This window comes from Corvus kubaryi, unplaced genomic scaffold, assembly GCF_017639235.1.
Source record: "Corvus kubaryi isolate FWS band 111438036 unplaced genomic scaffold, C.kubaryi_AGA036_p1.0 37334, whole genome shotgun sequence".
NCBI lineage: Eukaryota > Metazoa > Chordata > Aves > Passeriformes > Corvidae > Corvus > Corvus kubaryi.
The window spans coordinates 21685079-21757167 of record NW_024581108.1 but is presented as its reverse complement, the minus strand read 5'-3'; the positions used below and the strand labels follow the sequence as shown (position 1 = coordinate 21757167).

At 45.1% G+C, this 72089-nt stretch overlaps 1 long non-coding RNA gene across 1 annotated transcript; it reads right to left on the bottom strand.

Annotated features, from left to right (window-relative positions):
- Positions 1–30821: 30821 nt before the first annotated feature.
- On the bottom strand, positions 30822–51695 carry LOC121665902. Its single transcript, XR_006016512.1, has 3 exons — positions 51547–51695; positions 49553–49672; positions 30822–38572 (listed from the first exon to the last, which is right to left on the bottom strand). It is a non-coding gene; the product is annotated as an uncharacterized LOC121665902 (long non-coding RNA).
- Between the last annotated feature and the right edge of the window lie 20394 nt (positions 51696–72089).

Here is a 72089-nt window from a genome sequence, read left to right as displayed (position 1 = left end):
AGGCTGTTTTGGCAGGTTTATGAGATGGAGTCTGTTTTGCTGACAGACATGCCTGATAGATTGCTTGTCCGTGTTTTATTTTTGGAGCCATTGCTGCATTATCTGCATTTGAAAAACAATTCAATTTGATTAAAATTTAAATCAAATATATGGTAATATCAGCCTTGCTTACCACCAGATCTTACATCTCTCCTGTGGAGCCTCTTGCCCTCACTGTGAAGGAAGTGTAATGCAGAAGAAAGTGATTCCTTCCCCTCCAGCAGTGGCCACATTTGGTCATTATTGCTCACAAATGCGAAATAATTCCTCCCCATGAACGATGTGATGTCTTGAAAGGTGAATAAAGACACTTCTTGTGCTGCCTGGCTAATCTAGACATGCCATTGATCAGTGTAAAATTAAAACATTCCTCAAAAAATAAAGTTATAGCAGCCAGGACATTTGGCTTGGATGATTTCCTTTAGCAATGAATTTTAGAGTGACCATAGCATGCACAATTAATGATGGATTGGATGGATTGGAAGTGAAGGACTATAAAGATTATTACCTTTAATTTGTCCCATGTATTTAATCATTTGTAGCTTTTAAGCTCTGCCTTGGGATCACATCTCAAGAATTTGTTGTTGTTTAACAAGACTGTGTTCACTAATCTGCACCACACCAGAAGTTTGAGGTGACTTAGAGAAATAAAACTGAGAACTTTTAGTGCCAACAGTTCTATGCAAAACAGCAAGACAGTGAATCACAGAGTATCCCACATTGGAAGAGACCCACAAGGATCATGAAATCCCACCCTGTACCTGAGAGTGTTGTCCAGGGCTCTTCCTTCAGGTTTAAATGATACCTGTTACCATTCTGGGAGGTCTTACAAGCCTATTTTATTCTCTGTTTAAAGAAGAGAAAAATGGAGCTTTCATTCAAGTTGTATAAAACAGAGGTGCCTCCTGCAACACCGTGAGACCTTCAGTGGCAGTTGTGGTAAAAGAAAAAACGGAAAAAAACCCAAAACAAACAAAAAAGAGAGCCCATTTTCTTCCACTGTTCTTTGCTTTTAGCCAGCCCAAACATGTTAATTTGATGAGCCAAGTTCACCCCCTCAAAGTCCACATGTGACAGCACTGATGAGCTTGGCCTTGCTGATGCTTCTTGAAATAGCCTCCAGCCCCAGAATAACCCTGCACACACAGCAGCACCTCTTCCTGCGTGGAAATTGCAGGGATGGGTGGGCAGGGAAATCTGGGCAGCTCAGGACTGAACAAGAGCTGAGGATGGTCCAGTTTCTATAAGCATGGCTAAACAAGGCAGAGTGCCCCTCCTCCCCCCCTCAGCATCCCTGTTTTCCCCTCTCCTATCTCAGCTGAATTTTCCTACCAGCTTCCTGAAGACACTTCCCGATTTCACACCATAAACATCCTCCACTTTTATTTGGCCAATGCTTCCTACGCTTCAAGCCCTTCCGCCCAGCTCCTCCAGAGCTGCTTCTATGCTTCCCCTGCCCTTGATATCTCAGCAACAAATGAAAAACCACCTTTCCTGTGCTGGGTACTGGGATGCTCCAGGCATTTTTACTCCTTCCCTGCTAAGTGGTGAGTGCAGGTCACTTCACACCAGGGTTACCCAACAGCTCCTTTACAAGAGGTAGCCACGGTGGTGGGAGGACTTACTGATCCCAAATCAAAGCTGGGAAGGGCATCACACTCAGAAGGAACTGATGTGGTGCTGGGGGTTGCTCCTGTGCTGTGAGGGTCCTTCCAATGGGGGCACATGAGGAATGGGACTATCCCCTGGTAGGAGGTCGCAGCCACCCCGGCCTCCACAAGGAACAATGCCTCCCAGCCACATGCCACTGTCCTTGGATCACCTCCCCTGGGAATACCCAGAGCTCAAGCCACAGCCAGCTGGAGGCGAGGGATGTTTGTGTTGACCACACAAGGTTTCCTTAGCAAATGATTTTCCTGGAGAGCCAGCACTGATGGACACAGGGAGACGCTGCTGCCAGCCAGGTGAGGTACAACCTTCATGCTGCTTCTTCCTCTTCTGGAGAGCTTTAGCCACTGGGGGAGATCAGTCATGCCCTATCATATCATTGCCCTTTTCCAGCTTTGTATTTTGCCACTCACTACATGAGCTCCCAGAACTCCAACTGTGTTTGACACTTTGTGGAGCCACGAGCGAGCAAAAAAGAGAAAGGGCACATCCTCCACTGCAGGAAGCAGAGAATCATAGAATCACTTAGGCTGCAGAAAATCTTTGAGTCCAGCCATTAACCCAGCACTAAACCATGTCCCCAGGTGCCACATCTACATTTCTATTAAATCCCTTCAGGGATGGGAGCTCCACCATTGCCCTGGACAGCAGTGTTTGACAACCTGTTTGGTGAAGGAACTTTTCCTAATGTCATATCCCTTTGGTCAGCTGGAGTCAGTTGTCCTGGCTGTGTCTCCTCCCAGCTTCTTGTGTCTCTCAATCCCCCTCACTCTTGAACTCCAGGACCCTTTTTTTTGGGCTGGTGGGCACAGACTGGGGCTGGCAGAGCAGTGTTCACCCGTGCTGGGAATCAGCCCAACACCACGGCTACGGTGGGACATTAAGGTCTAGTATGTGACTCAGCATTTGGGTGCTCTGGTGGCCTGACAGGAGGACCTGCAGCAGGCAGAAAGGGCCTGATTTTTGGAAACAGCATCACGTGGAAGGCAGACACACTCCAAACAGTTCGGCTCTGATTTAAGGAGAGGCCGTGTAACCTCAGCTTCTGCAAAAGTCTTTACAGAGGCATTTGGCGCTTCATCAGCAGCTTTGGGAAGGTCTTCTGATACATGAGAAAGCAAAAGATTTTGCCAGGAAAACTAGGTTGAGGAGCAGCAAGGCTTATTTATGGAGAGCCTGCAAATGGGCTGTCTTTATTCCCCACGATTGTATCGGAGCCACCGATGGACAAATGCCCTGCTTCTGATGTGAAAATATGAAAGCGAGGGTTGCTTTGAGAACTTTATATTTTCAGCCACATTTTGTTAGCATCAGTTGCAGCCAGGGATATAATACCCTACCTCAGAGCAGCCAAAGATAACATGCAAAGCTTTGCTAGAAAGGATGGCTATGAAAGATGAGCGAGTGGCGGGGAGGATACCACATCCTGCATTTAACCAGCAGCAGACAGGCACAAAATCCCTGGCCCCACACCTGTCACCCACTGTCTCTCCCCTCAGGAAGATGCATTTTTGCCACCCTGTTATTCATAAGTAACTCTGATGTTTAGATGTCATTGGAGCACAGGTAGCATTGTGTCTTTTAACAAACTTTGGGCAGAAGCCGAGAGCATCCTGTGCTCGTTTGCCATTTTTGTGTTTGTGATCAGGGAAGCAGCAGCTTCTCTGACTGTTCACATAACACAGGAGTGCTGGCAAGGAAAGCCTGATGGCTTTAAGCACAGCACTCCTGCATTTATTGTTGCAGATAAAGCACACTGTTGAGAAGAGTTTAGAGCCAAGAAAGCCCCAGGATGAAGAAAAAAGTACTGACAATTTTTGTGCTTTATCCTATTGCTTTTTTCTTAAAGGGAAAGGACAGATTCTTCAGGCAGGGTCTTCATCCACCTTGCACCACTACAAAAAAAAGATGGGTGAACAGAAAAAAAAATAGCAAAGGGACTGGTTCCATAATTCTAACATTTCTCCAGCATTAGAGCATGATAAAGAAAATCTAAGTTGTCCTTGTTTAACACTTAAGAGATAACAGTTATGGAGCCAGGACAGCTGCCTGCCCACTGTCCCATAATGGAATTTAAATGTACATGCTGGAGGCTTCCTTTGCTTGGAAGAGCCACAGACGGATGCAGGTGACAATTCCTCTGTAATACATCATGTTTGGAGCTCAGGAAGCCTGAACTGAAGCAACACTGACTCCACCTTAACCGGGGGCACCACATCCCTCGTGGCAGGGAAAAGCAAGATAACACATGGCATTTGTCAGCAAGCCCAGGCAGAAGCACAGAATCTGTCAGAAATACAGAAACTGTCCAAAACACAGCCCAACACAGGTGAACAGGGAGCTCCAGGTGAGCAGGAGCACACACTAGATGAGCCTTGCTCAGCTCTCATCGATTCTGACAATTTTGTGCCTCTATCACGTGAGCAAAGAGCTTCAAGGAGGGACTTCTGGAGGGAGATCAAGGAGCTTGTGCTCACTGAGCAAGTTCTTGGGGTGGGCAGCTGCCAAAAGCAGCTTGCAGGTCACCTGGAGACCCACACCCTGACAGAGGAGAGGCTGCTCTCGGTCTCCCAGCACCACACCAGAGATGACAGCAATGTGAAGCTTGGCCTCAAAGAGCCTCACAAGAGAAAAACAACTCCAAATCCTTTTTTCCTCCAATAAATCTTTCCTTGCGGTGAGAATCACTGGAGAGTTCAGTTATTTTTCCGATACGCAAAACGCAACTGTCCAGCCCAATGACTGTGTCATATTTGCAAGAACAAAATAAATGAGGGACAAAATTAAAGCTGAGCAGCCCCAGGAATGGGCTGCAGGAATCCTTGGGAACAACATGCTGCCACATATGGCACACCAGGAGAATCCTGCTAATGAGGAAATGAGGAACACCATCCATGACAAAATACTGAAGTTAAGAGTCCACCTCTTCAGTATCAGTGCTGTGTTCAGTACACACCACACCTCAAGGGCTGGTTAAAAACAAGTTATTGACACCCCAAAACAGGCAGGCAAGACTTTTTCAAGAAAAGAGAAAGACTGGAACTAAAAAACTAAAAGAGTCCAGAAAGAGTCAACAGGTCATGGATTAAAACAAACAAACCAATCTGTATTTTCCAGCTTGTCCTTTTGGGCCAAAGCTTTCCAGGTGCTGCGTGAGGTAACTAAATTTATGCCTTGAAAATGCTCAGAGGCTGCATTTTATTTCCTCCAGGGATGGAAGATGAATCTTCAGATGATGTTGTCCATCAGAGCTGTGATGGGTGGTGGATGTGCCTCCTTCCTGGGTCCTGGGCCCCCACTCCAGCTCTGCAGACGAAGGGGGACCACACTATAATGAGAAGGCTGGTGAGCAACGGGAATAGCAACCCCAAGAGTCTCAGACTGACAGCAAAGACACCTTTCTCCTCCTCATGCCATCCTTATTGACCTTTTCCAGATCATTCATGGCCCTCTTCACCCCTCAGTGAGTTACCAGTTCACAGAAAACTGCACAAAACACGGAGACTGGGGAGGATCGTTAACACCTGTGGGGGTGAAGATCCTCTGGCATCCTTTGGCTCAGCAGATTTTGTTCCTCAGTGCAGGCAGCTCAGGCAGCCTGATCTATCATTGCCTTTGTGTCCTCCCAAAATGTCCAAGCCCACCAGGCTGAGCATATTTGTCCCAGTCCAGCTTTTTGGCTCTCAGCAGCTCTGCTGTATTATTAAAAGAACACCTTTTTGTCATCCAGGCCTTAAACACCTCTCTTGAGCACTTGTGAGAGGACTGAACACCCAAGGGCTTCTTCGAGAGAAGAAGAACTCGCCCTTCTCACAGGAGCTGGGCTGAGGAGGCTGATAATGATCTTGTGATCACAAATTACTTTTCACAAGGTCCATTTATGAGGTAACAGTTGGCATGCGGAAAGCATTTCATTTCGCCAGCAGCTCGCTGAAAACGAACCGTCATGAACCCTAAAAAGAAACCCTGAATCAAAGGCTGCATTCTTCTCTCCCACAGTGACCCCTTTGTTTGGATCTGCCCAAAAGTTTCATTACGAAAGTCTGATACAGGAGCCTTATTAAATTGTGATTAAATGACGTGTCCGTGTAGCAGCCTGCTTGCTCTGCTGTTGATGTGGGCTGGATTTCTTAGACTTTTAAAACATACAAGCTTATGAAATAGCTGTAATATCTTTTCCCATGATTTCTAGGGAAAGGAGGGTCTTATGCTCCTGCTCTAGCCATACCTGGCCTGGCTCCAGAGGATAACATTTTCATTAAAAGTGCATTAGGTGCACAGTTCACCATGCAGCCGTCCTGACGAAGCATTGACCTGGCTCAGAAGCCTTAATGGGCTTTGGTGAAGTTTGCTGGCCTCTGTGAAAACAGAATCACCCATCACTGGATTGACTGTGAGTTGGTTTTGCCATCGTTTGCATCCAGTTGGTTCCCACTGCTTCCACCTCTGTCTATGTTTGGGGATTTAAAAGAAGCAGCACAAGCTGAATCATGGCTAAAGCCAGATAATGGCTGATTACTGGAGCAGCAGGACAGACCCTGGGACATCTTAGAAAGGGTTAAACAAGAGAAATTCAAGCCCAAAGACCTCCCCACCATTTCTGACCAAGTGTGAGCTCTGAGCTGCCAGCAAGCTCGCAGCAGTGATGCATCTTTCCCTTCAGATGACTCACTGTAAATAGTGCCTGGTGATATACGCACAGAGAAATGCATTTAACACGGAAATGCACAAATTCATACGTTTTAAGGCCAGAGGAGCCATCACAAATGTTCAGTCTGGCTCTCTGGAGAGGGCAGCCTCACCCAGCAACTCCTGCCCAAAATGCACGGCTTCCGTTGGAGTGAAAGCCTCCACAGAGGAATGCTTGAAATACGTTCTCCTAATATTTGTCAGAAGGGATGTTGTAAAAACAGAATCAAAGAATCATAGAATGGGTTGGGTTGGAAGGGACCTTAAAGATTATCCTGTTCCACCCCCTGCCATAGGCAGGGACACCTTCCACTATCCTAGGGTGCTCCAAGCCCCATCCACCCTGGCCTTGAACACTGCCAGGGATGGGGCAGCCACAGCTTCTCTGGGCACCCTGTGCCAGGGCCCCACAGGGAACGATTTTTTCCTAATATCCCACCTAATTTGAAGCCATTCCCCCTCTTCCTGTCACTACAAGTCCTTGTAACAGCAGCTCTGTGCTCGTTGGGTAGACAGCAGATGAAGCTGCTCAGAGAGGTGGCAGAAGCTTTGATGGGAATGTGGGTGATTTCTGGGAGACGCTGGCAGCCTTCTGGCTGAGTCAGCGGGAATCGTCCATGGGACACACGTCCCAGGCTGGCCCCCTCACAACCCCAGGACCAGAGGGTTGGATCACAGAGGCACCACCTCAATTGTCCAGCAAAGGCCATTTAAATCATGCCTTACAAAGTACAAATGTGTGTAAATATTTGTGCAAGATAAGATCGGCCAGCGGCCGAGCAATGTTTCAAAGAGCCGAGCAAGGGCAAACAACAATTTATATGTACTGCTCCAGAAAAATAAAATTATGAAATGCAGCAATGTGTTTATGTTAGGGTAACATTTGCTCTGGAGTGGGTTTCTGTCAGTGGATGTCCCACACATGGGACAGGCAGTGGAGCTACGAGGGCAGAGCATGAAAAGAGATTTATCTGAAGAGCAGTCCTGGATCTCCTGAGGGACTCCTAATCAACCAGCCACAGGACATCAAAAGGCTTTCAGGAAAGGTTGGTGGATCTGTCAGATTCACATACACAGGCAGCTGGTTGCTAAGTTGTATTTTATTCAGAGCAAACACTCAGTGAGCATGAGATAATCTGGGGTAATCAATCTTCCTTTATTCAGGAGACAAAGTGTGTTATCTAAAGTAGCTGCAATGCTCTCTGACAAGGATACATTCCAGATTTGCTCCTTTTAAATGAATATTTTTCATTAATACTTACAGCCCAGAGTCACAATCCTGTGGGCACCACCAAAAACAATCCTGAACTGGAGGTTCAGAGGTGCTGTCCCACCCTGCCTCCCTCAGCAGGCAAACGCTGCTGCTGCTGCTGACCTGGGATGCTGTGACACAAAAGCAGAATCTACTCACAGAGAAGACAGAAGAAAATCTGCACAGTTTATAGGTGGGAAGAAGACACTGCCAGTGTCTCAAATGGTTTAGCCCAGAGAAGGAATAGCAACTCTCAGCTGTCCCTAAAACCCCCCAGGGAGGACCACACTGCAGTATCAGATGCCCATGAAAATCAGTACACCGTTTTTATCAAGACTTTGCACACCTCAATTGCATTTTGTATCACAAACCATATTCTCAGCATCTCCTCATCTCTCTAACACTTTAACTACAAAAGTCAACGGAGCTTCTTCTGGCACAGCCACCTACACCTTCCCACAAGGAGCCAAACCCCACCACCCTTCCCATCACATGGTGTTCAAGCCTTGCACAGACAACAGGAGCTGGTGGATAATCACAGTGCAATGATTTGAGCTTTGAATTGTAGACATCAGTTGCCAAAACATCAGGCTGCATGAGCTGGGCAAGGAATGAGAGAGTTGAGTGAGCCACTGTGCTCCAACCACCAAACAGCTGCCCCCTCCCTTCCCTCCACAGCCTCCCTTCTTTTTCCAGATGCTTTGCACTTCCTCCTTTCTTCTGCCAGGTGTTTTCAGCACATCAATGCTAAAAATTTCAGCGTGTCCTAGGATTCCAGCCTGCTTTTAACTGAACTGCCACAGATCTGTCTCCACTGAAGATGTTTCTTGCCAGAAATATTATCTAATTTGTAAGCATTTCATGATTTTCTAAGAGTCATAAAATACAGTATTAGGAAACAAATGGGCAACGGAAAGGATCCCTTCTGGTAGCCAAAGTGACCATATAATTGGTTTTTATGAACAGCATCTGAAGAAATGAGTCACAACCCATATGGGTTTTGGAATCCAGATATACATCGTGTTTTAAGCCTCTCAGAAGATTTATCCAAGTTTTTCACATATAATCAATGGTCATTAGACGAGGACATGAATTATTACAGCTCCTCAGGCTGAGCACATGTTTGAAGGGTGAAGGCTTCACACATTCTCGCTCTATAAATACCCATCCAAGGTTGTCCAGAGCATGAGCAGCTCAGATGGCAGAAAGTAAAAAGGTATCACAGAACAAACTGCAGACTCATTACAGGGCTGAGGCCTCCTCCCTCTGATGGGTGTAAATGTTATTAGCTTAGGACATGGTTCAAACTCCAGTTGGAGTCAGACGGAAAAACTTTACCTCTAAGTCGGGCTGTGTATCCTCTTTCTCCATGGCTTTAACCATTTTCTCATAGCTTGGCCCCAGCCAGTGACGAGGTTGGGTTACAAGTTTGCTCACTCAGCTGTGATGCTACACAAATAACACCCACACAGTTCACATGTGCACATTTCCCATGCACATCTGGGCTGTGCAGAGGTGCAGAAACATCCCTCCTGTGGGCCTGCATTTGCACAACCACACACACCTCACACACAACACCACACTCACTCCTGGGTGCAGTTCCTCCATGTCAGTCCACACTCCCTTCTTCAGCGCCAGAGGATCCACATTCACCCAGTGTTGGCACAGGACTGCATATCCTGCATCTTCTGAAACATGCTGAGAGCCCTGTTTGCAATGGCTCCAGACTTCTGCCTTCCAACTGATCCAGCAGCAGTATGAGAGTTTTGTTTCAATGACAGCAGATGCAACAGCTACAAGACCCTGGGCAACTCAAATCTCTGCAAATGTAATTGTTGAATTAAATCACTTCACATTCCAGCCCCAGGTGCTGGTCCACAGTAGCTTTCCTCATGACTTGCAGCACTGGAACATTTATGTATCACACGTTGTGCCAGTTTTCAAGGACTCCCAGAGACAAAAATGTCTCCCAGTACAAAACAGTTCTCTTGTTCCCATGGAAATCTCAGCCAAATAAATATTTTGCAAGTTCATTTGCTGCAGAAGAAATAAGTCAGGGCTTATGCACAATGCTTCAGGCACAGCACCTCCAGTGCATCTCTTTCATCCATCAGGCTTCCATGCAGCCACCATAGCTGCCCAGGAACACCAGAGGTGGCTGGCCTAAATTGTACATTTTTACCTCTGACAGACTTTTAGAACCAGAAGAGAATGTTGCAGTCCCATCCAGCTCCCTATGAAACGCAAATCAAACAGTCTCAGCTGATAATTTCTGCATCAAGCCCTGTGGCTTCCACTTGGGCCAGCACAGACACATTCCCAATGTGCTACAGCTACTGTACCTTACCTGTGTTCCTCCAGGTAAAGCCAAGGGGAGAAGGGACCTGCAGCCCCTCTTGCTGCCTTTTTGCCCTGATAAATGAGGAAACCGAGTTCCAACAGCATTTTTAAAAGCTGTCTGGTCTCAGAGGTGAGCAAAACCTCTGCATTCCTTGGGAACCAACAATGGGGTGGTGGAGAGTAGACCAGGGTCCATAATCTGTTGCACAGGTTTCACTCCACAACAGCAGCACACATTCAGATCCCGCTCTAAAGGGAAGCTGAAGGATTAACACTGGCTCCCAGACCACTCCTGTTGTAACAGAACCCCTGCCTGCAGCTTGACAGAGGCACTAACGGGGTCTTTGATGACAACTGCCAAAGGAAGGCTCCAAGACAGATGAAAATTTTGAGGTTAAAATTTGAAAGGCAGTCAGTCTTATCCTCATATTCGTGTTACAGCTCATGATAAACTATTCCAGAGGGAATTCTTACCAGGATGCTAAAAGAAATTTTATGAAGAACTAGAGTCATTCATCCAAAATGAGGATGAAAGACTGAAGTTACCTAGGAGGAAACAAAGAAAGGCAGTATTTTGCCCTCAATTTTATTGTGTTTCTAAGGCAGTTCAGTCAGATAAAATTTGGAAAGACATCTGAAGATGAAAAGGCCTGTACAGAAAAACAGATCCAGAGGATCATAATTTAAGGAAATATTATGCCAGTTGTAGCAAAAGTAGAAGTTTTCATATTTAAGTTATTTCGTATTATTATGAAAGATACCAAGACTAGCATTCTTCCACCAGGAGATTTCCCAGATTTCCCACCCACATAGAGTCTGAAATCTCTCTATAAGGAGTTGTTCCCTACTTCACTGATCAAAGCAACCATCCCCATGCTGGCAGCCCAGCTAGAAATAAGGCTGACATGCAGTTTTGCATCTTTAGCCTTGACTTCAGTAGACAAACAAGACTTTCTGAGCACATGGAGGATGATTTCACTCCTTGAATATCGGGAGCATCTATCTGGTTGGTTCACCAGTTATCAGAGATGATTAAATCATCTCTCCAACACGCGTCCGAGCTGATGTGGGGATGGGGGGTTCTGTCCCCTCTGGTGTAGCAGGAACCTCTGTGCTGCCAAGCAGCCATGAGAACACAGCCAAACCCAGGCTCATGGCCTTGGAACTGCTCCCACGCCAAGAACAACAGTAAATAACCTGCTCTCAAGCAAGAAGCATGAGCATTTCCAAGCTTAGCTGGGGCCTCTTCTCCTTTTTTCCTTTTTTTTTCTTTTTTCTTTTTTTTTTTGCCTGAGAAAAGTCAAAACACTCTGGGATGCCTTGAAAATACAGAACAGCAAGTGCTGCTGAAGGGGATATTTGTAAGGAGCCCTGCCATGACCTCAGCTTTTAAATCATTTCAATCAGAACGACTCAGAAGTCATGCCAACGCCAAATTATCCCCATGCAACACAAGAAAGGAAGCTAATCCCTGCTCCTTGATGATAATTGGCACAATGAGAAACACCTTTCTGACATGATTTAGCGCTGAGCCAAAACCCAGGCTGTCTCAGGAGAAAACCTCTTCGAAGGAGCAGATGATGACAAAGTCTTGAGTGGTGCCTTGCCCAACACCAGAGGTGTTCAACGAAGCAGAACACCTGGCCTTCCTGGCTCATCCCTGCAGCTGGCCACCAGCCATGGCTCACCTCCCCGTGGTTTTGGATACAGGGAGGAATTCCTTCTCCTTTCCAGTGGCCAGACATACTTGATTTTCCAGCTATTCCACCGAGGAAATAATCCCCCAGGTGGTTATGTGCTACAAGGGTCTGCGCAGTGACTCAAGCCCTTGTGGTTTTCAGTGGAGCCGACTTCACAGGAAGATTTGGGTGGGGGGGGGGGGGGAGGGGGAGGGGGAAATAATTCTTAATTAATGTGACAGTGGATAGATGTGGTGGTGAAACCCCAGGCAGATGCAGGTTTTACTCCCAGGTGACTTTCCATGCACCTACCCTCATGCCCAGGCCTGAATTGGCTCTTTTTAAGGGAAAAGAAATAACATTTTCCATATAATTCAGAGGGCTGGACTGAAGTTGCATCACTGGCACCCACAAGATGACAGGTGGAGGTTTCAGCCAGAGTGCTGCCAACCAATACTGGAGAGAGGATTACAACACAACAGAACCACCTCAACCTCAAAATCTCTGCTCAAAATTGCTGCTGTTTTTCAGATGGTTTGAGTCTGGAAATATTCAGCACCAACCCTTTCCAGCCATGCCTCAAGGTATGGGGCAGGGTAACAATGCATTTCCACTCCCGTGACTTGATCACATCTAACCCACTAAACTGGTAAAGAGCAGCAAGACCAGAATATTTAAAAGGTCCTGGCAAGATCTTGGAATGCTTTTTTCACGTGCAAAAAGCCCCAGGTGCTGATGCAACCCACCACACGTGTCACCTGCCCCCAAAGGCAGAGAAAGGAATGCATCTTTAGCCTTGTTTTCCCAGCACAAGCACTGAGCAGGGGGCACTTGCACAGAAATATAGAAAACAAAAACCCCACCAACCCTCCCTGCTCCCTACCCCCCAAACTTAACTGAATTCTGTTCAGAACCAGTTCTCCTCTGGGAGAGATAAGATGAGAAAGAGAAAATCACTTGTGACAGATGACAAGGTTGGTGGGGAATTCACTAATGGGAAGCACACACATCCCAGGAGGATGAAAGCAGTATAAAACCTTACAAAAAAACAACTGTGTGTCTCATTGGGTTGCTTCACTGTGGTTCCTTTTACAAAAGATACATTCAGTTCAAGGCAAATCTTGATTTCCGTCATGAGCCTGGTATTACACCAGTGCTGTGAGTTGGTATTAAAGATACAGGAGGTCTGTGTACACCCACACGTATATTGGGCCCAGATTTATACAGCCTGGAGAAGAGAAGGCTCCAGGGAGACCTTAGAGTCCCTTCCAGTGCGTAAAGGGCTCCAAGAGAGCTGGAGAGGAACCTGGGACAAGGGCATGGAGTGACAGGACAAGGGTGAATGGCTTCTCACTGACACAGGCCAGGGTTAAATGGGATACTGGGGGAAAAATCTGCCCTGTGGGGGTGGTGAGGCCCTGGCATAGGTTGTCCAGAGAAGCTGTGGCTGCCCTGTCCTTGGAAGTGTTCAGGGCCAGGTTGGGTGGAGGTCTGAGCACCCTGGGATAGTGGAAGGTTTCCCTGCCCATGGCAGGGGGTGGAACTGGATGAGCTTTAAGGTTCCTTTCAACCCAAACCAGTCTGGGATTTATTGTTTGTATCCTGTGACACAAACACCCCCAGTACCTGCTCCCAGGATGTGCAGGCACCCCAGCAGGCTGTGAGATACAAAAATCTGTTCAGGAATACTGCATGGGGAAAATTGCATTCCAGTCCTTAGCTGTTTGAAGGACTGATTTAATTTCCAAGATGCAGCCCACTGCTTTCTAACAGCACATGCTGCTTTTATGAGATGGTCTGGAGGAAAACACCCAGAACACTTATCAGCTGAAACCACAGGTAGCACATAGGGAAGCAGATTAAGGGAATAACATGTTTTCCACAGGCAGCTGTGCCCCACACACACATGGAAAGCCCAGGGGACAGCTAACCCTGAGAGCAGCTGTTGGGTTTAGTACTACAGACCCACAGAAAGATTTATCTCTAACTCTCAAACAGGCAGGAGTTTGGTAGGGATTCAAGGAAAACAGTAGTGGATCCCCTTTCATTTAGCATCCTGAGGAAGTCTGGGCAGGGGTCAAATTTTAGCATGAAACAGCCACAGGTAGGAGCTGCTGATTTCTTGAATGAAGCTCAGACCATGGGAGGTCAGTAGCAAACCTTGCCTGTCAGCCCCTCCATGACACGTACAAACCAGCTCAGGGTGCTCAGGAATCCTGGGACACCAGAACCAATTTTGCATCATTAGACTCAGGAGGTGATGGAACCACCTTCCACTCTGGGAATTGGAGTTAAGAGAACATAAACAGCTTTTAAGATAGGTTTTGACCAATTCATGAAAAAAGATCCAAGATATGGACTTCTCCAGCAGCAGAGGACACTGACCCACCACATCTCTCAATCCAAACATCCAAACACTTGTGCTACTCACAGCAAAACCTTTTGGGGTTAGATATTTGCTGGACCAGCTGCAAACTGTCATCCCAAGCAATTTTCTGCGATCCCCGCTATAACATGTTGCTCATTTTCATTACAACCCGGTTCTCCATCTCTGGGTGTGCCTCACCGTGGTGAAATCTGACTCTGCCACTTAATTAATACCATCACTGCAGACTGTGACTGCCTGCCCTATGCCGAGCACCATCCCCACGCTCCGAGGTATTTGTTGCCGCGACAAGGGAATACAAAGCTTTACACGCAGGAGATGGAAAAGGTTAAAGTCAATATTTTGGCTGGTGGAAATATTTATGGAAAGAATCCGTGAATTAGTGAGCTGTATTCATTCCACTGACATTTCCTAACTGCGTTAACCTTTTATATTTCTTGTGGTTGGCTCCTGTTTAATATGTTCTAATTATACGAGAACCAGGAAGCAAATGAACGGCTGAGATTAAAGTCAAACAACAGCCATAAATACTGCAGGACAGATTCTCAGCACTGAGCCTGTAGATTTAAGCCTCTGAGTTCGATGCTGAGCAGATGAGACACATAAGGACATCAGACACATGTGCAGAGCTCATAGTTTCTTGCCCACTCACTCATTTGAGGGCAGAACTCGTCCCTTTGATGGCACCGTGCTGATGTTTCATTGCGCATGGAGCGAAGCACATCAGTTCATTCAAAGAGGGTTCACAAAGGACAAATAACTTCTGCAAGAATCACCATTTCCTCCCGCCTTCCTACCACGAGAAAGGCAGGAAAGGAAAAAACTGACTCAAAATGATTCAGTAACGATGGGCAGATGCTGTCAGAGGCTTCAGCCAGCCCTCAGCACTGATCAGGTAAAACTGGATGTGCTGAGCACAGTGACAGCAATTCCACCTCACACGCGAGCAGGCAGTCCCTCAGCAGAGATTCACCAGCACAGCAATATCTGTTACAAAACACACAAGATCAGAACAACTTTCTCCCAGCAGAACCTGACATCACAGGCAAATGCAGACAGTTGCAAAACTCAGCTCCACGCGGGGAAGATGTTAACAATCTGTCCCAGTTCTGTCTGATGCACGGAAATGCCACATGGCCACTCTGCCACTCGCCATCTCAGAAGGGGATGGAGGAGGTTCCTGTGTACAAGTTGTCCCTTTTAACAGAATACAGCCAAAGCTGGTGAGCAAGGGAGCACCAGCAATTTGCTGACATGGCCACAAACTCACACAGTTAAAGCTGGCCAGAGATGCTGACCTGTGGAGCAACTGCGCCTCTGCTGGAGAATTACTTCAGAGGGAGACATTTGAGCATCACTTCTGCTTTGGGGGTTAAGAATGGCACCACCAGCTCCAGCAGCACTCACACATGGCCAGGGTGCTCTCAGTCTGCAGTCCTGACCCCGCTGCCATGCGCACCTGCATGTCAGCTTCCTTTGACCACTGTGGGATAGAGTGGCTCTGGTGGGATTAAGTGTTCTACTTCTCATTGACCAGCCTCCTGTCTCCTCACAGACAAAGCAACAAGGAAAAAGGACATAATCTTTCATCTCTTTGGCCTGTGTAATGTCCTCCCAGCTCCTTGCTCCCCTGTCTATCCATGGACCATAGTATTGCTGGATATGCCTAATTGTTGTCTTGTATCACAGCTTCCGATGTGATGCAGCATCAAAGGAGCTCATGCATGTGGTTACAATTAAATCCATGCTCAAACACTTTGCTAAACCCAGGCATCCATTGAACTGCAATTGTTCCTAAGGTCCTGACCATCTTTCCTAATAAGATGCCTCACACAGACAATTTGACCCCAGTTGGCCTTATCTACCCCACTATAATAAAAACAAATATCTGGGAGTAATGATAATAAACGGTGTCGCCCTGGTAAAAATTTATTTCTTCTGTGTTTCCAAGAATGGCACACAACCTTCAAAGAAGGATGTTGCTGTCTCCTGCCATTAACAATGCCAAAAATAAACAGAAATTAAGTTAAGGGACCACGTTTCAAGAGGTACAAACTCAACCACAGCAAACATTTTGTGTGGATGCAGTATAGTTTAGACTCCAATGTGTTTCCTTATGGTCTATCTACTTCCTCTAAGAATATCAACCATAATCACTCCAGCTAAGCCTAACACAGAATAGCAATTCAATAATCATCTCCATTCCACTGTTGTTTAGGGGGCAAAAGGAATCCTAGTAGGTCTGTAGGGGATTTTTTGAGAGCAAATCTCTTGGCTGATCTGTTAAAAATCCCTGTGCTTGTCTTGCACAGCACTAGCAGAATCTGTTCATAGCCCAGACAGTCTCTGCTTTATTTTCAATAGCGCTGATTCCCTCCACAGTCCTTAAAAACAAAAAAAAGAAAGTTATTTAATACAGTGATCCTCAGTATTTGTTGTGCATCTGGGAAAGCCTCTGCCTCTCATCACAGTTTGCCCATTTGTAAAGCTGGTGTCATTAGAGACTTGAAAGGCTTAATGCTTTAACACGCTTTAGGACAAATAGTGTTACATTAGCACAGGTGCAAATAGCTTTCTAATTATTATTAATTTAATAATACAGTGCTGCTGGCACATGCTAATTAGATCCATGTTGTCCTATACGAGGGGAACAACACCAGAAATTTCCACAGCTGTCAGCTGCTGTCTTCTCTCAATTGCTACGGAAAGCAAACAAACCATGAAGGCAATTCATAATTATTACAAACACTCCCTAACCTAAACCACGTTGACATTTCTAAATCAGAGCTGCTTGCTTGCTCTTGTCTGTGGTGTCAGAAAGGGATCAGAGCCAGCTGAAGAAGGACAACCAGCTAAATCAGATAATTTGAGGGCCAAGCAATTAGTTTCATTATAATAAGCTCTTTTAACATGCAGAAAATTCTTCCCCTTTCAGTCTGACCAACCCATCCCACCTCTCCCTCCATCATGTGCACCTTAACGTAGGACAGCGTTTGGCTTTCGGTATTTTCTGGAGTTTTCCTGCAAGTTAAGTTCTGCCTTGTTTGGAAAAGGCTTTGCCATTTCTATCTGTTGGGATTCCTTCCCCCCAGCCAGAGAAAAGGAAGGAGAGCTGCAGTTTCCCCTGCCTGCTGCTGAGTCCCTCCGGGTTTTTCTCATAAACTCATTCCAAGAACATGGCTTAAGCTCTTAAGTGATATTCAAAGCCCTCAGCATGAGGTTTATGGCTTTCAACGTCTGCTGAGAATATAGTTATAGCTGACAAGTTCTGAGGCAGGTATTTGGATGCTTTTCCACAAATACATCCCTATAAAACAGATCTCAACTCTGACATTGACCAAGACTTAATTTAAAGTGGTTTAGTAGAAGCAGCTGACAGATAAAAAAAAAAGGTCTACATGCAGAGAAAAGCCTACAGGGTTGAATCTGCAGCTGAATGCCTCTCTGGCAGAAGCAGGACACTCTGACTCTCCTTTGAACTGTGTATCACTCACTGATTTTGACTTTTTAAATTTAAATTGCCAGTTCTACCATAAAAGAGAGGAAATCCCTGTTTGCTATTTCTCTTGTATTATGGTTTCATTTAGATTTCATTACAATAATTTGGGTTTTGGTTCGAGGCACTTCCTGAATGAATTCTTTGTCCTCTCTGAAAGCCCCCAGAGCACAGTCAGGGCTAAGGAGCTCAGGGTGTGGGGATCAAGAGGCTTTCCCAGGGGACCTGCATCCCCCCTGTATGTTGCATCCTTGATGGATAGACTAAACCCCAGGAAGTGCACTCTGACTTACAACAAGATATCCATGATCTTCGAACCATCATTGAATTATGACAGCAAGGGTCATAGAACGGTTTGGGTTGGAAAGGACCTTAAAAATCATCTCATTCCACTCCCCTGCCATGGGCAGAGACACCTTCCACTAGATCAAGTCGCTCAAAGTTCCATCCAACCTGGCTTTTTAGATGCAATAAATTATTCCAGAGTCAGACACATTTTATACCGAGGTGCTCGAAGAAAAGCCGAGAAGCACCAGAGCCCTTTTGCATGGAGAGTAATGGAGCCTCCCAGCCCTGAAGAGATGGGAATGCCAGCCTGGAAGTCATTGATGGAAACTTTCCCTGGAGTCAGGGCAAAAATTTATTGGCATTTTCCAATCTGCACATAACCCTTAGGTCTCCTGAACACTGCCGAGCGTGCACGCTGAAAAGCAAAAGAAACTGCCTCGTTCAGAAGCTTTCCCTTCTTTTCTACTGCTCTGGGAAGTTTGAAACATCATGTTCAAGACCTCCCATGAATGTAAGGTATGCTGAGAAAGGCCATTTCTTCCCCACAGGCTGATTGCCACTTTGAACCAAAAACAAAATGTAACACACTTTACCTAGGAAATCGGATATGGACACTCTGCTCACACTTTTACTGAGTCTCCACACGGCCATACAAGCTTGACTTTCTAGCCAAGACCAGGTGGGAAAGTCCTGCTATTAAAACGCTAACAGGAAGCTGTGGGGTCATTCGACATCCCTACCCTCAAATAAAAGCTCCTCTTCCGCTGACATGTAGCTGAGGGCTCTTGCTTGTCTTTCCCAACCACAGAACTGGCCTGGATGTTAATTTGAAATGGAAAATGTACCCAAATGTGACGACAGTCTATTAAAAAATAAAATAACCTAAATGTAGTAAACTCTTTCTGAGTACAAGAACCGCATGGTATAAACACTGTGGGCACTCATAAACCTTCAGTTGGTTTTAACAGCTTTTCTTCCAGCCTAGTTTATCCTCAGAAAAGGGGTTTTTTAGTTCATTGTGATTGCAGTGAAACATCTTCCTTTAACTGTTACAAAAATTAAAAATAAAAAAAAAATAAAAAAGCATATTTTGATTACGTATCTCACAACATTCCTTCAAAAACTCTCCTTACCCAAGCTGACGTGGTGCCTTTGGGAGCCCAAAAACTTCCCCTCCAGCCTTTGCGTGAGCCAGGGCTCATCTCCAACAATGGGCCAGGTGCTGTCCTGCATCCTGGGAAATAAGGTGGGAAAACAGCTTATTATCCGTCACTGCTGCAGCTCCCACAAGCCTGGAGGCAGCAGGCAGTGCCTCTAGACTGGGCCTGGGGAGAAGAAGGTGATGTTCGTCAACAAAATTTGTTTCAGAACTGTATGTCCTGTCTCGACGCTGATTTTTCTTTACCTGCCATGGGGTGGAGTCAAAAATTCACAGCACACAGAAATGTTGCTGAGATTTTTAGCCCTGGTTTAGAAATTGGCAACAAACAAACGAAGTTCAGCCACAGTTTATTGGACTGGAGGATTTAGATCTTCTGTTTAAACCATGGATATTTATTACTGGAACATAACTGGTGCAGAAGAGCCCCTTCATTTCAGTGTTTCGCATCACCTGCTCCTACTGGGCCAAACAATCCTTCTTAACTCAAAATATGGCAGGAGTAAAAGGGAGAAAAATGAAGCTAAGCAACAATCTCCTGTCAGGGACCGATCATTTTGGGGTAGGGTAATTAATCAGCCACACTCTAAATGGCTTCTGTCTTAAAGGGCTTCCTTCTCCTCCTGACTTATTCTCAGTGGGTCAGAAATGCCAGTGCAATATTATCATTCTATCTTTGCATTTGAAATGCCAACTACCATGTTGATGAAACAGACCTTTATTGAACTTCAAAGGCCCATAATTATATATCCTTTCCTTGAACTTTGATATTTTAATATTCAGCTGGTGAAATTATTATCTATTCCAGCCACAAAGCGTTTATTTATTTTGCTAGCTTTATCTCTGTTATTTCTGCGGTGGTAAGAGGCTGAGGAAGAAGCCCCCCTGCTTATTGGCAGCAGCAGAAAGTGGAAATTGAATGTACCAGGACTTTTATCTCCAGCAGCTGAAGAACGAAGCGTTTGAACTCCTCCTCGAGCCCTCAAAAACCTCTCCCCGCAGCCAGTTCCTCTCATTTATGCTTTTCAAGAGCCAGCCAAATTTCTTTATATAGGTTTCCCTGTGCCATGAGGGAGCACAGGAGTCTAGGAGACACCAGCCAGCACGAATGATGGCATGAATTTTTCATCTGAAAAAGGCACTCTGGTTTTTTGGAAGCTGCAAAAAGAAATTTCTGCTCTCGTTTCCTCAGCTCCAGCCTCACCAAGGTGGAAGAACGTGCAGCAGGGGCAAAGATATTTTATGTATACATCCAGCCCAAACATAAACACACACAGGTAGAGCACAGCTCCCTTGCTGGCTGACAAAACAAGGTGGTGTTTCATGGCTCTGCACCCCTCCCTCACCAGAGAAAGCCCCTGTGAATATTTTGTGCCCTTCTTCTCGGGTGTCTCAGTAACAGGACTGAGCTGCAAAATTCAGAGCAAAACCTCGATTTTCCAAGCTCAACTCACAGACCTGGCCCAAACCTCCAACAGAACTAAGTGAAAAGTGCATTAACATCACTGAGAGATTTCAAAATTTGGTAGCCCCCCTGACATTTTCGTAGATCTCTGCACCTCAGTGAGACAGAGCTGTAGCCAGGAGGTGCTGCAAATCACATCGGAATGATGTTATTGAGACATTGCAGAGCCATTTCTAAACTAAATCCCCTCAGATACGCCTGGATCTCTCTCCTGGTGAAAAAGGATGATGGTTGATCCTCTGCAGGCATTTCTCAGGAGTCCTCACAAGCCTTCCCTCTCTCCATTGGGTCATTTCCAAACAACCCTGAAATCAAACCTGTGTTAGATGAGCCCAGCATCAGCATATGGCTTTCATCAGGTGATTCCCTTGCTCTTCAGGAACGTGACTTAATTGCCCTTCACAGCAGCCCCTGACAGGATTCAGCAGTTTTTGCTCTGCCTTGATGAGCTGGAAACTTAGAAAAAGGGTGTCTGTCACCTTTCCAATCTTGTGATGTGAAACAGCAGAAGTGATAGAAATGTCACTGAGAGGTCTGAGCTCCTTGTCTCACACTTCCTGGGACAGGCTTCCCAAAATCCAGCTCCATTAAGAAAGTATTTCCCCCCAAGGGAAACAGGAAAAGCTCGCCAGTTGGAGTATGACATTGTCAAGATGTTCCTTAAAATTGCAGTCCTTCCCTTAAAAAAAGAAAAAAAGAGGAAAAAAAAATTAAAATTAAATGATGGATGCTTACCATGGGTTTTCCCAGCATTTAAGCTGAAGAAGTTCTTGCTGCAACATATGGGGTGGGTGTCCAGGCCAGAAACCCTTCTCCTTCAGCCCTGGGAGCCCAACCTGATGAAAAGGGGGAGGTATTGAGGAAGAGGTTGGAAGACTCTTGGAGAGATGCCTGTTTCCTACATCCAGCCTCACACTGGCTCTGCATGAGGCTGAGTTTGACACCTCTGGACATCTCCTGCGAGCGTTCAAACCTGCACCATGGAACGCAGGTGAACATAGACATGTCCCCTTCCTGCAGAGCCGTGCTGTCCTGCCCTCACAGGGAACCTTCCAGGAGCAGAGGCAAATATCCAGAAGCTGCTCCCTGAGCAGCGGACAGGGCTCATGGTGCAGAACCCAGTGATGGGAATCATCCAAGTCCAGACTATTTCATGCCCCAAACCTCAGCCTCACACCTTCAAACCCCCCCAACGTCTCATTTTTTGTTTTTCTTTTGCAGTCATTTACCCAGCATTTCCCAGCCTTTGGGGAGCATATTCCTGGTTGGCTGCAGAAGCCTGCTGTCTCTTTCCAGGATTAAGTTGTTTATCTTCTTACATGGGCCTTTGGGAAAGCTATGATCCTGTTTATGTCACGGTCAGTGTTACCATATTCCAGAAACATTAATGCCTGGAAACAAAAAAGGCACCATCTGGGAGAATGGGGACATTATTGAAGCTGAGAGGTGACCAGGAGCCAAAGCTCCTCTTCATTGAGCAATGGCTTGGCTTGGTTCTCCAGCTCCCAGGGATGCTCAGCACAGCAAAGGCACAAAATCCTCTTAAAGCCAAATTGGGTAATTACATAGTTACCAGGAATTTGGGAAGAAGGAACAGGCGGAACTTCATAGGGCACATTCTTTTTTGCCAATGAAAGAACTCGGTTTCTAGTAGTACTACAAAATCTTGGGGGGTTTATTTGCAAATTTTCATACAAAAATGACCTTGTGTTTGGAAATGTTAACGCCTGAATTTCAGCCCCTGAAAAGATGCAAAGGAAATGGAAATCTAAACGAGTAGCATATGCCATCCCCTTGGCTCCACCAAGGAAAATATTTGGCTTCCACTTACAGGTACCCCAATCAAAAAAGAAGTTTGGGTTGCAGGAATGTAAGTCAAAGTGAATGTTAAATTTACATTAGGCATTTGTTAATTAGCCAGCAAATGAATCACCCCCATGGACTGGCATGGCCCACACAATTTTAAAGCAAACACTGTTGTGTCAAGTTTAACTGTTGCCCTGGAGTTGACTAAGCAGAAACATTCCAAAATGGAATTATTAATAAGATTTTCTTGTATTATTAAAAACATCATGATTAAAATACCACAGTGGATATTTACAGGCAGGGAAGTAGGAGGGAGACTCAGTAGGTGTTTATTAAATCCATTTCCACATATACCTCCAGCCTGAGTGTGCTCTCCCTTCCCCTACAAGCAAAAACCCTCTTTTACCTGGCATTTATCCCTGTGGGTACCTCTGGTTATTGCAGCCTGGTCAGCATGATTTGTTGGCTTAATCAATATTCAGGTTAAACACTAATTTCTTTTAGCAGGCAAGAACTCTGTCGCCCTTCTCAGTGTGTTGTGCAAGCGCATTAAGGGACCAAAGTATTTCCCTGGTGTGTTTAAGGAACACTTCTGAGGCTGTGCCTCAGTGGGGGCTGGAATAATGCTCAGAGCTGGTGGGTTGGGAGCATGCACAGATCTTGGCTACTCAGTCTTCCTCTTCCTCCTGAAGTTGCTGACACCTTAGAAATAGCTTTGGTAGGTGTAGGACTAAGGAACCACTGGGGCCTCAGTTCCTGATCCCACGCGGCTTCTGCGCTGGGCTTTCTCCCCAGTGAACAGCCAAACCACCCAAATAAAGCTCTCGGGGATCTGGCTTTTCTATTGACACTGGGACCCTGGTAAACTTTCTTGTACACCAACATCTGAGACTCAAGTGCCCCAAGACCTTCAGAAAAGGATATCACTCTTTTCTTTTTTTTTTTTTTTCACTTCCTTTGAGCTTAGGCCAAAAGCCAAAGTCATAAATGGAAACAGTTATTCTGGGCTCAATATCACCTTTTGTGCAATGACAAAAATAATGTGTTGTTGAACTGTTTGGCACGGCTGCCCCAGCATGTGACAAGAAGCTAATTGCTTTTGAAGCCAAATCCACTCGAGAAAACAAGAATCCAACTTATAGCAACTCATATTTTGCCAGTTTTTCTGCTCCAAACACATATTCTCTTCCGTTTTTCCTCTCTCTCGTGACATCCTTTCCTTTTTTTTCAATCACTAGTGCACAGTTTGCAGCTGAACTTGCAGACAGCCTCTGCTGCCCCTCTCTCAGCCTTGCTCAACCCGTGATAACCAAATCTGTCCTGCAGAGCTGAGCTCTTTTTCCACCATCACACAGTACATTAATTCACTCAACACATTTGTTTGCAGCTGTCTTCCATCACCAACCCCACACCCAGCTCTCCTCAGAGCAGGGGGAAAACTTAATTTTCCACTAATGAAGGTATAAAGCAGGTAATTCTTTTCATCCTTTGCTCCCCTCTCCCAGAAAAATTTGCTTTGTTTTACAGGGAAAACAAAAAGTGCAATGAAATGCTTGAGCTGCTGGTTTTGGTCATAAGGTGGGTGAGCAAGTCTGAGCCTCTTCGGGGAAGGAGCAGATTTCAGATTTTTAAGCAAGTTTAGCCAAATCAAACAGTGTCTTCATAACACAAGCTGGTCATTCCTGCAGATGTGTGGTTGTTCTGGGGAAGGCACAGCTATGGATTTATTATGAATTATTATGTGGCTTCTTCTACTACTCCCCCCAAACCATTCCCTTGTTTGCTTTCACATATAAATGCAGAAGAAAAACAACAACATCAACAACCACAAAACAAACCCAAACAAAACCCCAACAAATGAACAATCAACAAAATCTGGGACTCAGAGGTTTGCAAAAAGATTTGCTTTAAGAGATTTCTCCAAATCTGAGGCGGCAAACACAGCGTGGGGTTTCCTGTCCCATGAAATTTGCTTTGCACCTGATATTTGGGAGGCATTTTCCTTTTTTCTCCCTCACTCTTCAGCTCTTAGTTCTAATGTCAAATACAGGCAGTAGCTTTGAAGCTTTTTCCAAATGAAAATGCCAGAAGAGTCCTGGTTTTCCAGTCAGCCTGCCAACTCCAGCAATCATTAATTTTATGTGCTAATTTTAAAGTTGATTAGTTTTGTGTCTCTGACTTCAAAGGCAACTCCAGTGTAAAACCTAAATCCACTTAAAAAGGTAGAAATAATTTTGTAAAAATGCTTTTCTTGAGAAAAATTCCATTATTTTGATTTCAAGGAACACGAGTTTCCTTCCTATAGCCTCCATAAATGCTGCTGAAGATCTCCATACCAACTATTTGGTTTATTCCAAAGAAGTCTTAAAAAATTTAGAAGAGTTAAATAAATCAGGCTCAAAGTGTTCTCATTCGTTCCAGTGGTGGCACTGTGGGTGTTGTTAGTGAAGTGTGCATGTAACATATGTGCAGAGCAATTATGTTTTGCAGTTACAAAATGCTATTCATTAGATTAAATAAAATGACAGAGATTTTGGTCTGGTTCTGCCCTCAGATATTACACAGTCACTTGACTGGAGTACAATTTTGACTGTTTTCCCAGCTCATCAGCACATTAAAACCCGCTGTGGCTCTCAATAAATTGTTTCAGCGCAACCCACTGAAAATATCCATATTTTCCTTCCTCCCAGCCCAACAAACGAAACTCAGGGGTCATTATGGTAATTTTAATTATGATTTGGTAGGGATGGCCTTCACTGAAATCTGTAGTTCCATAAACAACATGCTTCTTCTGTCATATTAGGTTTCTTTATTTCGATTGTAAAGTCACAAAACCATGTGCTTCCTATTTTAGCTCCTGGACCCCCTGCTAAATTTATACACATGAAGGGGTGGTAGCACAGGGAGAGCAGCAGCCACGAGTGTCCAGGGCTTTATTCCTGCGTGTGAAAACATGTTTATTCGTTCTGCAAACAACAAAAAGAGAAAAGAATGAAAAAAAAAAAAAAGAACGGGAGTTAAAAAAAAAAAAAGAAGAAAACCAAAGCAGAACTCAACAAACTGGGAGCAAAGTGAGGCGGGTGCAGAGGCAGAGCCCCAGAGTGACAGAGGTTTGTAAATGTATAACAACTGCCTGAGCTGCGAGCTCGTACATGGCTCCAAAGTGAAACCAGCTGCCAGCGCCTGGCTCGCGGCAGAAGCTCTGGGACACGTCACAGAAAAGTTCCCCAGCACTGCAAACAATTACCCTGGATTCTTATTTGTTCCATTTTTTCGGAGGCTCTAGGCTGGAGGAGACAAAAGAGAGGAAAAGAGAAATTTGGAGGGAAACGAGAACAAAATAATTAAGCCGGGCTTCGCTCAGGTTTGGTCTCACTGGGGTTATCCAAGCAGAGGTTCCCATATCCCACTCTCACATCTCTCTGCTAGGGAAAATTCAAGTGCCTCCTAAATCTGCAGTAACATTTAGGTTGTATTTTAACAGAGCCCTTAAGCAAGTGGCTAATTTTAAGCACCTGATTTATTCTATTCCTGCAAGCTGAGTGTGCCAGCGGGTGATGCAAAATGTAGATAAACACTGATCTGACTTTACTCAATAACTCAAACAATTCAGTACACATAATATAAAGACGTCATGGTACCAGTTTATTGTTTCTGCCACGTGTTTCAGCATCCTGGACACAACCAAGCAGTTAAAGTGCTGCTGGAAGAGGCATTTCCCATTAGGGGAACACTGGAAAAACATATTGACAAACAATTGTCTTGAACCAAGCCCAAGCATTCCCTTTGACGATGTGCATTGCATTTGTAAGATGAATTTTGGCTGGAAAAGGGGCATTTTGGCCAGGAATTAAGTATATATGTGGAGGAAAAGTTCCTCTGGAAACCTGAGGAGCTGGGTTTGCACTGAGGAGCTCACACCATTGGCTCCACCTCGTCCTGATTCCATATAATTCCACACAAACACTTTAATTCTCTCATCGCAGATTGGAAGTCGTATAATGAGGGAGACATTTGTATCTGCCCCACCGTGAAGTGTCACTCGTGATAATGAATTGCATGTTTGTCGCAGGAAGAGTTTATGGGACCAAATTTAAGTTTGGGAAATATCTCAAAATGTCAAATTTCTCGGGGGGCAAAGAAGTTTGTGAAAATCAAAACCAGGAATGAACCAAAGCAGTGGAAATTCCAGTTGAAATTGTTAGACTGGTTCCCTGCTTTTTGTTGACAGTCGGACTTTGGAAAAGAACAATTAGTGTAATAGGTTCTGGGAGCTGCTGAGCCAGAAACTGGGAAAAAATGGAAACCAAGAGAAACAGCTGAAATATCTTCTCATTCCCATTTAGATTGTGGTTGGAGCAGCTGAACAGCTGCTTTTTCTAGTCCACTTTTGTAATACTGAAAACTGGGGAGGGGAGGAATTGTCCCAAGTCGACCTCATGGAACAAAGGGGGGAAACCGTGGGACAAAGAGAAAAAGAGAGAAAAAAAATAAAGATTTTCTTTGGAGAACTGAGAAGCATGCAGCTTTTTCTGCTGAGATGAATCAATGGCTTTGCTCAGCCCAAAATTAGATTATATTTTCTTTACAGACTGTTTTTAGAGGGGAGGCAGGAAAGATACACTTGGTCATATTAGGAAAATTGAAGGATATTCCAGGAAAAAAAAGAACAAAACCAAACAAAAAGTTTGGATTGAAAAGCAGATTTTTTCAGAGGATTTTTGAAAGAGATGTTTCAAATAAAATAGAAGAGAAAGCTTTCTGATTCAAACTTGTTGAAATTCAGCTGTTTTTTTTTTCTTTTTTACAATTCTGTTTTCACAGGGTAAAAATGAAGGCGTTTGATATAAATTTGCAAAACAACCAAATGAACCATAAATTAACCTTTTATGAAGGGAAGAAAGGAGAAAGCACCATACCATGCTTGGGGTACAGGGTGGGGTCTAAGCCGCAGCACATCATGGCAGATCCTCTCTGTCTGGATCTTTCCTGGAGCCATGATCAGCCCCAAGGCTGAGACTCACTTCCACCTGCACATGTGGGATCCAAGGTCTGTGCCAGCAGGAGCACAGTGCCCCCAGCTCGAGGCAGGAGAGAGTAAACATGCATGGGAAGCTGCAGGTGGTGAGAAATGTAGGATTTGCAGGGTGGGGATGAGACCTGAGTGAGATCAGTCACTGGAACCTTCCAAAGAGCCAGGAGAGGAAAGGCAGAGACAAACCCACTCCAGCAAGCCAGGTGCTGGTGCCATGAAGCCAAGCGATGACAACATCCACCTCTGAAAGCAAGGAGATTTGTCACCTGCTAAGCTGATGGATGCCTGCGCTCGTATTTTGGGCGCCCAGGCATATTTAAACTATAAAACCCTTCTAGACCATCCTGGCTCCAAGGGCATTGCTCAAAAGTGGTTTGGGATTGGGCAGTGTCTTTTTAGTATTGGCTCCCTATAGGACAGGATTGTCCTGTTGTGGGGTCAGGTATCCAAAAGAAATCAGAGTTTAATCTAGACTTGCTGTAATCAATGTCCATGAGAGCAGAATCTGGTCAAGAAGGACTCACAGTCTGAGTCCTTGATGCCTTCATCCCTTGGGAGCTCAGTTTAGCACCATCACAAGCGTCCCTGTAGCCCCATGGAAAGGCTGGGAGCACAGCAGAGGGTTCACCATCCCCACAACATCTCACCCCACAAGTCCTTTACAACATCCTCCAAGATGATGCCTGTGTGCCTTGGACCCACACACCTGTACTTATTGTAGGGCTAAGACTCTCCTGTGACCTGGGGGACTTTCATACACAGACCCCATGGGAGCTGGTAGCTTGGTGTCAGGCAGGTAAAGAGTCCAGGAGCTTAATTCCAAAGAAAAATGGTGCCTAAATTCCCTTTAAAAAAACTGAACTTGCTTGAACAAGTTCCAAAAGCCCCAGTGGTGCATTATTGATCAAGCAGAAGAACTTATTCACAGCACTAATGTGGGCAGTGCTGGAAAAACCTTATAGGAGAGGGCAGTCCTCCCCTCTGCAGAAACCCCAGCTGGCTTCAGGGGCACTAAAAATATCTTTTGTGGCACGAGGAGAGGAATCCAGATCTAATCCTTTGCTCCTGACTAAAAGGCATTACATTATAACATGTTTTCACATGGTGGTTCCCACAAGCTGCTAAAATTGTCCTGGATAACAGCACCAGTGAGGGTCCATAGGTGACACCAGGGACACAGCGGTGGGGCCACTCCTCCCTGCAGCTGCTGCTCTCCCTGATCCCAGCCTCGGGACACCTGTAACTTCAGCCCTCATTGCTTCAAAGAGAGACTTTTCACAGTGGAGAAGAGCCAAAGCAGGACCTTCCCAGCACTAACAAATGGAGAATTCAGCCCCTCTCTGGTTCTCACGGTGGGGTCGGACACAGCTGTGCTCAGCCCGGATCTTGGGCCAAGGGCTTTAAAGCTGTTTGGAAATATTGGCCTTCCTGCATCTTTGAAAACGTTGTCAAGGCGTTCTGTAAAACAGCTGAAAAGATTTATTAAATTCGGCAGAAAGCTCCAGAATTTCAAAAAGGGCGATTTCATGTGTATTAAATGGTTCTGTCACTGATTTTCCCTGCACTCCATCCCAGCTGACGGCACCAAGGTCTAACATGAGGAGATGCCTTTACTGGCTGCACTGAAATCTCCCACCAAATCATCCATTGCTGATTCTGTTGTACTTTTATTCCTCTTTACATGCCTAAGACACAAACCCCAGCCAACCACCCTGATTGCCTTATGAGGCCATCACTTAACAATTGTGACATCACCATCTAGTGAGGCCCAAACAGAGGCAAAGCCACTCACCAGGACTGATTCTCTTTTTTCATGTGGAGGAGGGAGAGTCACAGAGCTGAGAAATCACAGGTGCCTTCCAAAACTGAACAGTGATGGTGGAGGAGGCAGGGAAGGGGTCCACGGCTTGAGGAGTAAGGGATGAGGTTGTTCCCACTCCCTGCTTCAACACCCTGCCAGGAACAGCTGGTGCCGTGCTTGGGAAGTTCACCCTTGAAGCAGCTTCTCACCCCCTCTCCCCAGCCGTGCAGAGGGTCAGATATGGACCCCCAGCTGGTGCAGAACTGGCTGTGCCAAAGCAGGAAATGTCCCAAATGCTTGGCTACACATTCCCCATTATATTTGCCCCATCTCAGTGCTGTGGGATCTCTGCTCTTTGGCAGGAAGCTGTGCTGAGGGGCTGTGAGCCACCAGCCTTCTCCAGCCACATGCACAGGAGAGGTGTCCTTGCTCTGACTCTTAGAAGACCAAAAACCAACGAGGCCAAAGACTGAAGGTGCAAAATACATACACAGAGCTCCCCCTGCCCCATCAGGAATTGAAGGCAGACTCCTACAACTGCAAAGCAAGGGAATCTAAGTTGCGCAGATCGCTCGAGAGCCAGGGTTATAAAACAAAATTAAGCATTAAATATTCTTAACAAAGGCAATCTGGGCTCACTGTGTTCTGTTTTTGTTATGTTTTCCCCCTGTTTTATGCTGCCTTAACCTTCAGTTGTTGCTGTTGGAATCCTCTTCGCGCTGTTCCACTTGTCATTCTTCTTATTTTTATTAGAGACACTTTGGCAGAAGACTTATCAAAATGCGCTGAGCTTGTCAACAAACATCATTAGCAACGAGTCGAGGCAGACAGTGTAAGCAGGGAAAGGGCATGGGAAAATATGCAATATAAAATAATTTTATATCTCGAAGAAATGCAACAGAATAATAATGGCAAAAGCCTCGCTGTAAATTATTTGTGCTGTTACAGGAGTAAATTCCCACTGGTAAGTGATTTCTAGTCAGGCTTCAAGGGATCAGATGTTCTTGTGGAAGAAAATGGTGTGGCTTCCTCAAAATGAAGGGTCGGGCCACTCCTTGTGCAATGTAATCAGGTTGAGACATACTACACCCTACACTGGATAACTTTAAAATCTCAGATGACAAATTATGGACTAGGTCTCCTTCTCTGGAAATCAAAATCAGTCCACTGGCAAAAGCTCAGCTGTACCAACCTATGCCAGAATCATGCTTTCTTCTGGGCTAGTATTACACCCTGCTACATCCAAGACACCCACACATCCAGCACCATGCTGGGGTTCAATCTCAACATGCCAAGCTGTTCGTTCCAGGGCTAAAAATCTGCCCTGCTCTCAATCCCCTGCTTTGAAGTTACCTCAAAGACATTTGCTTACTTAAGCACATGCAAGAGAAGGTGAAGTCTGACCCCACCATCCACGGGTGGTGTCCACTTCCATAAGGGTATGAGAAGAAAAAATAAATCACTGCAAAATGAACGTAAGCGAAGCCGTACGTTATACTTACCCGAATTAGGCCTGGGGTTATGCTGCAGGTTGCACTGGGCTCTACAAGAAGGGCTGGAATTCAGTAGGCTTAGGTTAATCAAAATAAATCGTAAGGTCAATGGTAAGGTGACAGCTGAAAGGCATCCCACCCACCCACCACAGCACACCAGCAGCAAGCAGGAAAGCGCACTCCTGGTATCCCAAAGCACAGGGAAGACGTGTGAGCCTGTGAGGTTCAGTCCTGAGTAGTGCTGATCGCAGCTCTTTGGAGAGGAGCGTCTCATAAATGAAGAAGTCGGGCTGCTCCTGGCCAGGGCTGATGGTCAGGGGGGGCTCTTTAACCTCGTGGCCTTCCATGGGGCACTGCTGTGGATGGAAGGGTGTTCCCGAGGGTGGCTGAGCACGGGTGAGCACAGCCACAGGGACACAGGGAAGCCCCAAGGAGCCCAAATGGCCATAAGGCTGATCAGCACTGGCCCTGCAGCAAGGAGGAGGGGAGCACATGGTGGCTCATAACACATCATAAACACTGCTGGGAGGGAGGGGGCAGGGGACAGCGCAAAGGAGGGGAAGCTTGAAGAAAAAGCTGATTAAAATTTAAAATGTTTTAATTGATCACACCACTAATCTCTTCAATATGCCACTAAGTGTGACGGGCTCTGGCACGCCTCGTAAGTCACACACAGGAACTCAAACATCTCAGATTTGGGACTGAAGCCTGGGTCCTCCACAGGGGAAGGAACATCCGTGTGCACAGCACTAGAATACGTGTATAGAACAGGGACACAAAATGGTTTTGCAAACCTGACTCATTCTTTCTGGAAGCTAATGGGATTTCATTGGGCTGAACTGAGGCTGTGCATCTTTCATGGCCTGTGTTGCCTCAGGGAGTAGTTTTATGGCCAAAATAATACATGCCATATGGGAAAACCCCACAGAAATTAATAGGAGTGCAACCAGTAGAACTGGAGATAAATGAAATAATCTATGGAAATGGCTGTGTAATCTTTAAAATTTGATAGAGAATGATCCCCTCTTGCAAAGACTTTTTAAGACTTTCTATAGAATTGCAGTGATGTAATTCCATTTTAAATCCTATTCAAAAAGCTCCAAAGCCTAAGAATGGTTATTGTTTTCTTATTAAATTCTGTAAGACTTTTCCATAAGGAAAGAGCTGGTATTCTCATAGCATCTCCACTATGCCAGTATGAAGGAATATAAAACCATCACGTTTAATTATATCAGGCACACAAATGTCTTCCAAACCATTACATGTATCTGTGGACATGAAAACATTCATCCATACAAATTGGCTGCCATTGGAATCAATAGAGTTGAACCCAATCCGATGGGAGCAGCTACTGAAACAGCTCCGGTGACTGACACGGCTTTTAAAGGCCACAGGAGGGAATGGGCTGGAAAGCTCTTATGAAATGCTCTTGGAGGTGGAAAAATACCAGTGCATTGAGATGGAAACTGTTCTGAGGAACATGATGGGTTTGCTCCCACTTCTTTTTTGCAAAGGGGAATTTTGGGTCGTGCACAGAAAGGGAGTATGTGCTCACCCCAGTCCAGAACATCCTGTGGCCCGGGGTGGGGAGGCCAGCTGGGATGTGAAAGGCACAGCCTTTAGCACTGGGAATGGAGCCTAGAGAGCTGGCAGCCCAAGCATTCCCCTCACCAGGGGGACTGTAAGGTATTTGTTCTCCTCCTTTCTGTCTCCCACTCATTCATTTCAAATGAGACCTACTGGTTCACAGTGAGATGGAGAGGGAAAAATAGCCCTGCGATCACAAAGTGCTGTTGTGAGATGGAAAAACGGGGCTTCACCCAGCTCTGCTCCAAAAAAAATGAAGGGAAGAGGTGAGAGTGTCTGCCTGAAGCCTACCCACAGGTCAGGAGGGGGCTGGTGGAGCATGCCTGGGATTCCTCCACCACGATGCCAAATGGGCCCTGGTGATCACAGCCAGCAGGAAGTTGCTCAATGTTGTGAAGCACAGAAGGAGAAAAAAGTTATATTAAAGTAATAAACGAAAGCAAAAGTGCTCTCTGTCAGGGGTCTGGGAGCAGGGGAAATCTCAGTGTGCGGTAGACCGGTGCAAAATGCATCTTGGCATCATTTTCTGCATTGGAGGAAAAAAGGACATAAATAGATGCAAAAAAATCTTATGGCTGGCTGGTGGAGTGTGCATGTACTTGTCATTAGGGAGCTCCAGTCCCTGATTTAGTGAAGCACTTCAGTGGATGTTTAATTTTCAGCATGTTAGTGATGAACTGGGTCATAGAGCACTAATGAAAATGACGGGTGTTGATTTAAAAATTACAAAAAAATAAACAAGAAAGAAAGATATGTATTTCTTTTTAATATTTCTTGGGAACATTATTGTTTGAAAATGCAAAGCCCTTAAACATGTTTTACACAAACTTTCAAATTTAGATTTCCTACTGAACTCAGCTTCTCTTCCCAAAGGAACCCAGAAAAAAATCCAGCAAATTAGGGAATTTTCTTGGAAAATATGTGGGTTTCCCATTTTTTAAAATGCAAATATATGGATGTGGATCTCCTGACAGGGGTCAGGGTCATACCAACACAGGGTAGAAACAACCATCCCAAACAGATGAAAAAACTCACCACAAGCCTTTCATATCTACCCCTGACACATGGTGAATTTGCCTCAATTTGGCTTTTATTATTCACTTGAAACAATGGTCCCTGAGGTGGACCAAATTTCAAATAAGTGCTGGCTCTGCTTCAAGGGAGCACAAGCCACTTTATAGCTTCAGGTGCAAAGATTCCATGATTTTCTTTTTCACATAAATTCGACAAAGTTAGAATGTGACAATTTTAGTCACACTGCAGGAATCTTCCCGAATCCCTGCCTGCTCCAAGGCCACCTGTCAGGGAATCTCACCCTGAGCCTTTAGGCTGCTGTGATTTACATTCTATTATTTTACTGGACATCAGGAATGAACACAGCTAAAAAATGAAGAATAGATCATCAAGGCAAAAGTTTTCCTTTAGCAATTGTGTTCAGCTGTCTTTTCAACAAAGGCAGTAGAGGGTGAGGCAGCAATTTTGCTTTATCAGCATAAATCTTAATTAAAAAATGTATAATAAATGCTTCTTGTTTGGGAAGAGAGAGGGCAGAAGAAAGCCAGAAGCTGTTTTTCTTTATCCGATAGCCATCAGGAGTGAAAAATCCCCACTTACACTCTGGATTTCATCACTTGTGTGTAAAACCAACCTGCCACCACCGACTCTGGCACATTTGGTGTTGCCAGAGAAAGAAGGAAATAAATATTCATCTGGAGAGGGCTCAGTCTCTCTGGTGACCCTCTCACGGGACACGAGGTACTATAATACGTAAGGCAAGCAGATCTGCAGGCAGTGCGAAACCTTGGAAATCAGGCTGCCCTGATTTTTGGGAGGATGCTGAATGATTTTTTTCTCCCAAACTTGAAAGACTGGGCCATGTTCACGGCTGAAAAGGCCTCATCAGTGGTCTACTAGTCCATCAGCCACGAGGCAGGGTGTGGGAGCAGCCAAAGGTATTTGTCAGCCTGGGGAGTCTGGTGTAAGTGCAAATGGATTTTGGCTTCCCCCTGCCAGGAATTGCCTCCCAGCTGCCTGGGATCCATCCTGCTGGCAGAGCCTGCCACAGGTGGCACCATCTGTGCCACCAAGTCCAACCCAAACAGCTCATTCCCAGCTGCAGGGAAGGGCTGGGAACGTGATAGTGACTACCAGGTGGGGCGGAGGGTGGCTCGCACACTGGCTCCCTTGTGGAGGAGGAACGGTCAATAATCAGCACCTGTAGGCAACTCCCAGCCCTGGCAATAAACACAAATATGTCTCCTGGCATGGCCTTCTAGGAAAACATCAGCTGAAAAAGGCCCCTGTGCCAGCGAGGGGACGTGGGCTGCAGATCCAGCAATCTGCTGGAATGAGAATCTTTCCCCCTCTGCTGTTTTCATATCTCTGATAGCATGTATGGACTTGGAGAAACTCTCAGCTTCAGATTTTTGTTTATGACTGAAGGAAAGGTGTGACTCCAATCGGATTTGTGTTATTATTTTGTGCACTGTAAGTTTAATTTGTGCTGTTACTCCAACAAGGGGCTGACTGGAGGTCCACAAGTGTCATGCACAGCTTTCTACCTCCCTCTCACCCCTCCTGCCTCCAAAGCACCCCATTGCTGCAGTGCAGAAGTTCTGGCATGAGGAGCAGCAGATGAGCAATGGGCAAAAAAAAAGATGGTACCAGTCTGACACATAGAAAGAAACCCCTCACAATCAGTGTGGAATCTTCCCTGATGCCCAGAAACAGTTTGTGGGATTTAGGAAATACCTTGGCCATGAGAAATGTCATCACAGCTGGCAGTCCAGGCATGAAGGACAGGTGGTCCCTTTGGTGGTGGCAGTGTGGGGAAAACACATCCAGGGGGAAATTCAACAGAGCGTGGCCATCAGCAGGCTCCAAGAGGACATTTCAGGCAAAGGGAAGAGAGGCCCACTACCTTCTGCCACCATCACTCCAAAAACTGAAGTTCTGGACGTGGGGAGATCCCAGTCTCCGCTCCCCCTGCCCAGGGGCTCTGTCAGAGGGGCTGGTGCTGCCACCAGCACAGCTGCAGGCACACCAGGCCCCAAGACAATAAACAAAAGGCCTTCGCTCTCAGAGCCGGGACTGGGCACGGGGTTATGTGATTTTTGGAAGCCTTGCAAAAAGTTGTGTGTGACAGATGGAATTAAAAATCCCTTCACGTTGCACGGCTCTTGCTAAGCTCTTTGCTAGGTGGATACCTGCTGTGCAGGAGATCTAATCAGCACCGAGTATCTCCAAAGGAAACAGCACTGAACACTTCCATTGTTTAAATTTTTTTGCCCTGGGCTCACAAAATCCTGGTGCTCACTCTCTGGAGTGTGAAAAGGGAATATAAAGCAGGCTGGACTCAGCTGTGGCTTAGCAGGCAGCATGGGCTGCTCATCATCGATGGGCTTGCATATAAACCACTTGGCAGGGCTTCCAGGACAAGTCAATTCCTGGAAGGAAAAGCAGCTAATAGGTATGAAATACACTTTGCTTGTACCAATAAGCACTAAGGCCAAGTGTCTGCCTGTCAGATAAGCCAGAAGGTGCTGACTGTTGAAAAGCCTTTTGCTCCTGAGCAGTCACACCTGAACCCTTGCTCTGCTCAAATTCATCTCCTTGATCAGAACATGCTCTGGGGCTCAGCAGCTGAGATGTCCCATGGCACAGTGTCCATTAGCCACAGTTTAGCTGAAATTCCTGCTTGCTTCCCTGCTGTGCCAGTTTGGACCCCAGTTCTGCCTGCAACTGGCCCGGGTAAGTGACTGACTCCTGCTATGTGTTTTCCCAAATAAAAAGAGCATTTGTATTCTTTCACCGGGTGTGACTTTTGGTTTAGATTCAGGGGGAAAAGCAAACTTTTCCTAACAAGGGCAAAGAGCGTGTCACCTCCATAACATGCTACATAAACAGAATTTTCCTTCTGGCAAGCAAGACCCACCTGAAATACAGAGGAGCAGCGCTGAGAAAACACACTTAAGAGGTGATGCAGCTACTGGGGGCTGCCCAGTAGGCAATGCCTGCACTCCAGTGGCTCCCTCACCTGCTCTAACAACCAGAAAAGTCCATGTGGACAGGCACAGGTTGACACAAGCTGTGACCATGCATCTGCTCTAATTCCTGGACCTTCAGATGATGTTCCCCAGCACTGCTTCTTTGATATAACATAGGCAAACAAGAAAGTAGTAACAGAGTAATTCTTCCCACTGTGACTTTTCTTCTCTCATTGTCCTTATCACCCAGGATGGAGTTAGTCTGATTTATGTTTTTATGTTCAACAGCTTTATCAAGCTTTGAGCTGGTGATTAAAATACCCTGCAGAATAAATATGTTGCAAAAGAAACTATAGGAAAACTCCTGTTGTCCTGCAGCAGGGAAAACAACAGGAGTGGCTGTTTCAGCATGTTGAGTTTAATTTAAGGTACTTGGTTTTGGAATCAGATAAATTTGGCTGAGTATGGAACTGGCCTGAGGATCTGAGATGGCAGATTTCATAACTAAAGAGTGGTGATCGTAGTGGTTTAAAAAACCCTCTCTATCATTTACTGTTGTGATTAATGTCGTGCCATTGCTACAGTCCAGATAATAACCACATCAAAAGGAATCCTTTATTCATGTACAGATAGACATGACCCATGAAGATTCTGAGGAAATATCTCCAGGTCACGGTCAGTTTTCTCCCACACTTCCAGCACAAGCATCCTCCCCCTGCCAAGGAAGGATTGCTTTCCCAGGAAAGGGGTGACTGCCCTGTGACTGTCATGGTCCTGCAGCTGCTTTATGCCACAGTCCATGGTTTTTCCAAAATGATGCAAAGGCACAAAAAAAGGCAACCGGCCCTGCTGTTTGCAGAGAACTCAATGCTAATTCGTGATTCCACCTGGGCTAAAGACTTAAATTTCATTATGTGCTTTATAAACTTCAGAGTTCTAGAAATAACATATAATATTACTGGCTCAGAATGAATTTCCATCTAAAGGCAAAGTTCTGAAAGGGATATATTAAATCCAAGGAAATTCTGCTTCAAAAGCTCCACACACTTCTGAACATAATATCCCAGAGTCATGCTCCGAAGTTAAAATTTGATAAAAACTGGAAATTACTTGGCATCTCAGCATATTTGGAGATACAGAGTAATAAAATGGATAAGACCTGTGCCAAGAATAAGATGAATTTTCCCCATTTGTTTAAATATTTAAACTTTACAGAATGTGAAAGGTCTGCTCAATATTTTTAAATGTGGCAGGTTGTTAGTGGCATTAGTTTAAATGTCTCTTTCTCTCCATATTTTTTCTGAGTTCAGCATAGGTGACTGAGATCTCATCTCCTGCTAAAAGTAAAGTTTCAGTGTACAGCCAGAAACATCCATCTAGGAGACAATTTTAACTTTTCATGAATCTGCCAGCCATCAGGAGTCTTCTCCATGATGAAGTTCAGAAGAGATGTGTTATTTTTAAGACATTATTGTACATCTGTATCCGCAACTCGACATGCAATTGCTTCTTTCACCAGTACAACCAAGAGACTCCTTTATGCTATTTCAGTCCTCAGAATATCATTTCTCTGTGATTTATATTTTGGCTTCTTTTCTTTTTCTTTCTTTTTTTTTTTTTTTTGTGCTGCTGTGTTGGTTTTTTCATGTCCAATTCTCTCTAGGGTGATAAATACCCAAGATGCCAGGCACAGGTTATTGAAAACAGAACAAAATAAATACAAGCAGGGAGAAAAATATGTTTGCTTGGGGTTGTTTTTGAGGGGGGTTTTGCAACTGGAAGAATGAACACAATGCTGATTTTTTTATGAAGCCTGCAAACAGCATTATCTGAAATAAAAAGTTCTGCCTGAAACAAAATGGAGTTTCTTTGGAAATGCCTGCTGAAAATGAAATGCTAAGGATATGTCATTAGACATGTTGGACAAGATCTTTTCCTAAGGCCACTTCAGCTAATAAAGGCAATCTTGGATTTTAATTGCCACCCTGGGGAAAAGAAAAATACTATTTGGCTCATCAGCATGCAACAAGAGTAATTAGTGAGTTAGAAATAGGTGTGGCAGGGGAACAAAAAACTGGGCTGACAGAAGGATTTATACATCAGGAATATTGAATAGCAGGAAATCTGGAGATTTACCAGTGATGCTGAAACGGAGTATGCAAAAAATAGTTGTGTTCCTACTCTGTCAGTTAACCCAGAGGTGTTTTATGGGTACTCACAGCAGGGCAACCCTCTAATCCAATCTTCAGAAGCAGGCGGGATTGGCTTGAAGGGAACAACATGATTCCCTGGTCAGAGGAGCAGTCTGGGGATGTGACCAGTCTTGGCAGAGCCCAGCAGTCTCTCCCTCCTTGGATCTTGGACATAGTTACTTAGTTCCTTGGTAGCTCAATTTGGTTTCATCTGTAAAGAAAGTGAATTGTATTTAGGTGTCATCTCTGTAGCACCTCATTGGTTTATAAAACACCTCTGAAGGATAAATGTGAAGAATGGCTGCTAATAAAGAGTCTAAAAACCTAGAAGACAAAAAGAAGACAGTGCTCAGAGCCTTATTTAAGCTGCCAGCAGACTCAGATGACATCGCCCATCCTTCAGATTTCAGTCTTTGATTTCTGACAACACTACTCACAACCAACTCATCCAATGCAGTTTTCTCTCCTTAAGAAAATCCCTAAAACCAGTTGCAAAAAAATAGCAAGTTGCTGTGAGCCAGTAACTCCTATTTTAACTCTTTCTCCTCTTCTTTGCTATTTGCAGTGGCATTCAAGAGCCATTGACATAAAAATCCACCTCAAATTTACTCCAGAAATGGAAACAGATGCCTTTTATTAGGAGTTTGTACTGCTCTGCAGAGATGAGAAAATATTTACAGATAGCTCAGCTGATCTTTTAAAGTGGCATGATTTGATTGCCATTGAATAATTATTACGAAAACATTTCCAAGGTTTTTGTTACCTACCTTCCTTTCTCTTTAGGAGATGTCTTTCTGGAAAAGATTTTTCCCAAAACAAAAAAAAAAGAAAAAAGGGGGGGGCGTAATGTAATACATGGCTATAACATAGATTGTTAATTTTTAGTGTAGCTGAATCACAGCATGCTTTGATTGAGAGGAGCCAACACAAACATGCAAAATATGTGCCTCTTTGAACAGGATACACCACATCCTGCATTTGGTAGCCAAAGGTTCCAGTTTGCATCACAAATGTAGTCCAAGATCTCTCTCTCCTTGAGGTATGTACCTCGAAAAGTGCCAAATCTGCAAGACACGCCGCCCTCTTTTTGATTTCTTTCTTTCTTTCTTCCCCATTAAAAAAAAAAAAAAAAAAAAAAAAGAAAAATAGAAGAGTTTAATCATTTGCTTGTTTGGGTTTTAGTAGAGACTCAGCAGGTGATTGAACGAAAGGAGCTGTCAGGAGGGACTTTGATTAATCAGAGACTTGATCATTTGATTAATCGTCCCAGAAAGAGCTGACTGCAGCAGAAGTGGCCCCAGCCAACGTGTAAACACATCGAAAGAACATTTTCAAAATGCGTAAAGACAAATTGCAGTTCAAAGCTACTCTTACTGGCCTGTTGATTTGACTGCTAGAAACAAAAGCCCTTCTGCCTGGCTGATAGAAACCAGACCTTCCATGGGAGGAAACAATCGACTTCAGGTCCTTTCAAATTCTGAGTAAAAAGAGCTTGACATTTTCTTTTTTAATTGATTTTTTTTGTCCTCTCATTCTTGTTTACAGTAATAAATTACAGCCCTTAGTCTTTTTATAAGGAAAGTTAAGTTTCCTCTCATTTTCAAGCAATTTATAACATATGTTTATGGCCTTCGGTTTCGCAGAACGTCCCAGCAAAGCATAAATTATCACAGTGAGGCAGCAAACAAAACATCGTGCTATGCATCACCCAACCACCACCACATTTTACCTGCCACTTAATGGCACCCAGTAGAAAACCTTGAGTTGGAAAAACACTCCAAAAGCCTGCCTGCTTGCCTAGCAATCTCATCATGTAGGGGGGAGAAAAAATGAGATTTGCGAATTCAGCTGGTTCCCAAGTGATCTGAGGTCATAAAAACCCTTTCTTGTCATGGAAACGCACGAAGACCTGGCTGTTGTGAGCTGCATGGTGCTCATAAGCCCTCAATAATGTTTCTCCTCAAGTTCAGGCAGCCCATGGACATGCTGAAGGCCAATCCTGTTCAGAACGGTGCTCAAGGAAAGCCAGTAAAAACTAGAATTAGTATTTTGGGGAGGACAGGAAACAATTTCCTTCCTGGAGCAAAAATAAAACTTTCTTACAGATTGTGCAAATCAGAGAATATGGGCAGAAAATTGAATGTTTCCAATGTTGAAGCCAGCAGAAATGGGTTTGGTCTCCTGGCCACACTACCTGGGGACATCCCTAGTTTTTGGGTGCTGTGCCCTCACTGGGTTGCCCTTGCAGAGGCTCTGGTGGGAAGCCTGGCAGCTGCCAGCCCAATTCCTTCATAATCCAATTACTGCAAAGGGCTTAACTACTCCTTCAATCATGGCCATCAGCCCAGGGTGAGCCACCTGGTTTTCCTGTCGTCAGCAACACAAGAAATAATCTGAAATTTGGTTCAAGTCAAACCAAAATGGAAATTCTGCTTTTGCCCAGCAATGAACCTGTCAGCTGAAAGCATTTCACTGCCTCAAAAATGTGCAGATTTACATTGAATGAGACGTTTTTCAGCCCAAAAGGAAACCTATAAAGAAAAGACAGTTATTTAGCACCTGTTTTAAAATAAATGTGAATTGCGAGACTAAACAAATCAATGAAAGTTAAAATAATTCCTATGCAAAGTTCTGAATAAATACTTTGACACTTCCCAAGTGTTTCATTTTTCAAAATTATGAAATATTGCATCTTGCCTTTTACATTCTTTCCAATGGCCACCATCCATCGTTTTGAGGTCCAAGCCTTGATTTTGAAGTAGAATTTGTCTTTCTCAAGCTGTAATTTTCAATACATTTACTATTCCAGCTGCAAGTGTCACAGCTACTTGATCTCATTTCAGCATAGCAAGTGCGGTGTGAGCTAGGTGAATTGTCTTGACAGTGCAACAGCACACAGGAGAAGTTTTGGTGAAAGCATTAAGGAAAATCTGTGCAACCAATTTGAAAAGAGTCCGCACGCTGGTAGTACAGCTGCTTATTAATGTTTGGTGAAATATGAACAGACAAAAAACCCTATTCCCAAATGTTTTGTTAAAAAACGGGGGATACACTAAAACAAAGTGGATGCTTTCATAACAATTGATTTGGAATATATATTTTTGCTTTAGTTTGCTTTACTTTGCTACATCTTATCTTCACCATGTTTTATTTATCGTTAATTAACCCAGCTTTTTCAAAGACCTTGAACCTCAACCCTGAATTCTAGCAAAGCACCACAGAGAGCTAAATACCATCCTCTCCTCCCTTCAGCTACAGAGCCAAGAGATGAAGGTCTGCATTACCTCTTACAACTTCCTTAGTGGCAACACGAACCCAAAGGATGTTCCTCCCTTTTTGTACGTATCAGTCATAAGTCCTTTGTCTTCATTCTCATTCCCTATCCAGCAGTGTTTTAATTAATGAAATCAAAAGACAATCTAGTAAAATAAACCAGATTTAACGAGGGAAGAAAGTCAAAACAAACAGGCACTGTTTACTTCCTCTGCACTGATTTGCCAAGAAATGAGCTCCACATCTCAGATTATCGATTCCTGTCAGCAATATTAACCTCTCACAGCAGCATGAAAAGGAGCGTCTGGATCAGAGGGATGAGAGGAGACAGGCATGCAGTGAAAAGAAAGCAAAGAGATTTTTCTCCATGCCTTGGTGGAGGACTTGACCCCCATAGGAACAGGCAGCAACACATAGGTAATGTTTGTGTCCTACCCATCAATCCTGCAGCTGGAAATGTGACATCCAAGGTCTCACATTTGGCTGTGGTTCCGGCTCCCTGTGGAGCATGGATGGGCACAGCCATGTGTTTGTTGTGTCCTCCAGAAAGTGCTGCTCCCACCCACATCTGGAGTTCCTGGCTGCTCACACGGAAAGATGTGGTACCATATGAGCAGAAGTACCCTATTTCAGCTGTCATCTCCTGCTGACCACCTCCTTACTGCAAAAGGGCTTGGATTTGGTGGCCATAACAGGCAAAACACGCCAGCTTTTCATGGGATTGAGTTTGTAAGGAAGAGAGGCGTCAGACTATCCTCAGAGCAGGTGAAATCATGCAGAAACATCTGTCTAATCTGAGAGTCACCATTAGTTACAGCACTGCACATAAACACCTCCAGCCTTTTGGAATATTTTATGTGAAAGGTTTTGTTACTGAAAAAGCAGGTTTCCCAAAACTGAAAGATGCAGTCCAAAAGCATCATTTCCAATCATTAGATCTTTTCTTTCACAGAGAAGGATTTTAAACCAAAAACAAACTAGGGTTTACATAAGCTTTGGGTTTTGGAAAATTGAAGCATTACAAGCTTTTTCCTCATTTCCTTAATTGCTGGCTGTTCCTCTTTCATCCCTGCCCCACCTTTCTTTCACCACTGAATGCACTGACAGGCTGTTTGTCTGTAGGGTTCTCTTTTTCCTTTTCTTTTGACTTCTTCACAGTATCTCTCTGACTTCTGCAATACGCAGAGCAACCATGAGAACCCCTCCAGGACACACCTTCAGCTATGGTACCACCCTGGGAAACAGAAGCAACACGAAGATCTGCAATTTTTCTTCATAAAACCCTATTTTTCTCCTTTTCAACTGTCTCTGCAACTATTACACGCAGATCTTGCCACACTGCTGGTTTTCAGCAGTGCCCTTTGTTATCCCCCCTGTTTGCCTACAAACAAAGAGGGAACTGGATGGTTTCTGCAGGCTGGAGTGGGATGCTGGCTCCCCACTCGCTGCTTCAGATCTGAAGCCGCTAACAATGAACAATGGTGACACACTGGCTCCCCATGGCTTCTGTGCTCCATGTGGTGTGAGAATGGGGCCAAGGGCATGGACATGGCACTGAAACAGGGTATTTTGGTTTCCTGCCTTTTTTGTCCGGCGCAGAGCAGGAGCCAGAGCATCCACAGGGGTATTCCCTTACTGCACTTGGTGGCATCTGGCCCTCAGGGGCTGTTTTGTCGCTGAGAATAGAAGGAGAATTAAGCAGAGGCCAAGGAAGAGAGCGATGTGCAGATGTCCCATTAACTCCATCCCACATGGCCAGCTCCCTTCTGCTGACAAACAGCAACTCAGAGCCACTCCTGCAGCATCTCAGCCTCTGCAACTCGTGCTCCAGGAGCCACAACTAACCAGAGAATGGTCCTGGCCCTTGGGCATGGACTCAGTGACCTCAGTGTTGCTTGTGGGAGTAAATATCCTGTCAGCCAAAGCGCCGGCAGCTCCTCAGTGTCCAAATGAGCAGCGAGGCGCTGCGGCGGCAGACTTAGAGGTGGCCTTGTCACTCGGGGCTAAAGCCTATTGTCAGTCTGAGCCTTTGCAGCCCTGTGGATAAACACAGGACTGCCTGGAGCCAAGCATTAAATCTACGCTCACATGCAGAATAAATAAAGAATTAAATGTGGTGCATAAATAAATACAAACGTTAAGCGGTGCGGAACCTGACACAGCCCCTCTGTGTCCTCCCTCTGGAGGGGCCTCACTGCAGGAGCCCAGCCTGTCCCAGCTCCATGACAGGCCACTGCCATCAGAGCCCAAATGCCAACCTGTTCTTTAATCCCCTTTTTCTCAGATCTGGTCCCTAAACTCTCACTTTACACGGCTGACAGGGGTCAGCACAAACAGTGCGGAGCCAGGTGTGATGTGCTTGAGCAGAAGCGAAGCCAACTAGGACAGTCCTCTCATTTAATTAGTCCGATGTGTTGCTAAAATCATAAGGAAAAATGCTGAATCCCTCACTCTGACACCCTGATTTTTATTCCAGACTATAAGACACATAGCGATTTCCCTGGGTTTCTTACCCATACTCATAGAGACATTTATTTCTTCACTCTTCTTTTCCCATTTTCTTTTCCATTTTTCTTTTCACTCCCTTGACTCCAGCCAGGATGTCAGCTACAAATTATATATATCTTTTTTAAAAATGTATATAACGCGTGTGTGTGTATATATATATAATGTATGTAACATGTGTGTGCATATATGCATATATAAGATCAATATATATATCTTTTCAGTGAAGCCTTTCAAGCAGTACTGTCCTACCAATCCCAAAAACTAAAGCAAGCAAGGAGCTGGTCTTTCTAGTCTTAAACTGGTACAGAATGGGATTTCCAAGGGAGCTGGATACGAAGTTGTTCTCTAGTCCTGAGCAAATATGTCCCTTACACTCTGCTCATGGCACAGTTGTTCCCCAAAGGCAATAGGGCTGAGGGTAACCCTCCAACAAACTCTGCAAACACCCTGTGGCCAGGAGAGCCCGTGGTGCCTTTGGATGCATAGTGGAGGGTCTCTGGAGTGATGGGAAAGCCATGCTGCCTCTGCTAGTTCCAGCCCAGTCCTCCAAACCCCCCACACTGCTCCAGCATCCCCAAATCCTCACCACACAGGTGCCACTGGGGAACCTCTTCAGTTTGCATGAAGATGTTTGTGGACTTCGGCTGAGGAATTCTGGTTTTCAACCATTCAGAGGATGATTTTTGCAGCAATTAGCTATCAGATCTGTCTCCATTCCCCTAATTACTGATGAATTTCACAGTGAGCAACACGAAAGCCATTAGTGCTCAGAGAGTCACAGCAGATTCAGAACACATTTCCTAGTGAAAGAATTATTAACTAAGATCTCTTCGGGGTGACATCCAAGCTCCACTAACCGCTTCCCAAGCACTCAGGAAGGGATTAGGTCTGTTTGGAGGCAATCAGATTTCAGGGGTGCAGCCTCTCACAGCTGGGGCGGGGTGGATTTTGGCCCTTCTACCAATATCTTATGCACTGACTTTAATGAAACTTGGAAACAATGGAATGAGATGAACTTCCTATTAATTGCAAAGCAGCACACACAGACCCCAAATGCTCTCAGTTCCCATGTCTTCACAGGAATAAGGAGCCTCCCCAAGGGTACCCCATGGATGTTGTGTGATTCCCAGAGTACCAGGCTATGATGTGCACTGCACACAACAGATGGAAGGGACTGGAAAGGCCAAACTTCCTCACTGTAGCAGAGTCCATTTAGTGATTTCATAACTCCAGCTGGACCTCTTTTGGCAGAGGAGAGGATTTTTATGAGGGAAAATGCTATAAATCTGCTGTCACTGAAAGCCATCAGACACCATGTGGCATGTTCATGATATCACCAGTGTGCACCAGTTTTAAAACAGAGGTTTTAGCTATAAAGCTGCCAACCAGGAAAATCACATATGAGAGGAACGCTGAACTTTTAACAGAGAAACATCCCTGTGAAAACCTTTCCTCTTCCTGCTTCTTCTCAACCCCAAAGCTTTGGAGAGATAGAGAAGGGGAAAATGAAGGGTGTACACTTCAAAGTGCTGTGATAAACATCCCAGGATTAAAACAAAGCCAAACTTTGTGTCCCGTTTCTGAGCAGAAACAGCTGTCACTCAGCAAAAGCATTTGCTTAATGATGAGGGAGCCAAAAAATAAAGAAAAAATACCAGTCCTTTAAAGAAAAGGAGTGTATCTGTTTCATAATGCTCATCTTGCCCTGCCCTAAGTTAAAAATCAGGAGGAATCGGTGCCATGTGCCAGGTAGGAGTCAGAGATGGAAATCTAGCAGGGTAAATGTGAGCCACGCAGCCATAAATTGCTTGCCTTAACTGTTTGTGACAATTGGTAGCAGACAGAAGTTATATATCTCCAGCAAACGTTTCTGCAGGACACAGCCTTCTGTTCTGCTCCGGTTACCATGGCCTTTCTCACCACCTCCTTGCAGTTTTTCCCTGTGTTTTAAGGAAATGCTGGAGGCTGGGAGGAGAGGGGAGCAACCAGAGCCGGGCCAGGCCACTGAAACCCTCTGACATGGACTATAACAAACGAAGGCAAAACATAAGGAGCCCCAGGGGACTCAGAGCTCCACGAGGCAGAGATTTTGTGCATTGATACCTGCAGACAAAATCCCGATTGTAGACACCAGTTCAGTGCCAGAACACTTTTCCGCTAGGAGACTTCAAATTTATGCTTCTAGTAGGGTTGAGAAGTTCACAGAAAGGTCATATTCATCTGTTTCTTTGCACTGTAATGCAATACCTCTCCCAGTGATTTTAATTAGGACCCTCACAATTAATTTGTTTCCCCATCACGGGTGTATTTCACTTCTTGTCACAAGTTGAAGAAAGGCTGCTGCAGTTGCTGTCTTCCCTACCAAAGGTAAAATGAAAACTCATTACTTCTGCCCACAGTAAGGGGTAATTCACCCTATTGCTTCTACACCCTGGGCTTTTTCAGGCAGATTGAACATAACTGCTCATTTCAGTTAGCTGCACAATGCCCGAGAATCTTTGGTTTTGGAGGTTTTGCCTTGTTACCCCACTGATTGCTATTGGAGTCCAAACCAGCTGGCTACATGTGTGCAGAGCAAACTTTGCACATGCCAAGGGGGTGGGTAGGTGGGGGAGAGCAGGAGGGAGAGGGGAGAGCAATTTTGCAATATTTATATCATTTTTGTGGTGTCACAGCTGAAAGGGATGAGCAGGGATGGTCACATTTCCCACTGAAGAGGCTGCACAGCCCAGTTTTACTCAACACTTTTGAGTAAAATCTGGAATATTTACAATTTGGAAGATAAAGATACTGTGATTGGGAAAATCTCTCTTAACAATGAAACACACAGAGGGAGTATATTTCCTGCGTGTTTGTTGAATGCAGGATAAGAACATTCAGCTCCTAAAATGCATTCAGTTTTCCCTCTGCTACTACACAAACACTGTGTCTTCTACTTTGTTCATTTTTCTCAGTACATGTGTTTGTACAATGCAAATGGTTGAGGATATTGCAGAATTTGGCTTTAAAATAGCAGAAAATATTCAAAACAATTTTGTGATCCAGTCACAAACTTCAGTTTTTACAGTGGCCCTGATGCAAAGGCCATTTGCCAACAGATTACAAGGAGCTTTTAGACAAATCCCATGCACAGGACAAATAGAGGGGCTTTCTGCTCTTGCCACTTTGAATGGACAGGTCACCCCCTTGGGATTTAGAGACATGCCCATAAATTTGGCTGGACCCATCCAGAGGCCTCCAGCTGATATCGAGGATCTGCCACATAGGCGTGGTGGTGCCCAAGCCCTCTGTGAGTTCCCAAGGAGAGAAGGAACTTTGAATCATTTCAAATTGAGCTGATACAACACTGTCACATTACTGTTTTTCATCGCTCTGTCCTGGCCTGTAAAAGCCTTGCTCAGGTTTCTTTCCTTCTCCCAGATGAGCAATGTTGAGCTACACAGAATGCTTGGATAGCACCTTGGGACGGGGAACGAGAAATCACCAAAATTATGTGAAGCATGATGCTAATCTCTGAAACGTGGGGGTAAAACAAACAAGCCCTTCTCTTGCATAAGCACCAGGTTCACTCATCTGTTGAGGTCTCATAAAAGGCATGAGCTGGATGGATTTAAGGCACTGTCCTGGGTTGCAGTGTATTCTATTACCATCCTCACGAGCTGTTGAAATCAGGTGGGGCAGTGTTTCCTTGCCTCCTCCCCCCAGACTATCCTGCTGTTAATGGCCCAGCATTGTCCTGCCGCCTGACTCAGAGATAACTCCCTCCGGACTATCTTCTGTTAATGAGCCTAATCAATGCCTGGCCTAAAGACTCATCATCCCATTGTGAGATGCTCCACCCAGAAGGAGGAACCAAGCATTCCATCCTGGATATAATCTGAGATTCTGAACACCAGAGGCAACCTTTCCACTGGATTTCCAGAGGACAGGAGCTACACAGCCACCACTGGACCTTCTGAGGAAGAGCAGGCCCTTTCTACAGGATCACTGCTTGACAGAACCACATCCACCACTTCAGGAGGACTGCAGCCACCATCTTATTGGACTGCTACCACCACCCTGATTAACAGGGTGTCAGGTTGTATCCTGACTCTGTCAGTTTAACCCAGTATTTTCTGCCTTTAATTTTTTTTTCCCCTTTATTTCCCTATTAAATTCTTATTCTGACTTGGTGCCTTCCACTCGTTTGTTTTCAAACTAGTACAGGCATCTATGATAGGGATAAGCCCGTGTGAAACCATACAGAAACTCCTCAGAGTTTTCCACGAGGTCACTTCAGAGCTGTCTGCACTGGGTCAGGAGGATGTATGACTTTTAACACTGCCAGTGTGTACCTAATCATGCTAAACATGGAACATCCTTGACCCTTTACTGTGAAGAGGTGCTTCCACACTGGGCAATGAAGCAAAGAATGGCCATGTCTGAGTGCTGTCATCACAAGAAGGCCAGGCAGTTTTGTGTGGGACAATCCCTAAGGCTCTCAGGGGGAGAACAGACCACCTAAAAAAACTAAGTCATGGTGAATGAGGTTTTTAACACCATATAGGTCCATATTTCAGGAATCTGAGGAAGGGAAAGGCATTGAACCTTAAGCAACTTCCTAATCAACCTACACAGCTTGCTGAGTATCCCATCAACCTTCAGAACCATAGGATCACTGAAGTTTGAAAAGAGCTCTGGGATCACTGATTCCAACCACAATTTGACCACAGTTTTGAGTGGTGGAAGGGAACAGACTACAGTAACTGCCCCACACAGCTCCCACAGGATAACTGACCCTGGCCTTCCCAGTCTGAAAACGGAATCACTCAGCAGCAGAGGTGGTGAGTGCAGACATATCGTTGGCCTTCAGGATGAAAGCTGACTCCTATTCCTTTGGACCAGCTCTTGCCCATGGCTGCACCTGTGTGCTCTGCTGAGTGTGTCTTCCAAGCCTTTCTGCAGCTTTGGCTCTTTTCCTGTGTCCTGCTCCAGAGGCCCTTAAAAGGCATTGGCCCAGAGAGTTATCCAGTGCCAGAAATATCACAAATTAGCAGACAGAAATTGGTGTCAAAGCAAAGAAGAAGAGAAAGAACCAAGGGAAACAAAAGAGAGCATTGTGACCAAAGCCAAGGCAGCCCTACCTCAAAGCAGCGGATACAAAAAGAGAGCACGTGTTGATGTTTTTATTCCTACTGATAAACTTCAGAGGCCAAATACAAGCACCAACTGTTGCAGAGGCTGGTTTGCAGCACAGTCCTCCATGCACTTTCAGGATACATTCCGCTTTCCTTTACCTGAGGCAGCAAGGATTCAGGATTACCCAAACGAATTAAAAATGCAAATGATACTTACTCATTCTGGACCATCCCACAGAGGCAATCACCTCTCTGCAACTCGCAGTTCTGGTGGTTCCAGGAAGGTTTATTACCTTTGGTAGAAGACTGCAAACTGCGCAACTTGGAGGTGCTCTCGGGTGCTCCTGGACACCGGCTACCTCTGGAAGCAGTGGAGTTACAGGTGGGCAGTGCAGCTCCTGGGCTGGTAAGTTCTTTAGAAATAAGATCACTTTGTCAGTAAGACTTTTTTTTTTGTCTGTAGATCAATACATTTTTAAACAGTTCTTTCAGTAAGTATTCTTTAGAGAGGTCTGTGTCCAGTGCCTGCCTGTTGTGGCAATAAATATAATTCCTGTGGATGTATTTGCGCAGGTTTGGCATCTCCTGGTGGGGTGCCCATGATGGTTGTGCCACCTTCATGGCAGAAGGTCTCATTGCTGCAGGCCTGGCTGAGGACAAGGTGGGTGTGAGGGGCTGGTTTGGCCCACAGCAGGAGCCTCAAGGGATACATGACCACTACAGAAGGAAAATAGGGTGCTCTGACACAGAGTAAAAATGAGGAGATGGAAAGAATGTGATCATGTAAAGAAAGATCTGTTGGAGATCAACATTCCCAAAGGTTTGGAGGACCCAATGCCAACCATCAATCAAGATCATTTTCTTGTCCGGGAAAAACTCTGAATTTGTAACTTGTGGGCTCAGCTCATAAGCAAATGTTTGCACAAAAAGCACAATAACAATTGTTTAAAGGAAAGATGTAGCAATCTACATGGAACTTTGCAGTAGTAGATAAAATTTGTTCCTAACTATTTGCTGTTCACAACACTTCAGCTCCACTGTAACCACTTATGGCCATGAAAAATGGCGTGGTGTCACTACACTAAGCCCTGCACTCAGATCCTAAAGCACGATCGATCACTTGAGTTGAAGAAAAATCTCTTGTAAGGTTTGGCACTACAAAATTCATGCCACATCCTGTCTCGGAGAAGATGGTGACAAACGCACAGTGTAGTGCAATATACCATACAGTCTGACAAAGTATTTTAAGTTCTGCTGTTTTTCAAGTATCCAAGCCTGAAAGAGCCCCAGTTGAGTGGTTCTTCTAAACTGTTTCCTCCCAAAGTAGTATTCAAGCAACAACAGCAACGTGGCACTCTGACACGTTATTATTTACAACAAAATCGCTCTGTGTGGCCAAAAGGTGACGCTGAACAACAAACAGGGCACTTTGCTGTGTGTGGGGAAGTGTCCAGGCAGGGTTTTACTGGTGCAACGGGAATTAAATGGTCTGTTTCAGTGACTTCAAAAGAGCACAGTTTGAGTACAGGGAAAACATGCAAAATAGAAGGCAAATTAGTCTCAATCCAAATCTAAAATTTTTGGTGTTGGCCAAACTCTCTCTCAAGCTCATTACTGCTGATGGTGCACATTTCTTGTCTCAGAGTGTTCCAAATCATTTAGCATGGTTTCAGTAGGAGACAGCTTTACAATTTCGTAATATCACTGCTTATCTTGCATTGCCAAACTTCTCTTCTCCCTCAACCTCCACTAAAAGAACTTCCAAAGACTTATTTCCTTGAGCTCTCTTAATAGCTCTTTCCAACCAGTATGAAAATGCCAGGTTTGGGCAGCTGTTTTAAAGACCAGGTTGGGAAAAGGTTTGAGGTTCAGCATTTGACTGAAGCAAACACAGCAGCATCTCAGGTATTTATTGCTTGGATGGAGAGTTTGTTCCTTAGAAAATTCTCATCTGAATATATGCTGCTGAGAGAAACTTTGGATATAAGCCTGAAAAGGTAGTGATTTCTGTCCTGGAGTGAATACCAGCACAAAAGGTCATCCAGTGAACTGGACAATCTGCAAGTCCTTGAAAGACAGCATAAAGGGGGAAAAAAATGCTCCTTTTGCCTTGAAACAGATCAAATCATGTAGTAGCAACCTTACTAGAAGGGCAACTAAGTGCCAGTCATGCATATCCCTCTCATGGCCCAGCACTACCTGCACCCAGCACAACCTTTTTGGAAGAGGTGTGAGCTGATTTCTGGATTTGGCTTTCAAAACCCACTGGCACCACAGGATAGATCACCTTGTGCAGTTCTGCAGTGACTTCTGACTGGTCATGCCATCTTTCCTGGAATACACCGTGCTGGAGGAGGGCACCAGCTGGAGCAAGGACGTTCCCATTCTGCATGGGCTCAACATGGAATGGCCAAGCTTCTTAGGCAGCAGCTGAAAAATAATAACAAGTACTGAGGTACTGCTCTCAAATGTCTGCTCTAGCCTGTATCCTGCATTCAACTAAAGGAAGGCAAAGTTTAGCAGTAAAACAAGGACCAAACAATGTCGAAGCTCTCTAGTGAAATGGTCTTCTTTAAGTCGCATTACATGCATGAAAAACTAAATCAGCTCTGAATTCCTGCTCCAACTGCATACAAGGCAGGGGAGTAATTAAAACAGCAGAGAACAGTAGACCATGTCAAGAGTAATCAAAATTTACAAGCTCAATAGATAAAGATTGTTTGGTTTTTTCCTAGAAGCCAAGAGCAGAACTATCAGAGCATTAGAGGATACCAATAAAAATCTCTGCATTCTCACTTCTTTTACAGAAGACAGCAGCAGAATTATTCTGAACTACCAAATGCACAGAGCTCTGCCTGACCTTCTTGGCAGATGGCCCATTCGCCCTGAAAAAAAATCACACAAAGATCTCAGTGTCCAGAGCCCAGACTGCGATGGTGTGAAGCGGGGAAGAGCCGGGGCTGGGCCGGGGGCAGGAACCCGTGAGACCTGTGAGTCCTTGGGCCATGAGCAGCAAGAAAACTGCTCAGGGGTACCAATCAGAGCCCATGAGAATGAGGAGTCTCTGTCTCCACTCAGTATATTTGTTCTAAGGCTGAGTTGTACAAACTGTCCCTCTGCTGCCTCCTCGGAGGTGCTCAAGTCAGCCCAGATGAATCAAAGTTAGCAACAGGGCAAAGGGAACATTTGCTGCCTTTATTGCTGGTTTCTATTACACAAATTAAGTCTTATGAAAGACAGCATCATGCTGAGGATAGAAGATATCAAATGAAGCCAGCCTAAGGAACACAGTTTTCCTAAAACCAGATTTTTCACTTTTGAGTTTTAAAAGAACAAGCTTTGTTTTGTTGCTTTAATTACAAATTTCATTTTATTAAGGGTTGCTTTTCTTCCAGGGTTAAAAAAAAAGCCCAAAATATAAACCAGAAAGCAACTGCAGTGGAAGAATACAGACCTGATCTATCACATATATTTTTGTTTCCTGTTTGATTCCTGGTTGTACATATTTGAGAAGAACCTCTTCCATACTCCAAGGTGAATTCAAACTAGTGGGAAGGCACAAATAGGGTTAGACACAGAGCACCAATGACCATGGAAAATAGGTGGCGTTCCTCTCCTGATGCCTTAAGGTTGAGAAGAAGCTTTTTTGGACCTGATCCTTTTGCCAACACACCATCAGCTGTCTCCATACCAGGTTCACCACTGAAATCTGATACCTATTACACTGAAGATGTCACCCTAGAAGGTCCAAGCTTTCATTTTAGCCCTAAACTCTATGATTGACATCTATGAATGAATCATTTGGAAGGAGTCAGATGTGAGCTCACAACTCCAGTGCCTCACCAGAGAAGCTGTGGGTGCCCCATCCCTGGAAGTGTTCCAGGTTGGATGAGGCCCTGAGCAACCAGATCTAGTGGAAGGTGTCCCTGAATGAGACATCTTTGATGAGAATGAGATGATCTTTGATGTCCCTTTCAATCAATGCTTCCTTCAATTAAGCAATACTTCACAACTTGCCTTTAGTTTTAGGTCTTCCACCAACACTTGGTGGCCAAAAGCATCATTCCCATGTGCAGTGCCCTCCCATATTTCATCCTGAGCTGCAGGAAGTGGAGTCCCTCCTCCAAACTCTTTTCTCTGGGGTTCAGTTCCTGGGAGAGGTTGTTTGAGCCTCGCCACAGCACCCAATACTCCTCTGCCATTCCCAAGGCTCACCAGGCCATCCTCTCAGCAGCTCGGAATGGGCATCACCAGTACAGAAACATCCTGAGCTCCATGCTGAGCTCCTGGGGCCACGATTTTGGCTGGCTCCATTTAACCATCACTGCATCTGTGTTGCAGTAGCACCTAGTGGCCAGGGCTGTGAAAACACATAGAAAAGGAAGCATTCCTGCCAAAAAACCCCAAATACTGCTGAGCTCAACCTAGAAACAACAGGTGGTCATGTGTGACTGCTGCAGCCAGCACAAGGTAATTCAAGTTGACTCTAAAGGCCTAATTCTCATGTGAAAGTGAGAGTAAAAATAATTTACATCCTGTACTTGTTGGCTCAAGAGACCTCAATATAAATGAGAATCCAGTCCTAAATCCTCAATGGGATCCAGGCTTCGAGAAGGATTTCAGCTCAAGAAGGGGTCTGGGTTCTACTTTGCAGTGTGTGAACAGCTGAATGGGCAATTCATATTATTTTAAGAAATGTCCTGATGAGTTTGGTATGGTTTTGTTTTTTCCTTTAATAATTACACCCCACTTATTAGGCTGTAACCAGGGGACCCGTAAAGCCTGTTGAGCTAAGATCAGCACAAATCATCCCACCAGGAACACACAGTGGAAAACTGAGAATGCAGGAGGAAGAGGTGTTGCTGAAGCATATGAATCATGCAAGGAGAGCTACTTCTGGGAATCACACCTGTTGTATCCTTCCTAAAAAAAAAAAAAAAGAGAAGGTGGTTCTTTCTTACTGGCAGTACAGCTGTCTAATTCAGGAGAGCAGAGTTTAAAAGCGAAAGGAGCTCAAAGAGCAACAAGACAAGAAAATATCTGATGGCTAAAATTTCCTTTGCCTTTTCACTGTTTAATCAGAACTTAGGGAAATAAACATCGTGCTGAAATTCATGGAAGCAGGTCCCAAAGTTCCTTCTCTGAGCTCCATGTCCTGCTGAACAGGACTGGATTGAAATACCAGGAAGTTTTCCAAGACAGTGCATGGTTCACTTGGTGCCATCAGCTCAAGTCTGTGTTCTCGGGTCAGCTCAGGGCTGGAAAATACATTTGAGTCCAACACAGTGCAGTTGTCTACACTCCCATATTTTGCCTTCCTGTCTGGATGTTGTCCGGATTAACCAGCCTGCTCTTGGCTGGGGAATCCATGTCACTTTCTCTGTCCCCATGGAAGAAAGGAACAGGAGCCACTGGCAAATCTAAGCTCAGAAACAGCTACCAAGAGGAGAAAGCTGCAGACAGGGATGAGAAAAGCCATCCCTCCATGTCCTGCCTTGCATCAGCCTATAGCAGGAGGAACTATAGGATTTATGAGAAATGGGCCATCACTGAGATACCTGAAAAATATACTCCTGATATTATTGCAAGAATTTATTCTCTTTTGCTCTGGTTACCTACTTCTCGTAGAAAACAAATGGAGAGGGAGAAAACTCCACATTTCTAGTAGGAGCTCTTTGTTTTAATATTTTTTGGGTTTTTTTATTAGGGATGAAAGAAATGATCAGAGGAGAAATGAGCTCGCTTCTGTCATCTGCTGCCACCATCTGCAAACCCAGCAGCAACATCTTTGAAATAGCAGATTAAATACACCCACTTCTCTTGTTTCTGCCTTCCCTCCCAGTGTGGTGGGTGGTATGAGCCAGTAAGGGGGAAGCTGGCCTGGAAATAAGGACCCAAAAAGGGCCAGTACAGACTCAAGCTCCCCTCCCATTGCTGTCATCAGGCTGCCCCACCAAACAAATCCAATTTTCCTCCCTTTCTCCTTCTGTAGGTTGGCTAAATTAACTTTTCCTCTGTGCAAGGACGTTGTGTTACTTTAGAAAGATTGGTGTCCCAGGGCCTCTGGGGGATCAGAGCACAGGACCAGAGCAGGAGCAGAGCCCATCTTTCCCTGATGATCAGTGCTTTCTGACACTTGAGCTGCTCTGCTGCTGAGTGTAGAGCTTGAGAAAGACAAGAGAGATCACGTAACACTAGGAATAGCCAGCCTAGGCTGAATCCTCCAGTAAAGGTTTCAAAACAAATAGTAGTAATGCAGCATATTTTTTTGTGCCCCAATGGTTCCAACTAGGACTGGGACCAGATGTGCCAGTTTTCAACAAGAAAGGCTACTCGTGCTATTCTTGGCACAGCTTGAAGCAGAAAGTACCACAAATCCTATTTAATATAGTGCCTAAATGCCAGAGACCTATTTGTTCTCTTGGTTTTTCAAGCTCAGCTGGTTCCGATAACCATCTGACCTGCAGGGCCCAACTCAGTCACAACCCCGACTCACACCCCTCACAACTGCACCCATCACTAATGTTTTCCTTCTGGAAATGGGTTTCTTCCTATGCCTGAAGATTGCCTTGCAAATAAAGTTAACAGAACAAAGCGAGGCACGCCACAATTTAAATTGCATGGCGTTTTTAGTACTGACATACAGATTCTGTAGGGTTGGCACTCCAAATTAGCAAGATGGGCACGGGTGCTACTGACAGATGTTTAAAAAACTGTTCACATAGCTGGAGATAAGGGGCTTACTGCCCAAAATATCCATGAAAATAGGAACAGATACAAGCATATCAAAGTTGCATAGAGAATTCACACTCCCTTGGGTTCCCACTATAGACTGATCTGCCAGAACTCAGATACAGAGCAAAGCAAATCCCTGTCTCACATTGAGCTCTGGATGATTACAACATCTCACCCTGCAGTCCCATTAACCAGTTCAAATGGAAAACTTGTCATTTGTGTGGCAGACAGCCTCCTGACAGCCACCACTTTCAGTCTGAAAAAATCCAAAGTACTAAATATCCTTTTTTTTCCTCTGTCTTCACCAGTAAATCTTCCTTCTAGACCTCTGCACAAACCAGAATTGCTTGGGAAAGAAAGGGATGGCCAACTGTGGAGGAGCAACAATTTAGAGACAACACAGGATTTAAATTCATGGAGATGGATGGGTTCACCTCAGGGTACTGAAGGAGCTGGATTATGTGACTGTCAGATCAGTGTTTAATACCTGCAACAGGTCACAGTGATCAAGGCAAGTCCTTAATGACAGGAAAAGGCTGACCCATCTATCCGAAAGGTGGGAAAAGGATCTCAGGGAGCTGGCTGCCCTCCACCCCTGGAAGGACCATGGAACACATAGGCTGGAGCCCATTTTCACACAGGGGAGCTTCTGGAAGATAAATAGGGAATAGCCAAAACAGATCTAGCTAGAGCAGATCAGTTTGATTGCCTTGTGATGAGATGACTGGCTGTGGAGACAAGGTGAGAGCAGTGTTGTGCTATACTTTGCTTTTAGGAAGGCTTCTGACTCTATTTCTTATGGTTGTGGGTTTGTAATCTGAGGAAGTATGGACTGGACAAATGGATCATTGTACGGGTGGAAAACGGGCTGGACAGCTGGACCCAGAGCGTGGCAATCGATGATGCAGCAGTTCCTTGCCAGCTGGGGGAAAAAGCCAGGGTACAGGAGCAGGGCTTGTACAGCCTGGTGGAGAGGAGGCAAAAGGGGGAGCCTACATGTCCAACAGCCACCTACAACTGTGTGAAGGGAGGTTACAGGGGTCATGGAGAAAAACATTCTAGGTAAGGAGAGAAAATTAATAAAATGTGCAACACAAATCACAATGTGAGAAGCTAAGTGTGTGTATTACAAAAACTTTTTATGTAACTGGGTAGTTCAGCTCTGGAAAGGGTTATCTAGAGGTGATCTTGCATCTGCTTCCATGGTTGTTTCCAAGCCATGGCTCATCAGATCTAGTTTTGATGATAGTCCTGATCCAGCTGAGAGATCTCCTGCCACCAGGTCTTTTATAACTGTGTGATTCAGACAAGTACCTCCACTGAGGAGGGAGGTGAGCTAGGAAGCAAGAAAGGAAAACCTTGTCAGGTCAGATCCTGGCTCTAATTGCTGATCTATTGCTCAGTCCCACATGCAGAAACAGGGCAGGCCACAGCTACTCCCAGCACCAGGGGAGGATGGGACTTTATCCAAGGGGGAGATGGTCACCTGGCTGGTTAATGTTAATGAAGACACCGAGCTATTAAGTCTGTCCTGCCTCACTACTCCTCCCCTCAGCCTCCTCCCCCCCCAAACCTGGGCTTGATCATTTGCTGGAAAGAAACATGCGAGAGGAGCTCCACTGCTACTGACATGAGATGAATAATTTACAAAACAGAGAGCCAAGGCCAGACCAGCTTTCATAGTAAATAAAAACAGTTCTTTGTTGTCAAAAGGAGGACTGGATCCTTGGCAGGGTCTGGTGACAAAGCAAAGCTCCATATGTGGGGAGACAGCCGTAAGAGGCTGAAAGCATCTGCTCAGATATGCCTGAGAAATAACCCAGTGCTCTCCAGGAGGAGACCAGTGACCACTCAGGGCAAAGCACCTCAAAGAGCACCTTGGTTTGTTGTGGATGGAGGGGCCCCTGAGAGGCAGAGTTTTGTACCCATGTGATTTCAATCCCACTTCTGGCACTCATATTTTGTCCTCTGCTGGCAGAGCAGTTGCTCAGGGAGCCTGGCTCTGGTTAAGACCTCCCTTCCCACTCCCCCACCCCACATTGTTACTAAGCAGGGCTTTTCTGTTTTGTCTCACTTCGCTTTTATTATGGCAAAGCCCTATAAAACTATCAAGTAGAACTGGCTGAAAAGCGGTGTTTCCAGTGCCTTGAAAATGTACGGATTTAAACATATATATAAAATTTGGGTTTTATCCAAATTGAACAGAAACTTTTTTCAGGTTCTTTTTGAAAGGAGAGCAATTTCCAGGAAGCCAGAAGCTCCCCAGACCCTGCTGCAGCCTCCCAGTGAACCTCATGTCAGAGCTTGTCAGCCTCAGCGGGCAGCTGCAGAGCTCCCAGCATCCCTGGCCTTGGGGCAAATCCACCAGGTGCATCCGCTCGGGAGCCAGGGACTTGTGCACTGTGTTTCTCCTGTCCTGGAAGAGATCTGCCAGGAGTACAGGTGGGTTTCCTTAAGCTCTCTTCCTCAGGCATGGGGAAAAGTCAACTGTGCTCAGCACAGTTCCAGCAAAATAAGCCAGGCTTAAGGAATGATGTTTCCTGGGAACATTTCTGACCAGCTCAGCTCTCTGGGATAAACCATCAAAGAAGGAACTTGTTGGCTGAAGGAGCATTTTCTTCGCAGGGATATCTGATCCATCTGCAACCTGACTTCCCTCTCAGGAGCATCCAGTCCCAGTGATCCTTTCTTGTTGGAGCTGGCTGCCAACAAACACAACTCCATATGGAAATGACAAGACCACGACCACCCCACCAGCGCTAATGGTTGCTGGGGTGATGTCAGCGGAAGACAATCCCAAACATCCAAACTGCTGCTTTTAAAAGCAGAAGATGCTGGTACCACTTTATGACCTCGCTGGGTGTATCTTCCCTTCACGCACTCAGGCCTGGTGATGAGAACGTCCATAAATTAATAGTTTGGATTACTTTAAAACAGATTCCTCTGAGTCAGCCCATATGGATGTGACGAGCTGGTGAAGCATACAGCATGCTACAGCTTGGCATCGTGCCTGCCGCTTCTTCCTATAAAATGGGCAGCTTTTAGACCCATTTAATCACACTTAAACAAGCTTTTTATCTCATTTGTTCTGCGTCATAACTCTCCCTCCAAACACTATAAACCGCTGTGGCAATACCATGAAGTACAGGCCAGCCACACATTTTAGAGTCATCTGCCTGGCTCTCACGGTTTGTTTAAATCAGTGTTTCATGACAAATATCTGTTTTCTGCAGATTTCTTTTTTTAATGCAGCTCTTTTTCCACACACAGCCCTAAGTTCATTTTCTCATGGTGAAGTCATCACCCTTTTCAGCCACCACATCCTCAGGCTGCAGGTGCAATTCCAATGCCTCCAGCTGTCTGGAAATGGTACCTACAGGAACATGTTAGGATTCCCACTGCCCAAGAGACCCCCAAACATGGCACAGATGGCTTTGTGTCACCTGCTGCTCTGCACAGAGGGTATGGGTAAGATGTTTTGTTTTCTGTCGTTCCTTCCATGTTCAGCCTCCCTGTGCAGCCCAAGTGTCTCAGCCCCTACATGGAGAGATTCCTGCTATTTGTTTAGATGCCATGGGTGACATACAAAAGCCCCACAGCAATGGGTGCAGAGTGGGAAATACACTTCACATTGATAAGCAAACCAAGCAAGCAACTCCATGACAGTGTCTGCCATGACGGCTTCAGAAAGGGAGAGTGACCCAGCCACATGGGCATTTACAGGCCACCTTTTACCCTTTATTTACATTAAAAAACCCCAACAGTGGCAAAATTTCCCTTCCACATTTGTCACATTCTGTTTCACCCTGTGGCAAATCCCAAGAGCAAACCAGGATTAACTGGATGCCCAACCTTGCACCTGAAAAGTGCCAGTTCCCTCTGTCCAACAGAAATTGCCTGTCACAGGACCTCAAGAGTTAAAATACCCTGATAAGCTTTAACCTCCTGAGTGAGAGGGAGAAAGACATCTGCTTTTTATTTTCACAGCCCGGCATCTCTGTGCTCCAGTTCTGAAAAATCTGCATTCCATAAAAACAGAGAGAAATCCTCATAATTTATGCAATGATACACCAACATATTTAAAGGGTTATATTTTACTCTAATGAAAGAAATAAGATATCATTTCCTTCACACAAGGAAGGAAGAGTTGTTGTAAACACCAAATGGGCACCCCTTAAAGGGCAAGGATATTATGACAGCAAAGATTTTGAGCTTTAGCTACCTGCCAAACAAATCTTTACCAAAACAGACGTGGACACTGCAAGAACATCCTGGGAACTAAAGGATGCAAATTGATTTCAATAAGGCTAACCAGGAGAAAAGCAAGACTGAGAATTTGTTGTGTATCTCCCTGCGTCTTTGGGTAAGTGAGGTTATGCCCAGTGAGGCTGAATTAACCTTGTTTGCTTGTGCTGCCTTTTCTGTAGTCATCATCTTTCCCACACTCTCAAAATAAAACTTTTTCTTGGCAGAGGAAGGACCAAAATCCCCAAGAAGAAAGGCAGAGAAGGTTTCCATCTATAGAAAGATTCAAAATTGCAAAAGATCTGTGTAAACACAAATGGTAGAAGAGCCTACAGGTGAAGGAGGGAGATCAAACAGCAGCAGCAATGTAGGAGAGGAGGTTCTGTTCTTTGGATGGTTTCCCACTGGGAGAATATAACTTTTAGACAGCAAAAATAAATGGAGATCTTCATTTCTGCTGCAGTGCTAAATGGCTTTTAGCTGCAGATGGGACATGCAGGAAACCAAAAGGAAAAGGCATTTTTGAGAAGAGGGAACTAAATAAATTAAGTGGAAATCACCCCAAAAATACCCTGTTCATGCTGCAGATCCTGTCCAGCTGTAAATGACATAACAGCCTTTCTGTGTAAGGCAGCATTGTTCATATGCTTGAGTATTTAAATAATTTACCTAAAGGATACTAATTTATTAATTTCAGAATTATTTATACTGACCCACAAAAGCAAAAAAGTTAAACCATGAAAAGTCAGCATATTAAAAAGAAAAGTTATTTTAGAAATTATTGAAAATAGCCAAATAAGGCAATAAAGGCAAGACGAAATTCCAGTTCCACTCTGTGCCATTGTCTTAGCGATCATTACAAAGACCCATTCAAGCAAAGATCACACTTGCATGGGAGGAAGTCTTCTTTATGCACTGTTAATCACTTCAACAATCTATAAAATTAATGGCTAAATGAACTGCAGTTATAGTGATTGTATTCCAGATATTATTTGCATTTAACAGAATGTCCTTTGTTAGACTTCCTAGACTTATGAACTGTTCGGGACAAAGCGGGACATACACCAGGGAATGTGCCTCAATCCCACAACGGCACCACAGACAGGGATACACATCCTTCATTCAGAGGCTGCTTGGAGGCAGAGGCCTTTCACCACCCTCTGCAGTGTTCCTAAATCCTGCATTTTGTGCTCCTGAGAAGGAGGCGAGGGAAGGCACAGCAGCCAAGCTCGCTCCCCAGGGCTGGGAGAGCGGAGCTGCTCCGAGCACTCCTTGCCCCTGGCTGTGATGCACCCTCAGCTCTCCCAGCCTGACTCCACTCACTATTCCCACTTGGCATGCAAGGCACATCCGAAACAAAGGTAGGGACAACTCAGATATGCTGACAAACACTTCTCTGCCAAACACCAGAGGCCAAGCCAAGCCACGTCCCCAGATTCACCCTAGAAATTCATCACCCATTTCAGTTCAAGTTACTGATTTTTAAAGGGGGAAAAAAAGAAAGGGTCCTCTTTTTCACTAGAAGTTTCCAAGGTATTAAGAATTTATTTTGCTATCTCTTCCCCCATCTGTGATATAGAAGTAAATCTTCCTCAAATCTTGCTCTCACCCTTGACTCATCTCACACATTCCTTCACTTGAAAATCCAGATTCTCATCCGTTCCAGGCCTCTTCCCATGCCAGATTCTTGGGGAAGAATTTTCTTTTCTTAGTAAAGAGCTGAATTTCTCTCTTCTTTTCTCCTTGCTTACTTTCCCAGGTCAAACCCACCTCCTCCTGCTGGATGTACTAATTACCATTCTGTTGCCACTCTCCATGCACGTTCCCATTTCCCTTCTGTTGCGTTCAGGTTTCCACCTACCAGTTTCTCATTTCTGCAGAGTTTATTTAGGCTATTTTTACTCTTTATCCATATTATCCCTCCTCCTCTCTTTTGGATGGTATTTTTCAGATTGGAGAGGGTACCCATTTCTTTTATTCCAAGGACAGGCAGGAGTTCTGCATATTTTAGATAAAGCTGAGTGCATGTGCCTGAGTTTGAATGAATATAGATGTAGATACAAGCCAAAAGTTGTGTTTCCAGGCAGGAGCAAAAGCATGACAATAAATTTCCCCCTTTCAGAAGAAACTCCATTTAAAGAACAATATTTTAGGGAGCCAATGCATAAACCAGCTCCAATTTCTTCTCATGATGAGCAAGGGGGAAAGGGGACTAATCAAATCTGGGCAGAAAATGCCGTGGAGGAACGTGACCCACACACCGTTATTTGTCTGAGAATCACTGGGGAAATGACAGCTCTTCTAATCCCTTCTGTGGCCCAACATCCCACTTGGAATGCTGGGACCTGACCCTTAAATGTCCAGATGCCTCTGGAAACCTGCAGGTTCTCCTCACCGTAGACAGGATTCAGCGAGCAGGTTGGTTACCTGCTCTCCAAAGGCTTGCAAGCCCCACTCCAGAAAAGTGTCAGCTGCATCCTGGACACCAAGATTCCCTTTTGGTCAAAGATTATCGACATCAGCCAGCAAATCAGTTGCCATTAATCATTTCTAATAGCACACAAGGCTTTAAAACAGCAGTCAAAGAAAGGAACATATTAAAGACATAAGAACAATTAAAGACATAAGAATATATGGGAACTGGGATGGAGTACAACTTTGGGATTTGCCAGACAGATATTCATTTCCTCTGGCTTCTTTGCTAGAGATTTCCTAGAGGACATACAGTGAATCCAATTGATCTGGACTTCAGTAAAGTATGTCATACAGGCCCACATGGAAAATGGCTCTTTACAGGAAAAAATAGGAATTTGTACAAGTTCTGAAAAAGTACATGAAGTGTTGATTTGTATGAAAGGAAACACATTATGTGAAAAGGAAATTCTTCAACTGAAGGGAATTACTCATGGAGCTCTTCAGTGCTGGGTATTGGGAATGTTGCCGGGAATTCTCATTAGTGATTATGGCACGTAATGTAAGAAATGTGCTAATGAAGCTTGCTGATGACCCCAAGTTTGAAATGCTCCAGAGAAGAGAACAAGATTAACACTAACTGGATGATCTTGAGGAAAGAAGTCACAGAAAATACACAGAAATTTGTGGCGCAAGGTGTGAGACACCATATCACTGCAACCTCACTGAGGTGGGAAGACTGGGAGCACTGGATAACAACATCTGAAAGGAAGGACTCTGGGACTGGCAGAAGAGGAATCCACTTTCAGGAGCAGAAACCAGAAGAGGATGGCCTGATCTGTACTCCAAATCAAATCTTATTTAAATGAAATAAGGGCCTCAAAGCCCATAGGCCAGCAAACCTTGAAGAGCTTTATGCCATGCCTGGGAATAATAGAGCGAAAGCTCCAACAGGCTGATAAACCTAAAGATACTTGTTTTGATCATCAGCCATCAGTGAAGGACCAGAATCTCCTCTCCCTGACATCAGCTTTCACTGATGGCATTTTCATGGCCACCTGGACCCAGGTATTATCTGCACATGCCCTGTCTGTCAGAAATGCCCCAGGCTTCAGAGGTGAGGGGCAGCTCTGGAGTGGACTTGCAGCGTGTGGAGAGGAGGTACGGCCTGGGAAGTGGGAAGTGTTGCAGTCATGGATTTTAGAAGGCCTTGCAAGTGGTTTGTGAGACGTGACAACAACAGGGAACACTCTGGGGCTGTGTGTTGTGAAGTACCCAAACATCCAAGTGAACATCAGCGAGGGAGGGTGACAGCATGTACAAAGTACAAGTACATGGCCCCCGAAGCCATGGAGTACTTTAGCACCAGCAGGATGTTAAAATCAAGTGAGCAGTGTCAAGAAAGAGGTGGCAAGAAGCCAAAACTGGGTGAGGTTTCTACAAAACCCCCATCTTTCTGTGATTTGACATCTTAGAGAGAAACAGACCTTTTTTTTCCTGCTTTTAAAGTAAAAACATTCCCTGCAGTGAACACAGCCTAAATATTCCAGCATCCTGTTGTTGTATCCAGTCCAGGAAGTGAAACCAAGGCCCTGGGTCTGTAATTGGGGCCACATGGATGTCCCTGTGCTCGTGCTGGGATGTTCTGACTCCACCAGCCCAGCCACGTGGCTCCAGGTGACAGCTGAGCCAAGGTACCCAAGTTGCTTCACCATGACCCTGGGCAGGTCACAATGAGTCTTTAGCTCAGTTCCCCATCTGCCAACCTGAGGTCATCATCCAGCTCTCACCTGCTTAGAGCCCACCAGGGTAGGGAATGTGTTTTCCAGGTGAATGTGCAAGAGGACCCTGATTTTGGCTAAGGCAACCAAGTGCTACAATAATTACAGATATCATAGAAATAGAGCCAAATTATATAAATTATTATAATGAAGAACCAGTGGCTATTCTCCTGAAAAGTCCCAGCACTTAGGGTTTTCATGTTTTTGTTTTTGGAACAGACTAATCACTTTCACATCATAAACAAATAATGCTTTTAATAGATTCCATACTTGTGGAACTTTTACAACTAACATGCAGCAAAGCTCTTGCCCTTACACAGGCTTGCTTTTTTTTTTTTTGCTGAAATAGCAAAGTATATTCTGCAGCAAATTAAGTGCGATTCACGTGGCATTTTGTATAAGCACGCTGTGGATGTGGCCTATGAAACAAGCTTTGTTAGAATTCTGTAGCCCTTATGTTCCATTTTTTTGTGCTTATAATTCTGAATATGTTTTTGCTGCAGTTTCATCTAGGGAACAACAGGGGAGCCTTTCTCTGTCCACTATAACACCTATGAATTCCCATCAGTGCAATAACAGATGGGAGGAGTCGGATGTGGCCCTGTCACCCACGTGGGCTCTGTGCTTCCATCCTGCCCCAGGGCAGAGTAAGTGAGAGCAGAACCAGCCCTCATAAAGGCACACGTGAGTTTCACAGGCAAGTTCAACTCCTGATGAACCTCTAGGACTCACAAATTAATGTCTGCTTTCCTAGATTACTCTGAATTCCCTTGTTGTGCTCATACCTATTCTGTTTTCAGGCAGCAGCTGAGGTGGCAATAATCCTATGGGATGGAGCTTGGGGAATTCCCACAGCTGAGGTGGTATCACTGCCACAGAGATCCCTTATCACTTTTTTGCTGTGTTCAGTATCTCTGCATCTGTTTGAAAAACCCAGTTCTCTGGAGAAGAGCTCAGCTTAGAGCGACCCAAGCCAAAGAAAGCCTCTGTTGGGTGATCTTGTATATCAAGCCCAGAAACTCCAGCTACAGAACCTCTGCTGGCACGAAAAAAAACCCCAGCACTTATGTGCCTAACATAAAACGTACTGGACTGAGAGGCCCAGAGAAAGGTGGTGGAGACAAGATTAATGGTTTTAACTGGGAGTGAAATCCAGTAATTAAGTAGTGACCCATGACACTTGAGAAGCAGTAACAGTTTGTTGACCACAAGAATGATTGCTCAGAGCACCTTCTTAATGTTGTAAATGTGAAAATGATTTACAGCATGACCAACAGGGAAAAAAAAGCAAGTTAGCAGGCAGACAGGATTGACAGTGGTAATTGCTCCTGACTGCATTCATATGTGGAGGTAGGAAAGTAGAAATACTTTTGCTTTGTAACATGGTAGCTATATATCAAAATTACCAACAGCAAAAGGACTCGAACTCCTTGAGCTGAGGTGATTAAAAAGTGGGCAAACACCACTCACAGCACCCCAACAAACAAGAAGCCTGAAAGGGATGAAGGCTTTGCTCTGGATTTCAGTAGGGCTGGTTTGCATTGGATCTGGAGTTGTGACAGTATCACAGCCTTGGGGACAGAGCAAAAAACCAAATTATTAATATCCAAAATGAGCCTCAGCACACAAATGTCTGTGCTTCTGAAGAAGAAGAAGTAGGAAGACTCTCAGGGGATTTCAGCAGCATCTGAATGCAAAAATTTGTTCGGATTTAGCAACAGTGAGATTTAACTGGAAGTCAACAGAGAACTAGCAAAGTGTTTGGGAAGGACACAACGCTTGTCTTGCAGTGAACTTTGCTCACTGGCACACTGAGGGTGGTGATGTCCAGCCTTGCAGTGGCACCTTTTGTGGTCCTGAGTGAAAATATGAATATCAGAATATCCCTGCTTCCTCCTGGCCTGTGAAATAGGAAGGCACTTGAGTCTTCTTCCCCTTGGCCTCAGCTGGCCCTGCTGGCAGTTCACTGGGGAAGGGATGGTCTTCTACAGCATGGCCTAAGGTCTGACTGTCTCATAAAGCAGGATGAAGGCTTTATGTTACTATCAGAAAAAAGAAAGGTTTGTGTTGCCCAAGTTTGGAAATGTTCTCCTTTTTTTATGTCAGAGAAATGGCTCTGCAGCTTGCAAGAGATTTTGGTAAATGGTCACAGAAAGAGCTGGACGGCTGGAGAATAGTCTCCTTTCCAGATATTTTTTTCTTTTTTGTTTTTTTTTTGTACCTGAAGCTCATCTTTTCTTTCTTTTTGTGAATGCTCACTACTTGCGAGGTCAAGCCAAAGAGGTTTTCTGAACAGAGCAGGGTTATTCAGTGCACCCCAGGGAGGCACCAAACATCCCACCCACACCAGGCACCTCCAGCCACCGGCTCTTGGAATGATCTGGATTGGCACTCAGCAGCCCCAGCACAAGGCTGCTCTCCTCCCCTCTCCAAAATGAAAGGCAGTGTAGGAGATGTAGAAGTGACAGGAGCACACGTCATCACGAGGCTGAGCCGAAGAAAAAGCAGGACCTTGTTTCAAATGTAATTATTTTTATGCTTGGCTTTTTCGGCGTCTCTCAAGGCCTCTGTTCCACCATCTCCTGTTAAAAGCTGCTCGGTTTTGTTGTGTTTTTTAATATGGCCATAACCCCATTTTATGTAGAAGGGGAAATGCTGGCTCCCTGTGGCTTTCATGGATTTTCATATTGGTGTGATTCAAACAATATGATGGCTCAACTTGACGTCGTTTCCTGGCTGCAGTGGGGCTCATGGTAAGCCAGAGTTTAAACTTTATTGGGGCACGTGATGGAGCAGCAGCCAGCACCACAGAGAAACCTGATGAAGGCAAACAGTGGCCAGGCTGGTCAACTCAGACCAGCAAGGACACTTCTCACCTCAGGTAGGTGCCCTCTGTCCAGGTGAGCCACCCAAAAATCTGCCACTCCTACCCAAAGAGATGCAAACATGCAAAGGGCCACAAGTACAGAGACCGAGATCACCAACTCCACTCCCACTGCAATGGGCAAGAAGAAAGCACAGGTACAAAATGTCTGTGCTACATTCCCAGTAGCTGCAAGCTGGCTTTTTGTGACCCCAAAGCCAGCCTGAATTCTCCTCTTTGAGTCCTCAGAGCGTCAGAAGAGTCAGTTTTTTGTTCCAGTGAGGACAAGAAGCATTTGCACTCTGGTTTTAATTATAATTGGAGGTGGAAAGACCACCAAAAACTTGAAGAACTAAGGTTGAGAAGAAAGAAGTGAACAGAAAGTGGTGTTGGGGCATTTGTGCCTGTCTCCAGTTGTAAGCATCTTTAACAAATGCCTTTGTGTCGGGTGTTTGCACATCCCTGAACATGAACACATCTAAGAGGCAGGGCTGGTAGCACAACCTCTTACTCAGCTTGCAAACATTTCCAATTATAAAGCCCTGTTTTCAATTGCTAATAACTTTGTTAAACCACTTGGGCTTCGATTTTCCATGCCAAGTGTCTGCCTTGGGCTGAATTTTTTCTTATCCCTTCTTTTTTTTTTAGCTGTCAGCCAATAAAAAGGTTCAGCTGTTTCGGAGAAGATGGCTAGGGAAAATCCAATGGCTTGCAACACAAAAAAATCCTAGGAAATTTGTCTTGCAAAATTCTGGATCCTTCCTGCTGTAGAGAAAGGACTGGAAATCTGAAGTACTGAAAAACCTTATCAAACCTGAAACAGCAAAATTGCTCTGAAAACCCTTTTTATACCCAAGCAATGCCTCTTACATTTCTTCAGCTCCATCTTTCCTGGACACCTTTTAGGGTTTTGCCCTTCTGGCCATGGCAGGACAGTTTGACCATTCCACCAGAGCCCAGTTGCACCCACATTAGGGGCAGAGAACCTGGTTTTCTTTCATCCCAACTCTCCTATTAGCCATCATCCTCAATAAAAGCAGCCATCCTTGCTCTAACCTGCCACCTCTCTCTCTCTGTATCCCTGCACTTTCCAGTTCCACCAGGGAATGCAAAGCAAGGTACAGTGTAAAAATATAGTCCTTCCTTATAAAACCCACGTGATAGCAAAGATGTGTCATTTCCCCTTCTCCCCCATGCAGCAGCACCTTCAGGATCCCTGGAGTTTGCCCACTTTATTAATATCCCCAACACTCACATCTGTTTCCAATCGGTTTCTGTGGATGGGATTTAATACCAAATATGTTCCCCATCAATCCTGGCCCTTGCCGTGCCTACAGTCCCTAACAGGCTTACGTATTTTCTGATCAGATCAGATGTTCTCTGCGGTTTGTTTGGCAGATTCGCTGTTTGGTGACTCTTCTGGCAGATCGGATCTGAAACGTGAAACGTGTCGGGAAGTAGCGTGGAGCCACCAGCACTGCTGGGTTCAGGGCAAACACAGTGAGACAGGCATCCTGCCATCCAGCACTGCTGGGTTCAGGGCAAACACAGTGAGACAGGCATCCTGCCATCCCCCACATCTCCGGGATTTAGATTCCTGGCCTGACACACAGATATTCCGAAGGGGAGGTTCACATTCCTCCTTGTATCACACTCCTGGGACACGTTGGACACGTGGCAAATGATACTTGTGCACCTCTGGGAGCCAGAGGTGCCTCCCATGGCATCAAAATGCAGCTGAAAAAATCCTTCATACAGGTGTGGGAGGATTTCAGCCTGACAGGACTATAAACAGAGAGTGCAGAGTTCTCAGCTGTCATGTTTCTTAGAAGGAACAACTGAAATAATCCAGGTCTAACTCCCCTAACATCTACTTAAAAGATCTAGGAGAAATGCTACAGTTCAGAGGATCATAAAACTGGAGATGCTGTGAAAAGCACTGAAAAGGAGGAAAAGAAAACAGTTTAATGTGCTTTTCAGGTGGTCCTTCCCATGCACAGGTCTGGAAATAGAGCTGGACTGGAATGTCAGTGTGGTGGTTGCTGATATCAGGTGGGGGTTGGGAGCCTCAATATAGCTCAGGAATATTCAAGAGATGAACGAAGCCAGAGATGGGAAAATCAGGAGCCCTGCAGTGGGGCCATAAGCTGGGAGATAGGAAGTGGGAATGCAGACACAGTGGCTTCCAGCAAGGCTGATGTGCTCTTAGCAGTGAAGAACAGCACATTGGTGGGCCAAAAGACAGGTACAGAAATACAGGTGCTACCACACTACAACAAGGATTAAATGCCAATGCTTAGTCTGCTTTCTGGGGGAAATGCATCACTTTGTGATGTTCTAAAATTGCAAGTCCTCCTGCAGTGACTATTTTGAGAGACACCACCATGTACCCCAACTGTCCCTTTCCTTCAGACAATTCCATTTAATTGCTGAGAAGATAAATTTTCTATTAGGGACAAAAAAGCCCAAAATGTTGCTTTCTGAAAAAAAAAACCCACTAAATTTCAGAGGAAAAGTGGCTGCCCAAAGCCTATCATCCCAGCAAAGGACACACAGCCCCAGTACAGTAGCAGCAGAATTCAGACTGAGGCATAGCCATCAACTCCCACCTCATACCTTCAAGAGGCCCAGAGGGAAACCCAGAGCACTTTAAGACACTAAAATACTGTCTGAAAAAGACGGGGGGGATTCTTTTCTTCATGATGAAAGCTGCTCTGCCCCCAGACAAGGTGTGCTCAGAGTCGGCCAGCAGGATTCATGAAAGATAACAGCACCACTGACCCTGCAGAGCACAGCCTGTGAGCATTTCTTTTTCTGTTGTACTTTCAAACAGCTCTTGCAGCACTGAGCAGGCTCAGAGGCAGAGAGTACACATGGGCTGGAGCTGCTCAGCTTGGGAGCAGCCCAAGAGAAGGAATTGGAGTATCTTGGAGAAGGTCCTTGCTTTGTCTGCACGGGCAAGAGCAAATTGTCCCCTCTCACCTTTTGGGTTGACCAAACACAAGCTGAATAATCTAAAACTCTAATAGCCACCATGCCTTGAACACTGTCCCAGCTGACCACCTCTGGCCAGACCTGGCTATGGACAGGTCTACATTCCCTGGCCAAAGTTGAGCTGATCCCCAATTTCAGAGTCCCAGTGTGTGTAGCTGGAAATCTGGGAGAGCTGCTGTCCCCCTACAAGTTTTTCAGCTGGAGACCTTGCAGGGTGCAAGGTGGAGACCAGCAGAGGCTGAAACAATCACCAGACCAGATTATGGACTCTAATGAGGGGCCAGCACAGTGCTGGGCAGTGGGGTGTGCACAGATATTCCCATCAAATCCATGTGCTCTGCAGCTCGGTCCCAGGGGAAGCACGGCCCACAGAGTCATGAAGCCAGGAGAATGTGCATCACCAGGAGGGAGAATTTAACCCACCCTCATCCTTCAAATGCCAGGTGGGAGGTTTGACCTTGGGCAGCAGAGCCAGGGCCTGTCCCCCAGCACAGTCACACAAGTGCACACAGCAGAGGAAGATGAAGTGCTTTTGCAGGTGACCCCAAGCAAAGTGGCAATCCCCAGTCAACCAGGGTATCCCAATACCCACTTTGGGTCCGTAAGCTGTCCCCTGGGTAGGATTTCCAGGCACACAGGGTCATATCTTTCACACTTTTGGAGCAGGGCTATAAATTATGGCAGAGTAACTTCAGTCTGCTCTCTCCGTGCTCCTGGCGCCTGCTGGGGGGTTGCTGTTGTTACAGCTCCAAATGGGGTATGTGTGATGTATGGCTGAGAAGGGACTTCCCTAACTGCTCAGTGAAGTGGTCACAAATAGGAAGAAACTGCCGTTTCCTACAATATTTAGCATTATATAGGCCCTCAGCAGTGCCACACTTTACTTCTTCATTTCTAGCATCCCCCTTTGAGAGTTCTACCCCACTTCATCATCATAAACATGTCAACAATCAGTCCCCGTGGAGGGCTCTGCTGTTTGTTCTTTGGCTCACATGGAGAAAGCATGTCCCTGCTCCAGCCTCCAGCACACATTTCTGTATCCTCAAAGGGGCTGGAGTTGGAACAGGGCCATCCTGTGGCTCCCGGACCTTGATAGTTGAGGAAGAAAAAAAAAAATAATAATAAAATTAAAAAACAAAAAGCAAGGAACATGAACTTGATAAATACGATCAGCTGCCGGGAACGTGCCTGAAGCCTCCTGCTGCTGTTGTTGACATCAGAAAGCTGCAGAGCCTGGGAGACGGGAGGAAGTTTTATTGCCTTGCTCCTACCAGGAGCACGCGATGCTGCTCCAGCTGCCTGGTGCTACCCCAGCTACCCGCCTGTCACCGAGCAAACAGGACATCACTTCTCACCTCCTGCACCCAGCAGCTTCCCCTTGCCTCTCCCAGAACCTCACAGAACCTTTGCGTGGAAACCAGCGCTGGCACCATGTTTCCCCAGACTCATTTTTTATTACACCTGAAGTTTCCTGCCAGCCACCTGACAGCTCCCCGCCCTCCAAGGCTGCTAATTGGGCTAAATTTTGTGGCCAGACAGGGAGCAGCTGAGCCCAGGGAGAGGTGCCCCTCCAGGATGCAGCTGTGTGTTGGTGCTTTTTCTAGAGTGGCTTCAGCTGGTGGAGCTGGGCAGCCCCAGCTGAAAGTGGTTTCATGTTTTAGGAAGAAAGAGGATCCAAAACTCAGTTTGCTGCTGTGAGTCTGTGTTCCCCATCAGAGCTTAGCAAGGAAGTTCAGGTTTCCTTAAACTTTACCAGTGGAGCAAGTTGGTCTATCAAAGGACCAGCAGTGAATTTCGTTA